The sequence below is a fragment of the Budorcas taxicolor genome, chromosome 12 (assembly GCF_023091745.1).
Source record: "Budorcas taxicolor isolate Tak-1 chromosome 12, Takin1.1, whole genome shotgun sequence".
NCBI classification, from domain to species: domain Eukaryota; kingdom Metazoa; phylum Chordata; class Mammalia; order Artiodactyla; family Bovidae; genus Budorcas; species Budorcas taxicolor.
The window spans coordinates 18,715,659-18,787,747 of NC_068921.1; the positions used below are offsets into that span (position 1 = coordinate 18,715,659).

The following is a 72,089-nucleotide window of genomic DNA, read 5'->3' on the forward strand; positions in this document are numbered from 1 at the left end:
CTTCCAGGCAAGAATACTGGAGTGGGTTGTCATTTCCTTCTCCAGAGGATCTTCCTGACGCAGGGCCTGAACTCTTGGCTCCTGGGTCTCCTGCACTGGCAAGCGGATTCTTTACCACTGTGCCACCACGGAAGCCCTGTCTCCCATCCCAAATCCTTTATCTGGCTTATCAAGATTGACTGCCTGAATGGGACTGGCTGTTCTGTAGGATTTCGCACAGGTCAGGAGCACTTTAACATCCAGTCCTTTCCCCAGCTCTTTCTGCTGAGCCAAATGACTGATTTGTCTCCCACGCTTTTCCTCAGCCCAGAGGCAGAGCCATCTAGGCAACCAGCAGCTTCTGCCTCTGTCGTTCCTTCCCCCAGCAGAGCAGAGGGATTCTTGTAACCCCAGACGAGACTGCAGTGAATCATTTTCTACTTTCACCTGCCCGTGTGGCGGTGGTTGGGGGAGAGGGGAGTACAGTTTAATTTGAAATTAATTCTTCAGCCCCTGTGCATTGAAATGGATGTCAAAAGTGAGTTAATCACCACTGAAGCTGCCACCCTAGAAAATTTACCCAGATTCCTTCCAAAGAGGATGACTCACGCCAAGCACCTGTTTTGTCTCCTTAGTAACTGCTCTTAGATGTCATCCAGGCGAGCACAGCAGATTGACTGGGGGAAGGGAAGAGGTTCGCCGCATACAGAGTGTGCTCCGGGCAGAATGTCACCTGTAACGCGGTCTGAGGATTGGCTCCTGCTTTAATGGGCTCGCTCTGCATCCCTGTTAAAACCCCAGCATTGATTCAGCTGCAGACTCAGTGTGGGACCGAAGTCTGGAAAATTATTAATGGCCTCAGGGAAGGCTTGGTGACACACAATAAAACTGGTTCTGGTGTAATCTCTGCATTGGGAAGTTGGATTTATCTCTGTATTAGAAATGGGCTTCTCTCGCCTTTGACCTTTTGCTGCAATTAGAGTTAGACACACAGATCTATCAAGAAGGAGGTGGGTGGGGTGGATGGGAGAGATTTCAATCAAATGACTTTTCCTGCTCAACCACAGGAAATGATAGTCTAAGAACTGGGGGCAGCCGGGCAGGGCGGGGCGGGGTGGGGCAGTTATTCTTCTCTGATTTTTTGGTCTCTCACTGATGTTGGGGTGAAATAGAAAGGGTGTTTGGATCAAGATATGAATACTCATGTCCCAGTGTGTTCCCAGCCACTCAGGAGCTGCTGCCTGCAAAGAAAGCACAGACATGGCTTCTCAGGGTTTTCTGTTTGGAAACAGGGATTTAACTCCATGACGTCATTAACCCTTCGAAGTCTAAAATTTGACGTCATTTCCTGGGATGTTAAGCATTTTGAAGTTAGAACTAAGCAGCTTAACACAAATTTATTGGGCCAGAGGTCATCCAGAATAGAAGATTACGTATCCCTTTATTTTACAAATCATGTCCTGAGAAGTTACTTGTCCAAGGTCACAGAAAATTCAAGTCTTTCCATAGTTTTCTTTTTTGTTTGTTTCTATTTTTATCACAATTTAACATGCTTCCAGTTAAATAGCTCTAAAAGACTATTAGGAAAAAATAGCCATTCTCACCCGCCCTCTTTTTCCTAATCCCCCCAAATAGTTACTTTATTGTAAAGTAAAATAAAGTAAAATTAAAAATTAAAAAAAAAGATAAAATGTTTTTAACTGATTCTATTACTTACTTTAATATCTCTAAATATTTTATTGTTTCAATTTCAGGTATAGCTTGAAACAGAAAACACACATTTTCCAATCCTCTCTTCTCTCTGTAGTTATAATGCTGTTTAGATCAGTAATCAATATTTAATTTGATGACATAAATATTACTTACAGTTGAGCTATGAAGTGTGTCTTAATTGCTTGTCCTTTCTGTTTTCTTTTCCCTGAAGTTAATAATTACTATATTTTATTTTGCTTAATTTTCTACGTGTGTGCACGAGTGCTGCTGCTCAGTCGTATCTGACTCTTTGTGACCCCATGGACTCCTCTGTCCATGGAAATTTCCCGGCAAGAATACTGGAGTGGGTTGACACTTCCTACTCCAGGGGATCTTCCTGACGCAGGTATACAACCTGGGTCTCAGCGTCTCCTGCATTGGCAGGCAGATTCTTTACCACTGCGCCCCCTGGGAAGACCAGTTTTCCATGCATAATCACAAATCCAACTCAAATTCCCTACAGTTGTGTCCATCTTATATTTTAAAACTCCTAAAGGTGTGGAACGAATTTCATCTTCTTGAAGACAGATCTCCCAGAAACTTCTGAGCTGCTTCAGTCTGGACCAGCTGTTTCCACAACCTGCTATACACTGGTCTCCACTGTGATCCCCATTGACCATTCTCCTGGGAATACCCGGCACCCCATCTTGTGTAGGCTCTTCAGTTTTCTGGATTCTACATCATCCTCTTTCTTGGCTTAATCTTTAACTCTAGCAGAACATTTCCTCTAGAATATTCCTAAGAAAAGGTACATGGGGGGTGCTTTCTTACCATGACTTTAATTTGCATTTACCTCATAACTAATGATGTTGAGCACATTTTCATACATCTGTTGACCATTTGGACATACTCCTTGGTGAAATGCCTGCAGAAAACTTTGGTCCATTTTTGGGGAAAGGAGAGTAGTAATATCCATCTTTTCTTATTGATTTATAGGAGTTATTCAGTTCAATTCAGTCTCTCAGTTGTGTCCGACTCTTTGCGACCCCATGAATCCCAGCACGCCAGGCCTCCCAGTCCATCACCAACTCCCGGAGTTCACTCAAACTCATGTCCATTGAGTCGGTGATGCCATCCAGCCATCTCATCCTCTGTCATCCCCTTCTCCTCCTGCCCCCAATCCCTCCCAGCACCAGAGTCTTCTCCAATGAGTCAACTCTTTGCATGAGGTGGCCAAAGTATTGGAGTTTCAGTTTAGCATCAGTCCTCCCAAAGAACACCCAGGACCGATCTCCTTTAGAATGGACTGGTTGGATTTCCTTGCAGTCCAAGGGACTCTCAAGAGTCTTCTCTAACACCACAGTTCAAAAGCATCAATTCTTTGGGGCTCAGCTTTCTTTATAGTCCAACTCTCGCATCCATACATGACCACTGGAAAAACCATAGCCTTGACTAGACAGACCTTTGTTGGCAAAGTAATGTCTCTGCTTTTTAATAGGCTGTCTAGGTTGGTCATAACTTTCCTTCAAAGGAGTAAGCGTCTTTTAATTTCCTGGCTGCAATCACCATCTACAGTGATTTTGGATCCCAAAAAAATAAAGTCTGACACTGTTTCCACTGTTTCTTCATCTATTTCCCATGAAATGATGGGACCAGATGCCATGATCTTCGTTTTCTGAATGTTGAATTTTAAGCCAACTTTTTCACTCTCCTCTTTCACTTTCATCAAGAGACTTTTTGGTTCCGCTTCACTTTATGCCATAAGGGTGGTGTCATCTGTATATCTGAGGTTATTGATATTTCTCCCAGCAATCTTGATTCCAGTTTGTGCTTCTTCCAGCCCAGTGTTTCTCATGATGTACTCTGCATATAAGTTAAATAAGCAGGGTGACAATATACAGCCTTGACGTACTCCTTTTCCTATTTGGAACCAGTCTGTTATTCCATGTTCAGTACTAACTGTTGCTTCCTGACCTGCATATGGGCTTCTCAAGAGGCAGGTCAGGTGGTCTGGTATTTCCATCTCGTTCAGAATTTTCCACAGTTTATTGTGATCCACACAGTCAAAGGCTTTGGCATAGTCAACAAAGCAGAAATTGGTGTTTTTCTGGAACTCTCTTGCTTTTTCCATGATCCAGCGGATGTTGGCAATTTGATCTCTGGTTCCTCTGCCTTTTCTAAAACCAGCTTGAACATCTGGAAGTTCACGGTTCATGTATTGCTGAAGTCTGGCTTGGAGAAATTTGAGCATTACTTTACTAGTGTGTGAGATGAGTGCAATTGTGCAGTAGTTTGAGCCTTCTTTGGCATTGCCTTTCTTTGGGATTGGAATGAAAACTGGCCTTTTCCAGTCCTGTGGCCACTGCTGAGTTTTCCAAATTTGCTGGCATATTGAGTGCAGCACTTTCGCAGCATCATCCTTTAGGATTTGAAACCACTCAACTGGAATTCCATCACCTCCTCTAGCTTTGTTCATAGTGATGCTTTCTAAGGCCACTTGACTTCACATTCCAGGATGTCTGGCTCTAGGTGAGTGATCACACCATCGTGATTATCTTGGTCGTGAAGATCTTTTTTGTACAGTTCTTCCATGTATTCTTGCCACCTCTTCTTAATATCTTCTGCTTCTGTTAGGTTCATACAATTTCTGTCCTTGATCAAGCCCATCTTTGCATGAAATTTTCCCTTGGTATCTCTAATTTTCTTGAAGAGATTACACACATATCAAGTCTGGTTATATAAGATATATGTATTATAAATAACCATATCTGAGGCTTGCTTTTTCGTTCTCATCTTTTTTTTTAGTAAAGTTCTTAACTTTAATAATTCCAAATTATCCATTTTTTCATTTATGCTTAATACTTTTGGTAATCCATGAAAGATATCTTTGCATATTCCAATGTTACATTCCTATGTTATTTTCACACTGAAGTCCACAATCAACTTAGAATTGGTGTAATGAATGGTGCAAAGTAGAAATCAATTTTTTTTTTTCCAGTTAGATGTCCAATTGGCTTGGCATTATCTACTGAAAAGACTATATACATTTCCATTGTTTTTCAGTAGTTATCTTTGTTATGAATCAAACAACATAATAGGTGTTCCTCTGTTTCTGAACCCTTTTTTTTCCCTTTAACCTGTTTGTCTCTCCTTGCATAATATCACACTGTCCTAATTACTGTGTGTGTTAGTCGCTCAGTCATGTCCAACTTTTTGCAACCCCAGGAACTATAGCCCACCAGGCTCCTCTGTTCATGGGATTCTCCAGGCAAGAATACTGGAGTGGGTTGCCATTTCCTCCCCCAGGGGATCTTCCCAACCCAGGGATGGAATCGCATCTGTTACATCTGACCTACATTGGCAGGTGGGTTCTTTATCACTATCTCCACCTGGGAAGCACCCCCCCCCCCCCACCTCCATAATATACTGTTACATTGTATAAGTCTTTATATTCATCAAGATAAGTTCCCAAGTTGATTCTTCAAGATTGTCTTGATTATTCTTGGCCCTAAGTTGTTCCCTGTAAAATTCAGAAGCAATCTGTCAGTTAACACACATATGTGCACACAAACTGCAGAGTTTTGATTGAAATTACATTAAGTTTATAAATCAGTTTGGGGAGAACTGATAGTTTTTCAGTTTTGAGTCTTTCAATCCATGAGTATGGTATATTGCTCTATTATTTAAGTCTTCTTTGATTTCTGTTCTTAATGTTTTGTGGGTTTGGGTATAGAGGTATAATACATATTTGAATAAGTATGTTTTATGCTAATATAAATGATATCATTAAAAAGTTTTATTTCTACTTGTTTCTTTCTAATGTTCAGATATACAGTTGAATTCTGTATGTTGACCTTTTATCCAGAGACTTTGTTAAACTCATTTTTAAATTTTGTTTATTTTTATGAGTTTTCAATGTGCTAAATTATATTATCTGCATATCATGGTGGTTTTACATATTCCTTTCAAGTCTTTATGATATTTATTTTTTGGTCCTGATTTCATTGCCCAGAAACTCTAATAAAATGTTGATTAGAACTGATGCAGTCATCTCTGACTTATTACTGATCTCAGGAGAAAAGCTTTTAATATTTCCCCATTAAGTACAAAGTTTGATGTAGGTTGTTGCAGAAACATTTTTAATTTTAAATTAAAGAACTTCCTTTCTGTTTCTAGCTTTCTGCAAGTCCTTTGGGAAGCTGAAATTTACCAAATAATTATGCTACATCTATTGAGATGGTGATATAATTTTCCCCCTTTATTCTGTTAAGAAAGAAAATTGCATTGGTTGATTTTTCTAATGTTAAACAATCATGCATTCCTAGAATAAGCTCAACTTGGTCATGATAATTAATTCATTTTATATATAATATTGAATTCTGTTTGTAAATGTTTTGTTTATGATTTCTGCAACTAGGCTCATGAGTGAGAAGCCTGTAACATTCTTTTCTTGTTCCGTTTTTATCAGATTCTTATGTCAAGGGCTATCTCTGGAATTTTGGCCCTTGAAGTCCTGGCTGCCATGGTTGTTTTCTGGTATCTTCAAATAGCTGAGTTCTTTTAAAAATTGCTCTTCAGCTCTTATAATTGTGCTCAGGGGAGGGTTTGTCATAAGCTACTCAATGATAGCCACAAACAAAACTTTTGCCTTTTACAAATGTGATGAACCAACAGAACTTCAAACAAATCCCTAACCATTAGTTAACCTTTTGACCTCTTTAAGTTCCTGAAAAATTCTTTGGTTACTCAAAGTGTAGTTTTGACTTTCAGGGGCACTTACTGCTCACATCTGTTAAAATAGAATTGTAGGGGAATAAATGAAAATTAATTATAGACACAATATTCTGTCCCCGTAAAGAGGAAAAATCCAATCTAGTTGAAAAATGTTAATGTGTCTGTCTTCGATATTCTTCAAGTATTAATCAATTATTATAGTAAAAAGGCACCATAACGCCCTCAATGATAGAACTCAAAAATTTCATTGAACAGAAGCGGGGGGCCTAACTATTCATATCCTATAACAACTATCAGGAAGAGAAAGACTTTATCTGGGCAGCAAGATGAACAAATTATATTTATTAACTTTAAGCAGATGTTAAATACAGTTCTTGGATTTGGCTAAGGAAAATGGGACGCATCCTATAGTAACGAAATATATGGAAAGGTCAATCTGAAATAGAAATATCTACAAAGAGGAGGGTGATGTGGGAATAGAGAAGTTGAGGTAATTCCTTTTTTTAACTCCTACTATTTTCCAGGTGCTTTGTGTGGGGGCTCTGCTGGCACTCTCACTTAATCCCTGCAAACATGAGATATTTTTGTTTTAAGATTTTCTTTGATGTGGGCCATTTCTAAAGTCTTTATTAAATTTGCTACAATATTTCTTCTGTTTTATGATTCGGTTTTTTGGCCACCAGGCATGTGGGATCCTACAGCGATCAAACCCTCACACCCTGCATTGGAAGACAAAGTCTTAACCACTGCACCGCCAGAGAAGTCCCCCATAATGAGGTATTTTTATTCCCACTTTATAAAAATGGAAATTAAGCCTCAGTTAGAATAAAAACTTTTTCTAAAATCACAAGGACAGCAAGTGGGATTCAAATCAAGCTGTTTGACTCCACAGTCCCTACACTTCCTACTAAACCAGGCTGAGATTACACAGAAGACAAACTAGGTTTTCTTATCAGTAAAGATTAGATTCTCTATTAGTAAGCCCTGTAAAAGGGAATTGTGGGAAGGAAGAGTTTGGTTATGTGTTCATGGTTTGTCGGGTAAGGATTTTATTTGGGGTGTGTATTTCCTTTGTCTCTGGAGTTCTTGCTATATTCTCAAATAAAAACATTTCCTGTTTACTACTGACTGGGCTAACATCCAATAACCAAGCAATATAAACAATTTCCAACATTTTTCTATCCAGAGTCACATTCTGTGTGTCTGTGACTGACCTGCTCAGTGGTCTAGGAAACATTGCCAATTAAGGCCAGGTCATGGATTAGATCTGTATTTCCTAAATGTGTTTTATAGAACACACTAGTTTTACATGATAGGGATGGATATTATTCAGGAAAAATTAATTTTTTAATTAGGGATGGTTTATGGCCAAATATGTTTAATAAAATCTGGATTAAACCAAGTTAAACAAATTTATTTCAGACTTTTCTACACCTGAAACACTAATATATACTCTTTAGAGGTAGGTATAGTGTAAGTATTTTCAAAATTTATTTGGCTCCAAAATGCTGTATTTGAGGAGCATCTTCTAGAATAGTTGTTACAAGACCATACTTAGGGGAGGGAGGGGTTACCTGTTTCATACGCCAGTTAGTTTTGCGGCAACACACTACACCATTGGCCACAGGAGGAAGATATAAAAGAATTGTGTACTGATAATCTGCACAATCTAAAAGCTGAGAATTACATTTCATTCAGTGGATTTACTGAGGACTTAAGCCCAGGAGATAGCCTCTCAGATTGCTCTGAGGAAGAGATCAGGGGGGAGCCAGGATATATAGGAATTTTGCAAAAAACCAAACAAACAAAAAAGCAGGGAGTGAGAACATTAAAAGAATACTGCCAATTAAAGAAGGCTAGATCTCAAGTTAATGGATGTAGTGCTTTCCTGTGTATGGGAAGAGTCTGGGCTTATTGACCTTGTTCCTTTGATAAGCAGCTTAACTATCTAAGGCCAGTATCCTCCTTTTCTCCATCCTGAATCCCCTCAGGGTATATCTTTGGGGTCAGCTGCAGAGGCTGGTGCTTGATGGCTACAACATCCTTTGTTTACTGACATGGTGGGCGACATTCTTCATCCACAGTATAGACAAAGCAGCCCCATGGTCTGGGCTACCTGGTAAAGAAGTATAGATCCCATCACAAAAGGGTTAGAGAGCCTGAGTGACCGCCTGAAGGTTTAGTGTAGAGGGGACTCCTGCATGGGAGTCTATTCTACATTCTAAGATTCTGTTTCTGTGAAAACCGTAATTCCTTTTAGAAAAAAAAAAAGTGGCAGCTTATAACTATGTATATTAATTAGATAATGACTCTGCAGTCATAACAAAGATATCCACAATACAAGGTTTAAATAAAACAGAAGTTTATTTCTTCTGTAAAAGTCCCAAGGGGAGTACTTCCAGTTGCTAGGTTGGCTGGATTCTGGGAGATGCCTCAGGGTCCCAGGTTCCTTCCATCTCATTGCTCTGCTCCTGTGGGGCATTAGCCTCTTCTCCATGACTGCAGCTGACTCTCTGGTAGGTGTGCTTTCCATTTAATGAAAGAGAGTCCTAGGCAAGCACTTTTCTTTCAATTAGCTTAAGCTGAAGTCACTAGCATCAGATCATCCCCAAGTTTACTGACTGAGGGACAATAGAATCACATAGTCATGCTAGCTGCAAAGTTGGCTGGGAAATTCAGTCTCTAACTAGGCAGTTAGGTGACCAGTTAATAAGAAGGAAGAAGAGATTTTTTAGAAGAACAACTAAGACTCTGCCACACTGTAGTTGAGATAAACACTAGCTGGTAATCACTACCTGGGCATGACTCCATTTACTAATGAACAGCCAGTTTAGGCTGACCAAATCCTTCCAAGAAAAATATTGAGTTCCTGTCAGTGTGATACTCAAGTACTCCAATTTACCAAGCAAGGAATTTCTCAGAACAGCTCTGATTATCTGTCCAGGCTGAGGATCAGTGCTGAAAGTCTGAGCTTTAAGGGTCAGTAAACAATTCATAGCCTATTTCCTTGCAGGCTTGTTTCTTATTGTCCTTTAGTTTCCTTAGCTAATTTTTTTTTTTTTTTGATGTCTCAAGATGGAAGAAAAATTGGCAAATCTTCTAGATTTTCAACAATTTCAGCAACCCACCCACCACACTATGGGGACCAGCTCATGGGGTATGGTAAAAAAATAAAAATAATAGTAATAAAGTCCCTCAGATAGGAAACCAATGTCTTGTAAATATTTTTATTTTTTGGTTTATTATAATGTTTTTCACATCTTTAGAAAACCTTTCTGGCTGGAGAGAGACTATGTCTACCTGGGCTAGCTAATTTGTAGAGACATGAAAAAGGACCCAGTCAGGAACATGCCCTTGTTATGCAAACTAACCAGTCCAGAGCTTTACTTCCTCTATTGGGCCCACAGGCCCCAGGAGGCAATATTCCTCTGCCTTAGTCACCCCGGAGCCAAGTTCCAGGCTTCTAGGGACCACCCCGAGAGCCCAAAGCCTGCAGAACTTACTCTAAGTAGCCAGTCCTAAACTGTTGACCCTGTTCTGCCTTGCTTTTGCCAAGGAAATGCCAATAAAGTCTTTGGGCTAAAGCTTCCCCTCCCTCTTGCCTTCTGCCTCCTGGCCACCCTGATGATTTTCCCATGTAGCCCTGCGTGGCGTGCTGTGCTCTCACGGACCTGTGAGTATAACAAACTTTATTTTTTCCTGAGCCTTTCCGCTGTCACCTTTTCTGGCCACACCTAACTGGCCATTTCATAAAAGAATACAAAACAGCAGGCGAGAGGGGTTTACACAACCCATGCAGAGTCCCAAAACAGTCTGCTGGTCTGCCTGCCTTGCATTTCACTTCATCCCTCCCTACGGACCGCTGTCACTTGTCCCAGGATTTTCGGTTCTGCTCCTTTCCTTAGAATTATTCGCATGCAAGGGCAACACTCCCCTTTGCAAAGCCAAGGTCATGACCAAGTCTGCAGAGTAGGTGGAGTCCATGTGGAACAATTCAGGGGATGAAATCCCCAAAATCACTTCTCTGACCACCTCCAGCAGGGATTTCACCATCTTGGAATTACTGGGGATTTGAAACTCTCTGAGGTCTTTAAGAGATCCTTCTTAAAGTGAAAAAACCTCAGGAGAGGAAAATATCACAAGTTAATTATCCTCAGACCTGGTCATTGGGACCACCTGGAGAGTACCCCCCCCCCTCCCCACCTACTAAGTAAGAAGCTCTGGAGTAAGACGTAGACTTTTTTTTTAATTTATTCATTTTAATTGGAGGCTAATTACTTTACAATATTATATTGGTTTTGCCATACATCAACATGAATCTGCCACAGATATACACATGTTCCCCATCCTGAACCTCCCTCCCACCTCCCTTCCCATAACATCCCTCTGGGTCATCCCAGTGCACCAGCCCCAAGCATCCTGTATCCTGCATTGAACCTAGACTGGCGATTCGTTTCTTATATGATATTATACATGTTTCAATGCTATTCTCCCAAATCATCCCACCCTCTCCCTCTCCCACAGAGTCCAAAAGACTGTTCTATACATGTGTTTCTTTTGCTGTCTCGCATACAGGGTTATCGTTACCATCCTTCTAAATTCCATACATATGCATTAGGATACTATATTGGCGTTTTTCTTTCTGGCTTACTTCACTCTGTATAATCGGCTCCAGTTTCATCCACCTCATTAGAACTGATTCAAATGTATTCTTTTTAATGGCTGAGTAATACTCCATTGTGTATATGTACCACAGCTTTCTTATCCATTCATCTGCTGATGGACATCTAGGTTGCTTCCATGTCCTGGCTATTATAAACAGTGCTGCAAGAAACATTGGGGTACACGTGTCTCTTTCAATTCTGGTTTCCTTGGTGTGTATGCCCAGCAGTGGGATTGATGGGTCACAAGGCAGTTCTATTTTCAGTTTTTTAAGGAATCTCCACACTGTTCTCCATAGTGGCTGAACTAGTTTGCATTCCCACCAACAGTGTAAGAGGGTTCCCTTTTCTCCACACCCTCTCTAGCATTTATTGCTTGTAGACCTAGACTTTTATATTTTATTTTCAACTTTCCAGATAATTCTATGCCCAGGTCTTGGAACCAGGGACTTATGCCATCCTCAGTTAATAATTCTGAGGATTCATCAACACCTGAGAGATGTTTTCAGAAATGATAATCTGGGAAAGGAAAGAGTGAGAATGGGAAGGCTCTGGAATTCCATGGAAAGGCTTGAGAAACTAGCATGGCTCCTTCTCAGTCTCATGTTTAGCTTTGACTCAAAATGGCTATTTGCAAAACAAGACCCTTCTTTGGCAATTTTAGATCAGACACCCCATTTTATTTATGTAGCTCCAGCTTCTCAGGTGGCTCAGTGGTAAGGAATCCGCCTGTAATGTAGGAGAAACAGAAGACATAGGTTTCTTCCCTGAGTTGGGAAGATCCCCTGGAGAAGGAAATAGCAACCCACTCCAGTATCCTTGCATGGAAAATTCCATGGAGAAAGGAGCCTGGCAGACTACAGTCCATGGGTTCACAAAAGAGTCAGACATGACTTAGCAATTAAACCACCACAATTCTGTTTATAATTGCCAGGAAATATTAAGCAGCATTTTATTTTTATCTTTTTGTTTTCCCCTCATTTCTAAGATCAAATAGAGTAAGGGTGTTGGAGTTGGAATAATCTCCCAAATACCGGGAGGAATCCTTAAAAGGTTTAAACGACTCCATCCTCTCTTGCAGCCAGGTCTACAGAACTTCTAGGAAAGGCGTTGGTTCCGTTTCCTGAGACTGAAAGAGAAAGACGAGCCACAGGATCCTGCAGTTTCCCCTGTCTGTATTAGACCTTCAGATCAGGGGCCTGTTCCTTACATCTGACTTCATCTTTTCTGCTTGATATTCAAGTCTATTTTCTCTGGTTTTCTACCTTCTGGAGAAATGGAGAACAGCTGTTGGGGGACCTCCTGATCCCTGAAGGCTGAAGAATTCCCCCATTAACATTCTTTTTTTCAGACTAACTAACTCTCATTTCCATAACCTTTCTTAGGGTCTTATTTCTTATTCCTTTATTTTTATAGCTCTCTTTTGGATGTAGTTTCTTATAACGAGAAATGAATCAATGCCAAATATGACCAGAGAGTTCTTTCCCGTATTTTCTGAGACATTCTCCAATTAATATGGTCATCCCCATTTTTAAAACAACAGCTTTGCTGGCTATTGCTAATTTAGATTCAATTTGTGGTCCACATGTTCTTGGCTTATTGGGGAAAGCTGCTTGGTGTAAAGAAAATAGCTCCAGGCTAGAATACAGGGGCTTATGTTTTAGACCAATTTTGTCACAATTAAACTGTATATCTCCTTTTTTACTTTTTAAAATGCATTTTTTTGGCAACAGGAGAGGGCCCATTCGCAGGCACCAAGGACCTACCACAGCCAAAAGTAAAAATAAAAACCAAAATAAAATACCTAAGTATTTGAAATCCATTCTTAACATACTTTTCTTTTTTAACTTGGTGCATTTGCTCTGTAATATAATTACTAATAAACTTGGGTGTGTGTCTAGCTTCTTAAAAAAATGCATTTTGACACTGTTTGTTACATCTACAAAGTGAATCAGATGAACTTGTTGACCTTTAAATTCACTCCCACTATAAATTCTTATTCCTACTTCTTAAAATTTTGATTCATTTCAGATTTTTCAGTGAAGTAATCTAGACACCCACGGCACTTTATTTGTACATTTCTTAGAGCTGTTTCACTTTCTGCCTATAATATAATCTCTTTTTTAAAGTTTTTTTTTAATGTGGATCATGTTTTAAAGTCTTTATTGAATTTGTCACAATATTGTTTTATGTTTGGCTTTTTGACCATGAGGCACATGGGATCTTAGCTCTGGGACCAGGAATCAAACCTGCACCCCCTTCACTGGAAGACAGTGACTGCTCCTGACTGCCACGGAAGTCCCTGTAATATAATCTTTGTGTTGTACAATGCATGCCACAGCTTTCCTGCTAGACCAAAAACTCCTTAAAGGCAGAGCCCAAGTAACTCCATGACTGGCTTTGGCACCGTACTTCACAATAAACATTTGTTGAATGAGTCTGTGTGTGAATATTTAATGTTCCTCTGGCAAGTCAAAAGTAACAATTTGGGGAGTAGGCAAATTTGTCCTCTGTGCCCCTGTAGCTTTGTTTCTGGATCCCTGTCCCTCCCCTGTGGTGAGAAGCATCCACCGTTTGTACCGGCCTCTTGTGGATAGTCTGCCGCATGTTCCTGCATCAATGACAGGACTGATAACTACGGATAAACAAGATCGTTTTCCCCAGGAGGGACTCTGAGACTTTCAGGACTTTCAGTCAAAGAGAACAAAGACTCCACAGTGCTGGTCAGAAAGAAAGAAAGCCTAGGTTAGGAAATCAGATAAAAGTTTGAGTTGAAAAAGAAGTATTTGAAGCAGAAGGAGAACAGATCCCCTGAGCAGCCCAAAACAAAGAGATTAAACTCTTCCCAAAGGTTGCAGGCAGAAGCACGATATTAGGGGACTTCCCTGGTGCTCCTTTGGCTAAGACTCTGCAAACCCAGTGCATCGGGCCCAGGTTCAATCCCCGGTCAGGAAACTAGATCACGCGTGCTGTAACTACAGTTCACACAGCACAACTAAAATCTGGCAGAGCCAAATGAAAGAAAAAAGATATTTGGACTCAGGGAAATTGGGGAGAATGGTCTCAAAAGCTAGACACTTACTGGTTCTGGGAACCCATGATTTCCTCGCTTGTAATACTTCGAACTTCTATTGACTCACTGGCTGGAGACAGCCTGTATTACAGCAGACCAGAGACCAGAAGGGCATGGAGTGAGTATTGTCACGATGACAACTTACAAATTGGAGTCGGGGGTTAGGGTGAGAGATTGAAGGGCTTCCGGGCTGAAAGTGCAACATGGCGGCCCCCAGTGCTCTGCGGAACACACTGATAATGGGCTGTCTGATGCTTCTGCCTCCATCCCAGGAGGTCAGCAGTAGGCACAGCTAACTGCTGCTGACCATTCTTTATGCTCTTTTCTTGGAAGAAATTGGGTAGGCCTAATAAAAATCCAGAATCACTGCATATGGTGATTGCAGCCATGAAATTAAAAGATGCTTACTCCTTGGAAGAAAAGTTAAGTGTAGTTGCTCAGTCATGTCCAACTCTTTGCGACCCCACAGACTATAGCCTACCAGGCTTCTCTGTCCATGGGATTTTCCAGGCAATAGTACTGGAGTGGATTGCCATTTCCTTCTCCAGGGGATCTTCCCAACCCAGGGCTCAAACCCAGGTCTCCCGCATTGTAGACAGACGCTTAACCGTCCGAGCCACCAGGGAAGTTGAAAGTTATGACCAACCTAGATAGCATATTGAAAAGCAGAGACATTACTTTGCCAACAAAGGTCCATCTAGTCAAAGCTATGGTTTTTCCTGTGGTCATGTATGGATGTGAGAGTTGGACTGTGAAGAAGGCTGAGTGCCGAAGAATTGATGCCTTTGAACTGTGGTGTTGGAGAAGACTCTTGAGAGTCCCTTGGACTGCAAGGAGATCCAGCCAGTCCATTCTGAAGGAGATCAGCCCTGGGATTTCTTTGGAGGGAATGATGCTCAGGCTGAAACTCCAGTACTCTGGCCACCTCATGTGAAGAGTTGACTCATTGGAAAAGACTCTGATGCTGGGAGGGATTGGGGGCAGGAGGAGAAGGGGATGACAGAGGATGAGATGGCTGGATGGCATCACTGACTGGATGGACGCGAGTCTGAGTGAACTGCGGGAGTTGGTGATGGACAGGGAGGCCTGGCATGCTGCAATTCATGGGGTTGAAAAGAGTCGGACATGACTGAGTGACTGAACTGAACTGAAGTGAATAAAAAACAGATTGCAATTTATTTTTAATCTTTCTTAGGTCTTTGACTCAGTGGAATAGAATTCAATGTGGGTGAGAGTACCAGAATTCAACAGAGACACCACAGATATTGACGTTCACACAGAGGTTGCCGCCCAGTACCTTCTATAAGCCAGAGATTCAGGGGTGACCTGGCCAAACCAATAAAATTTTGTGTGAAAACCACCGCTTTGTGACAACCTAGAGGGGTAGGATGGGGAGGGAGGTGGGAGGGAGGTTTAAGAGAAAGGGGACAAGTATATACCGATGATGATTTGTGTTGATATATGGCAGAAACCACCACAATATTGTAAAGTGATTATCCTTCAGTTAAAAATAAAATTAAAAAAAATTTGTGTGTAGAGTGAAGATATGTTCTGAGTACCAGAGTCACACTCCGCTCCCCATCCCCCTTGTTTTCAGCTCATATTGGAACAATTTGATGCTGCTTCTGATGAGCTTGAGGCCAAGGACTCTAAAAAACAGTACAAAAAGCACCTTCTTATCTGAAGATGATACAATTTTATTAACACAGGCTAGAAATGGCCTTCCAAGAAAATTGTCCTTGTCATTTGGTAACTTCCTGAAAGAATGGTCACAAATGAACTGTTCTAAGATCAAGGGCATCATTTCTAGTAATCAACTCCTAGCTTCCTCCAGATGTATTCCAGAGTCAGTGAAGCATCTTGTTCTAAGTACAGTCTCTGGGGTTACTCTACAGGAGTTTGAAACCTGGTTCTACCTCGTAGTCATTGGATGACATTTCTTTAACAGCTCTTGGCCTCAGTTTGTTCATCTGTACATTGGGAATATAATAATAATGATTCATATTTCATAAGGTTGTTGTCAAGATTGAAGGTATTTACGCATAAAATGTTTAAAACAGTGCTCAAGAAATATTGCTCAGTTGCTTCAGTTGTGTCTGACTCTGCAACCCCATGAAACATAGCCTACCAGGCTCCTCTGTCCATGAGCTTTTCCTGGCAAGAATACTGCAGTGGGTTGCCATTTCCTTTTCCAGGGGATCTACCCAACCCAGAGATCGAACCTGAGTCTCCTGCATCTCCTACACTGCAGATGGATTCTTAACTTCTGAGCCACCAGGGAAGCCCCAAGAAATATTAACTATCTATATATGGACCATGTCCTGCCTACCAGAGGATATCATCTGGTAACACACAGTTGCTCACCTCTCGAGAAACTAAAAAAGCCCAATGACTCAAAGCAAAGGATTCTGTAGGTTTTATTACTGTGTAGCTTTCGTTGGCAATTTTGGTTGCTGCTGTTGTGTGATTCAGATGTTTAACAGTCTATTTGGTTATGTCTACTTTAAAATATTTCTCAAATTAGAATTATTGCAGCAGTGCTCAATGGTGAAAAACTTGAAAATCTCTCTCACCTATAGGTCTGTGAGGTAGTGAACATTCAAAATAACATCCTGAGGACACTCTTGGCCCAGCCCTCCCTTGGTTCAACTCGAAGCGACAGTGGGGGTGGTTTCTATTTAGGCATGGTCCTTGTCTGGTTCCTAAATTTTTGTAACAGTATATCAGTGCTACCTCCAGATTGATTTTTGAAACGTATGGTTTTGTATTAGACTTGTAATGTTGGAGAGCTGCATTCCAGATATTCATCAGAGGGTATGATTTCTAGCATATTGCTGCAAGTTATAAAGATACCAAAAGCCTTGCTGAGAAAAATAATATTCATGGAGGATTGTGTGTCTTTCCATTCTCTTAGGTCAGTGGTTTCCCAGATATTTATATTTCACAGGCTAGTTAAAAAAAAAAATTTTTTTAATGCTGTTTACTGACATAGGTTGCTAACTTATTTTTACCAAGTAAGGATATAACAAAAGGACAGTCTTTTTTTTTTTTTTTTTTCTTTTAAAGACAGTATTTTAAACTGAAGTCTTATGGAAAGTTAGTGTTATGGAAAATTCACTAGTGACTGCACTGTTTTTTTAATTTTCATCATGAACCCATGGAACTTTCATCACTGCCTGCCAGACTGGCACTTGAGAACAGCTAGATAATTTATAACTTATCCCTGGATGAAACCAGATCACTAGTGACTTAACACCTGGGATGTATCATGGCAGGTACCTGAAAAGTACTTCTATTGAATTGCACTTTGATATAATCCTCTTGGCTAAGTGAAGAGTATGATCAAAAGGGGTCCTTTGAAGTGAGTCACTTCATTTAGTCCAAAGATGTTGCAAAGACATAATTGTTTACATTATCCAGAGTTTTCTCTTGGAAGACCTACTAAAGAATTCTCACTCTGGCCTTAATGACCAAAGGACCTGGACTTATCTAAGCAACAGATTAACTCTTTATTTTTTATGTTATATGACTCCCTTTAGCCCCCTTCACACATTCTCCTAGAAGTTTTTAACTCAATTATATAACACATCTCTGGAAGCACATAGCTTTCAGGAAATCTAATTTGCACATTTGCCTTGCTCCCGGTTCCATCCTCTTCTACCATCATTTTCCCTTTGCCTCACTTTTTTTCAATCCCTCTGGCCTTGCTGCACTACTTATTTCTTTGAAAGCCATCTTAAATCCTTTCCAGAGCTAGTTGAGATATACTTAAGTACATAAACTAGTGAACAGAGGCCCACCTGTGTCCTAGATAGGGCTTCATGAGGACTTCTAGCTGCCAGGGGACCATATTTAGAACTTGTCTGCACAGATTTCTCAGGGGTGATTGGACACAAAATCTGCACATATAGCCCATTAAGATGCTGACAGCCTGATTGCTGTCCTGCTTCATATTTTAACAGGAGCTATCAAGGCCTTAGGGGCTTCTCTGGTGGCACAGTGGTAAAGAATCAGCCTGCCAATGCAGGAGATGCCGGTTCAATCCCTGGGTTGGGAAGATCCCCTGGAGGAGGAAATCTCCAAAATCCCCTAGAGAGGCAACCCACTCCAGTATTCTTGCCTGGGAAATCTCATGGACAGAGGAGTCTGGTGGGCTACAGTCCACGGGGTCGCAAAGAGTCAGACACAAATTAGCACCTGAGTATGCCTGCAAGCATCAAGGCCTCACCTTATGTAAATGAAGTAGGAGTTTCAAGTGCTGTAGAAAAGCCAATAGAAAGATGCTTGGGGAAAACAGCCCTTAAATTAGTCTTTGTCCAATCACAGATAGCAGTCTATTACAGGGTTATAAAGTTAGAGTTATGACTAACTTTTTTATTGGGATGAACTTTTTGGTCAACCCAATATTTTTTTTTTTTTAATATTTAAGTTCTATGGAAAATTAGCTTTATGAAACATAAATAGAACCAACCCACAGAGTGTATGTCTATGTATATGCATATACATTTGGAAAGAGAGAGAAAGCAAGGAGCAGGGGAAGAGGGAGTCAGAGAGAGAGAGAGAGAAGGGGAGAGATTATTTTAAGGAATTGGCTCACAAGATTGTAGAGGCTTGGTAAGTCCAAAAGTTGCAGAACAGGCTAGCAGGCTGGAGACTCAGAGAAGAACTGATGTTGCCGTTTGAGTCCAAAGGCAGAATTTTCTCTTCCTCAGGGAAAGTCATTCTTCACTTAAGACTTTCAACTGATTAGATGAGGCTCACACACATTGCAGGGAGCAATCTGCTCTACTACAAGCCAATTTAAATGTTAAATGTCCACTGATTTAAATGTTAATGTCTTCCATAAAACATCTTCACAGAAATACCTAAAGTACTGTTTAACCAAATATCTGGACATGTGGCCCGGCCAAGTTAACAAGTAAAATCAACTATCACATGCACCTTAGTTTACATTCACACAGATGAAGGAAAATAGTGGGTTTTGCCTAAACTACACAAGTTACTGTGGTCATAAAGAGCAGATTCTAAAAGACTGAGCCAGTGGTGTGATGGAGCCAGCTCCTCTTGGCTCTTGATTGCTGACTGTGCCAGCAATCAAGTGATGTCAAGTCAATGACATCACTCTGGGAGCATGGAATCATCCATGGGCAAGAGACTTTATAAACTGGGAGGAGAGCAGGGAGGTGGGAATCAAACAGCTGACCTACCATCATGCCATTGGATGTATCAGCTTTTTAATATGTGTTAATCAGTCTGTTATTTGGCATAACAGGCATGCTAACAAGTCCAAAAATGGGGTATTTATAATTCTAACAATAAAAATAAAGCCCAAATAGTTTCAAAACATCCATTGGTTTCTCTTACTCACACTTTCAAACTGGCAGAACAAACAGTAACTAATACTGTCAGCTGATAGTGGCTCATTATGCTAACTGTTGTGATACCTTATGTGAATTGATCCATATGGAGACAGCACATTTACTATTATTCAGTTGGCTTAAAAAACAATTGTTGCATTACTATAGGAACACAACTGGCAAAATCCAACCTATGGGGAAGTGTGTAATGACCGTACAATCAGTTTTTTCAACAGATCTACTGAGAGAGAAACTTAAAGTTTAGAGCAGCACTTCCAAACTTTTTATCAGAATCACTTAGAAGGCAGCTTGCAGTGTCCCACCTTCAAAGTTTCTGACTCAGTAGGTCTTGGCTACTAATGCCAGAGAAACTGCATTTCTAAGAAGATCCTAGCTGGTACTAATGATGCTTATCTGGGACCCACACTTTGAGAATCACTGGATTAGTGACTTAGGAGACCAATTTACAGATTACAGTATATGGACCTTGCATGCATGCATGCTAGGTCACTTCAGTTATCCGACTCTTTGCAACCCTATGGACAGGCTCCTCTGTCCATGGAATTCTCCAGGCAAGAATACTGGAGTGGTTGCCACGCCCTCCTCCAGGGGATCCTCCAGACCCAGGGATCGAACCCGTGTCTCTTATGTCTCCTGTATTGGCAGGTGGGTTCTTTACCGCTAGCACCGGTATGGACCCTAAACAAGCTGTGGAAACTTTAGATAATTGGAAAAATATGACTAGTGACTATTTGCTAACATTAATCAATTGTTCTCTTCTTTAGGCATGATAATTATGTTCTGATTGTGCTTTTATTAAAAAGTACTTACATCTTAGAGATATACACTAAAGCATTAGAGTTGAATTGATATGATGTGTGGGATTTACTGCAGAACAATCTACAGAGTGGTAGTGAGTAGCAGAAACACTGCAGAAAAAAACCAGATTGGCCAGAGTGAATAACTGTTGATTATGGGTGATGGGTAACTGTTATTGCATGTTATTCTCTCTGCTTTTGTGTATTCCACTGTAAAAAGTTTTCAAAAGAAAGAAGTGCACACGAATCCTTTTCAAAGTTCCTTTCACTTCTCCAGATATGCCATCTTTATTTTTTAATTACTTTTCATTATAAAAAGGGCTTCCCAGGTGGCTCTAGTGGTAAAGATCCCGCTTACCAAAGCAGGAGACATAAAAGAGACAAGGGTTTGATCCCTGGATTGGGAAGATCCCCTGGAGGAGGGCATGGCAACCCACTCCAGAATTCTTGCCTGCAGAATCCCATGGGCGAAGGAGCCTGGTGGCTACAGTCCATAGGGTCGCAAAGAGTAGGACACAAAACAACTCAACACACACGCATTATAAAAACCAAGGCAGAGATGTCATTCATAAAAAGGGCAAAACTTAGAAAAGCAAACAACCCAATCAAAAAGTAGGAAAGGGACCTGGAGACATTTCTCCAAAGAAGACATACAGATGGCTAACAAGCACTTGAAAAGATGCTAAACATCACTCACTATTAAAGAAATGCAAATCAAAACTGCAATGAGATACCGCCTCACATCAGTCAGAATGGCCATCATCAAAAAATCTACAAGCAATAAATGCTGGAAAGGGTGTGGAGAAAAGGGAACACTCTTGCATTGCTGGCGGGAATGTAAACTGAGACAGCCACTATGGAAGATGGTATGGAGATTCCTTAAAAAGCTAGGAACAAAACCACCATGTGACCCAGCAATCCCAGTCCTAGGCACATACCCTGAGGAAACCAAAACTGAAAAAGACACATGTACCCCAATGTTCATTGCAGCACTATTTACAATAGCTAGAACATGGACGCAACCTAGATGTCCATCGACAGGTGAATGGATAAAGAAACTGCGGTACAGATACACAATGGACTATTACTCCACCATAAAAAGGAACATATTTGAGTCAGTTCTAATGAGGTGAATGAACATTATACAGAGTGAAGTAAGTCAAAAAGAGAAATATAAATACCACATACTGACACATATACATGGAATCTAAAAAGATGGCACTGATGGATTTATTTTCAGGGCAGCAATGGAGAAACAGACATAGAGAACAGACCTATGAACATGGGGGAGGAGAGGCAGGAGAAGGGGATATGTATGGAGAGAATAACATGGAAATTTACATTACCATATGTAAAACAGATAGCCCATGGGAATTTGCTGTATGACTCAGGGAATTCAAATTGGGGCTCTGTGACACTCTAAAGGGTGGGATGGGGAGGGAGATAGGAGGGAGGTTCAGGAGGGAGGGGACATGGGTGTACCTATGGCTGATACTTGCTGATGTATGACAGAAAACCACAAAACTCTGTAAAGCAATTATCCTTCAATTAAAAAATTAAAAAGAAAAAAAGGGCAAAACTTTCCTTAATTATTTTTTAATCAGAAAATGCAATCACATCCTGTTACAACTCAGAGTCAAGAATGCTAAATGCTTACAGCACTTCCATCTGTCAGGGTGCACATGCGGGCATCATCTGCCCAGCGTAGACTCTGCCCTCTCTACTCCTCACTTCTCCCCTTTTCACAGCAAACCTGCCCTACTTACTCCATGATGACACCCAGGAGCCGCACTGAGCCAGGAGGCTGCTTCCCAACAATCTGCAAAGACTGGGAATGAGAGGGACCCAAAGATTGACGCTCCTTCCTGCTGTGACATCACAGCTGGGGTCTGATCAGGTACAATACCCACAAATTTTATTGCAAATAGAAAAAAAAAAAAAAAAAGGAACAGAAAGACATGGTAAAAAGAAATTTGATTTAAATAGAGCAGGGCTTTTCTTTGTATGAGCATGTTTCCTCCTTCCCCAGAGGTAACCACTGACCACAGCATTTTAGAACCGGAAGAAACCCTGAGCATATCTATAGTCTCTACTCTTCATTTCATAAAGGAAGAAATTGATACCCAGAGAAAGCAAATGATTTGGCTAGCATGAAAAAACTAGCTATTGGCAGAACCTTTCCTGAATTTTCCAAGTTTTTTGGTTAAATGAAAGGAAAAATAGGAAGGAGAAAATGAAGGGTAAACTCCTGGAGTAGCTGTATTCCAGCACTTGTCCATGGATTGAATTTTTGAAATGAAATTCTAGGTACCCGTTAATGTTTTGTTCTATAATTGGAAATAGAGTTGAGAGTACAGTCTATCCATGAACTCAGCTGAAAGCATTTGCAGGACTCCCCGGGTGGTCCAGTGGCTACGATTCCACACTCCCAATGCAGGGGGCCTGGGTTCAATCCCTGGCTGGAGAACTAGATCCCAAATGCTGTAACTAAAGATCCCCTGGGCTGCAACTAAGACCCTGTGCAGCTAAATAAATAAGTATTTTTTTTAAAAAAAGAAAGAAAACACTTGGTAATTTAAGAGTTAAAGAGGGAAGTAGACACTCCTGGACTGCTGTTGCTCCTGGGATACAGTGCTGAAAATAACAGTCCCTGTAATACTTCTCAGCCAGTAAAGACAATTACTAACAGTTTGGAGCACTCTGCACATTTTGGAGCCTCTAAATGTGTATTGCTGCCTGCCACACTGTTCCCACAACTCAGCAAGGAAAATTCTACTGTCCTCACTGGGTAGATGTGAAACAGAGGTTCAGAAAAGTTAATGTGGTACCCAGGTTTAGTATTGAGAAGGGGTCTAAGCTGTCATTCCCCACTCTTGATAACAGTACTTTTCCTAAGACCACTGGGCTGTACCTACAGGTTGTATCCTACAAAGGAGCCCCAAGCTGTGAGTGTAGGTCGTGGCGGGGATTAGAGATAAAAGTGTAGCCCAGGCTGAGCTTTCCAAGCCATGGAGCTGACTCTGTCTGAAGGAGGCAAACTCTAAAAAAAATTATTTATTTGGCTGAGCCAGGTCTTAGTTGTGGCATTCAGGCACAGTTTTTAAATCCACTGAAAGGTACTTCATCAGTGGCACAAGAACCTCTCCAATCAATTTCCATGCCTTGGGTATCCTTATGTGAGCCAACGTTTCTGTAATGCCCTTGTGTCTGAATCACTAGTTGCCTCATAGACACAGAACTGCCACTGTAAATTTGTCCAAAGAGGCTGCTATATAAATATTTCATGATGGGAAGTGATGCCTGGGCTTGGGTGGGCACAGAAATGCACTGCTGTGGGCACAAGTAACTTTAGGGGGTGATGACGGTGTTCTCAAACTGGATTGATGTGATAGGTGCACAACTGGATACGTTTGCTAAAAATGACCAAGCTGTTCATTTGCAGTGAGTGAATTACACCTATGTAAAGTTATGAAGAAGGAAATGGCTACCCTCTCCAGTATTCTTGCCTGGAGAATCCCACGTACAGAGGAATCTGGCAGGCTGCAGTTCATGAGGTCAAAAAGAAACAGGACTGAGCGACTAACACACACAAAGTTACATAAAGTATACCTTAATAGGCTGACTCTCTTTAATGTGATGACCAGATCGGCAATTCCTTAAGTTGGAGTCACTCTAAACAGTCACTCTGCAAAGATAGAACATGTCCAGGAATAAACAAAGTCATGATGCAATCAGATGATTACATGAGATCTAGAGACTTCCAGATCAGGGCCGCCTCCTGGGGCTGGGGAGACCTGTGGAGCCACACAAAGCCCCGCTGCTCAGAAGGGCCCCACCCTCCGTTTTATGCTGTGATTGCCATCCGTCTTGAACTTCTTCATTATTTCATCTTTTAACTTGCGTTCTGTAAGCGAAGGCCACAAGATATCGGAGCAGAGGGGGGAAGTGCAGTATGTGTGCCCAGAATCCCCTGCCGCCCCCTTCCCACACAGCAAAAAGACTCCTGATGTCCAATAAGCGCAGAGTTCTGGTGACCCCCGACGCATGGGGCTTCTGCAAGGCTCAGAAGGACCAGAAGGTAAGCGGGTTCCTTCTACAACTAAGTAGGTGGGAGGAGGGGAATGACAGCCCCCGAGATACCACCCTTTCTCTTTGAAATGGAACTCGCTTCCAACACAGAAAGATGGCAAAGGAGTTGTAAGAAGTAGGAACAACCAAGAAAACCTATCCTATCCACTCTCCTATCCACTCAGACTTGCGTAACTTCCGCGTATCGGCTAACTACTTCCGCTAAAGATGACGACATAGAAGAAAGGGAAGGCCAGGACCCTCTCTGGGTCCCTTTCCTTTGCATCCTTTCTTACTCATCAGTAAAGTGAAGATAGAAGGTGTTCATCGGAGGTACTCATATCAAGAAGTGAAATGAAAACAGCTGAGTTTAGTGTGTGCCCTGTACCCACCTTTCTAAGAATGAAAGACATATGCATGTGACCCCTATGTTCTAATTGCATATCGTGATTCCACAGAAGTTAAACGCTGTCATGTTTGTATTTTAAAATTACATAATGTAAAGACGAATGATAAAATTCACATTAATAATTTAAAATTCTGATTTCACTTAGAATGATATTAAATAGCAAATTTAAAAGCAAATTTTAAACCTCTGGGACTTCCCTGGTGGTCCAGTGGTTGAGACTCCTCCACCCTTCCTTTACAAGGGGCACAGGTTCAACCCCTAGTCAGAGAACTAAGATCCCATGAGCCATGTGGCACAATAACAACAACAAGCATGATATAACAACAACAAAAAAAACCCACCACGACAGCTTGAGAACACTTGGAAGAAAGGAAATGTGCCATGTTACATACCTTTCATAGCTCCTGCCATTTGAACAAGGGGTCCTACGTTTTCATTTTACACTGGGCCTCACTGTGAAGCCAACCCTATTAAAGACAATTGTTCAACCTCCCATTTCACGTCTGACAGAACTGAGGCTGGAAGACACTGTGCCCAAGATCAGTTAGAAACAGATCAGGTTCTACAGCTCAGGTCCAACTCTGGGCCAGTGCTCTTCCTGTCATTCTTGAGGCTGGGAAAAAAAAAAAAATCCCGAAAGACCAAATTAGCTTAAAACTAGGGATTCCCACCTGCTGTACTCACTCACTTCAGTTGTGTCTGACTCTGTGACCTCTGCGACCCCATGGACTCCTCTGTGCCACCAGGGGCTCCCACCAGGCTCCTCTGTCCATGGGATTCTCCAGGCAAGAATACTGGAGTGGGTTGCCATTTCCTTCTCCAGGGGCTCTTTCTGACCCAGGGATTGAACTCAACCAAGTTAGACACATTTGCTTCAGATGGTTCTCAAAGGGTTTGCAGATGGCATTGTGGCATTGTGTTTAGAGCAAGTAAGCATATTTCTGAGCCTTGAATTTCCCCTCACTAGAGAACTTAAATAGTATATAAAGACAGCATTGAGAGTAATCATGGGAAACCATTAAGGCTAAATATCCGGTTGTATAGCCAGTTGGTTTCCAGCTAGGTTTGGAAGACAAAAATACCTACGCTGTATTTAAATGTGGACAGGGGAGGGCCTCAGCCCTGTTTCCTTGAGTATTATATGGTCACTGCCCATAGTGGACACTGGGGTCAGATGACCACACTGGACAACAAGGAACAGAAGATTTACTCCTCCTCTGATGTGAGCGATCGTCTTGGTAGTCAGAGACAGAAATGTAATTACAACCTGCCCTCTACTTTTCGAATTCACAAGCAGTAATTATCAGAAGCAAACTCTTTACCACCTTCAGGGAAACCTAGAGATTTCTTGTGTATTTAGAATCACAATATATGATTTACAAAAATAACCAGAACAAAACCCTAGATAAATCTAGTCTGAGTTTTAAAGATTCTTCTTGGTTAAATGTGTTGCAGATTAAATCTCCCAGTAGCCCTACATGCTTCAAGTCCCATCCCGTATGCTGTATTCATTCCCCACACACCAGTTTCCCTTCCTCTTCTCCCTGTATTCCATGTGGTGTCACAGACTGACTATCAGCTCCTACAAAGTGGCCAGAAAGGCCAAATTACAGTCAGGGACTGGGCGAGGGGAGTGACAATCCTGAAAACTTTTACTGAGCACTTACTATTTGCTGAGCACTGCACCAAGAGCTCTATGTTCATTATCTCAAGGAATCCTCACAACAGTTCTATAAGACGCGTGTGTGTTCGGTTGTGTCTGACTCTTTGCAACCGCAGGGACTGTAACCCACCAGGCTCCTCTGTCCATGGGATTTTTCAGACAAGAATACTGGAGGGGGTTGACATTTCCTACTCCAGGGGATCTTCCTGACCCAGAAATGGAATCTGAGTCTCCTGTGTCTCCTGCATTGGCAGGCAGATTCCTTACCACTGTGCCCCCTGGGAAGCCCCACAGCAGTTCCATAAGGTAGGAAAAATGAGGAATCAAAGTCACAGACAGAAGCAACACAAAGAGGCCCCCTAGGTCACACCAAATCTGGAATTCAACCAGATATCGGTTATCTAACAGTCAGGTTAACACACCATTGACTGGGGGATTTTTGCAGAAACCAATGCCTGTGGCGTTAATGTCTCCAGTCAATAATGTGTTATGATATTCAGATGTCTGTGCATTTATTTTTCCTTTTACCTCCACCTTATATTTTTTTACTCATTTCACCTGCTCATCATTATAGCATCCTAACAGTGAGACCTGGGGAATTCCTCTTTCAGTATCCTATCATTTTGCCTTTTCATACTGCTCATGGGGTTCTCAAGGCAAGAATATTGAAGTGGTTTGCCATTCCCTTCTCCAGTGGACCACATTCTGTCAGACCTCTCCACCAAGACCCAGCCGTCTTGGGTGCCCCACACAGCATGGCTTAGTTTCATTGAGTTAGACAAGGCTGTGGTCCATGTGATCAGATTGGCTAGTTTTCTGTGATTATGGTTTTAGTGTGTCTGCCCTCTGATGCCCTCTCTCAACACTCACTGTTTTACTTGGGTATTCTTGCCTTGAGAACCCCATGAACAGTATGAAAAAGCAAAATGATAGGATACTGAAAGAGGAACTCCCCAGGTCGGTAGGTGCCCAATATGCTACTGGAGATCAGTGGAGAAATAAATCCAGAAAGAATGAAGGGATGGAGCCAAAGCAAAAACAATACCCAGTTGTGGATGTGACTGGTGATAGAAGCAAGGTCCAATGCTGTAAAGAGCAATATTGCCTAGGAACCTGGAATGTTAAGACCATGAATCAAGGCAAATTGGAAGTGGTCAAACAGGAGATGGCAAGAGAGAACGTCGACATTCTAGGAATCAGGGAACTGAAATGGATTGGAATGGGTGAATGTAACTCAGATGACCATTATATCTACTACTGTGGGCAGGAATCCCTTAGAAGAAATGGAGTAGCCATCATGGTCAACAAAAGAGTCAGAAACACAGTACTTGGATGCAATCTCAAAAATGACAGAATGATCTCTGTTGATTTCCAAGGCAAACCATTCAATATTGTGGTGATCCAAGCCTATGCCCCAACCAGTAACACTGAAGAAGCTGAAGTTGAATGGTTCTATGAAGACCTACAAGATCTTTTAGAACTAGCACCCAAAAAAGATGTCCTTTTCATTATAGGAGACTGGAATGCAAAAGTAGGAAGTAAAAAAACATCGGGAGTAACAGGCAAATTTGGCTTTGGAGTATGGAATGAAGCAGGGCAACGGCTAATAGAGTTTTTCCAAGAAAATGCACTGGTCATAGCAAACACCCTCTTCCAACAACACAAGAGAAGACTCTACACGTGGACATCACCAGATGGTCAACATCGAAATCAGATTGATTGTATTCTTTGCAGCCAAAGGTGGAGAAGCTCTATACAGTCAGCAAAAACAAGACCAGGAGCTGACTGTGGCTCAGATCATGAATTCCTTATTGCCAGACTCAGACTTAAATTGAAGAAAGTAGGGAAAACCACTAGCCCATTCAGGTATGACCTAAATCAAATCCCTTATGATTATACAGTGGAAGTGAGAAATAGATTTAAGGGACTAGATCTGATAGAGTGCCTGATGAACTATGGACGGAGGTTTGTGACATTGTACAGGAGACAGGGATCAAGACCATCACCATGGAAAAGACATGCAAAAAAGCAAAATGGCTATCTGAGAAGGGCTTACAAATAGCTGTGAAAAGAAGAGAAGCGAAAAGGAAAGGAGAAAAGGAAAGATATTCCCATTTAGGGAAGATATTTTGGAACTCTGGAATGCAGAGTTCCAAAGAATAGCAAGGAGAGATAAGAAAGCCTTCCTCAGGGATCAATGCAAAGAAATAGAGGAAAACAACAGAATGGGAAAAACTAGAGATCTCTTCAAGAAAATTAGAGATACGAAGGGAACATTTCATGCAAAGATGGGCTCGATAAGGACAGAAATGGTATGGACCTAACAGAAGCAGAAGATATTAAGAAGAGGTGGCAAGAATACAGAGAAGAACTGTACAAAAAAGATCTTCATGACCCAGATAATCACGATGGTGTGATCAGTTACCTAGAGCCAGACATCCTGGAATGTGAAGTCAAGTGGGCTTTAGAGAGCATCACTATGAACAAAGCTAGTGGAGGTGATGGAATTCCAGTTGAGATATTTCAAATCCTGAAAGATGATGCTGTGAAAGTGCTGCACTCGATATTTCAGCAAATTTGGAAAACTCAGCAGTGGCCACAGGACTGGAAAAGGTCAGTTTTCATTCCAATCCCAAAGAAAGGCAATGCCAAAGAAGGCTCAAACTACTGCACAACTGCACTCATCTCACACGCTAACAAAGTAATGCTCAAAATTCTCCAAGCCAGGTTTTAGCAATATGTGAACCATGAACTTCCAGATGTTCAAGCTGGTTTTAGAAAAGGCAGAGGAACCAGAGGTTAAATTGCCAACATCCACTGGATCATGGAAAAAGCAAGAGAGTTCCAGAAAAACATCTATTTCTGCTTTATTGACTATACCAAAGCCTTTGACTGTGTGGATCACAATAAACTGTGGAAAATTCTGAAAGAGATGGAAATACCAGACCACCTGACCTGCCTCCTGAGAAACCCATATGCAGGTCAGGAAACAACAGTTAGAACTGGACATGGAACAACAGACTGGTTCCAAATAGGAAAAGGAGTATGTCAAGGCTATGTATTGTCACCCTGCTTATTTAACTTATATGCCGAGTACATCATGAGAAACACTGGGCTGGAAGAAGCACAAGCTGGAATCAAGACTGCCGGGAGAAATATGCAGATGATACCACCCTTATGGCAGAAAGTGAAGAGGAACTAAAAAGCCTCTTGATGAAAATGAAAGAGGAGAGTGGAAAAGTTGGCTTAAGGCTCAACATTCAGAAAATGAAGATCATGGCATCTGGTCCCATCATTTCATGGGAAATAGATGGGGAAACAGTGGAAACAGTGTCAGACTTTATTTTTTTGGGCTCCAAAATCACTGTAGATGGTGATTGCAGCCATGAAATTAAAAGACACGTATTCCCTTGAAGGAAAGTTATGACCAAACTAGATAGCATATTAAAAAGCAGATATTACTTTGCCAACAAAGGTCCTTCTAGTCAAGGCTATGGTTTATCCAGTGGTCATGTGTGGATGTGAGAGTTGGACTGTGAAGAAAGCTGAGTGCTGAAGAATTGATGCTTTTGAACTGTGGTATTGGAGAAGACTCTTTAGAGTCCCTTGGACTGCAAGCAGATCCAACCAGTCCCTTCTAAAGGAGATCAGTCCTGGGTGTTCATTGGAAGGACTGATGCTGAGGCTGAAACTCCAATACTTTGACCACCTGATGCGAAGAGCTGACTCACTGGAAAAGACCCTGATGCTGGGAGGGATTGGGGGCAGGAGGAGAAGGGGACGACAGAGGATGAGATGGCTGGATGGCATCACTGATTCAATGCACATGAGTTTGGGTGAACTCCAGGAGTTGGTGATGGACAGGGAGGCCTGGCGTGCTGTGATTCGTGGGGTCGCAAAGAGTCGGACACGACTGAGCAACTGAACTGAACTGAACCGTGAGACATTGTTCACCCAGGTGGTTGAAGGTGAACAGTGAGGTACCGAAACCACTTCATCCAAAGGCATCACAGGCAGAGTCTTTGGGGAAGTTAGAAAAAGGCACCTTCCCCCTGAGCTGACACAGGCTAGAGTCACTCTAATTCTCTGCCCCACCCTTAGTCAAGGCACAGCCTCTGCAGTATGCACCGAGACCCTGAGCTTAGCCCAGTCATCTCCAATAAAGGTCGTTGGAATGTCCAGTCATTCTGAATGACAGTGATATGATTACACTTCATGTAGCTACACACCGACTGTCTTATGTTCCAGGGAGAATAAGCCTGAACTTAAAAGCAAACATAAGGTTATTCAAATTGGTTTCTTTCTGCAGTCCTTTCTGTGAGCTCCAACTCCTAGGAGACTGTCTGAGTAAAGGCTAGAGAGTTGGGTGCTGTTGAATAGACTCATTAAACTCAATAACACTTAATCGGCAGACATGCAGGGGAAAGCTCTATGTGTCTTGTACATTAAAGATCCCAAGAGAGAGCAGAACGCAACCATTAGGGAAATAAACCCAATCAATAACAGTTTGCCTGCACACAATCCAAGTCAGTGTGTAACGGTAAGAACCAGGGCTGCTTTCAAAACAATGACCTGCTTCTGACCCTAATGATACTTTCCTCCCATCCAACCAAGAGCTATACAGCATCCAAATTTCTGAATCTCCATAAAGCCATTAATGTAGGAAACAAAACCAAAAAAACTGAGTCATTTCCTTTTATTGTAGGAGAAGACTTCATTACTGTGGAAGTCTGGAAGTCTCTAGAATTTACAGCATGGAATCAAATCTTTCTTCTCACTGATAGGAGAGAGAGAGAGAGAGAAGGGACAGAGGGAGAGAGGAAAAAAGAAGGAAGGAATCAGTCTTTGGGGATGGCTCAAAATTTTTCCAGTAGTCATGTATGAATGTGAGAGTTGGACCATAAAGAAGGCTGAGCACCAAAGAATTGATGCTTTTGAACGATGGTGTTGGAGAAGACTCTTGAGAGTCCCTTGGACTGCAAGGAGATCCAACCAGTCCATCCTAAAGGAGATCAGTCCTGAATATTCATTGGAAGGACTGATGCTGAAGCGGAAACTCCAATACTTTGGCCACCTGATTCGAAGAGCTGACTCATTGGAAAAGACCCTGATGCTGGGAAAGATTGAGGGCAGGAGGAGAAGAGGACAACAGAGGATGAGATGGTTAATGGCATCACCAACTCAATGGACATGAGTTTGAGCAAACTCCAAGAGACAGTGAAGTACTGGGAAGTCTGGCATGCTGCAGTCCATAGCATTTCGAGGAGTCAGACACAGCTGAGCGACTGAACAACAACAACAACAAAATTCTAACATTTCCAAGTGTGCACAATACACACTGTCATTGCAAGGGCAGATGGTCAAGACTCATATATTAAATTATATTCCCATCTTGATGTTTCAAGGAAGATTAGGTTAAACTGTCTTTTCACACTGTCAAAATCTGAGTGTAAAACCAATGCTTCAAATCTACCGTGGACTTTAGGAAGATTCCTACAAAAATTATCCCTATGAAACCAGCCCTGTGATGCTGAGTTCTAGGGACTGGCCTAATAACAACAGCTGCCATTTTGGATGACATAGACTTGAACTGTGTGAGTCTTAAATCAGAAAAGATCCCTGTGAACCACCACAGTCTTGCTATTCTTCAATAACTGGACAATAGAGCTACAATTTAGTTTGAAGTGTGTGTGGGGAGAATTTCCAGTGGGAATCCAAGCCCCAAAGAATGCAAAGTCAACCCTGCTACCAACAGGAAGTACATCAGTGGGAGCAAATCCTCTGAAGTAGCAAGTTTCTTTCAGGAGATACTGTGCTAAGATTAAAGGGAAAAAAAAAAGTTTGTAAGAAAAGGAAGCAAATGTCAAACAGGTAGCAGATTTATTTTCAGAATTATGTAAAGCACAAAAATGAAAGGACTTCCACTGTGCAGCGTTGCCATGGTTACCCGATCTCTTATCAAACAGGAGAATCAGACAGAGAAGGGAAACCTAGAAGAGGCAGTAACCAGAGAGGCCTGCCTCCACCCACCACCAAGAAGTGCTTTTCATCCAGTTGAGGTTGTTTGTGAGGGTATAAAATAGAGGATGACATTTTGCTGCTCCAGATAATTTTTAAAGGATCTTGTTTTGCAGCGCAGAATAAGAATCCTGCTATGCTTTCTAAAACATGAAAACACGATGGTTAAAATATCACTGTTTGCCGGGATCTCTAAATGAACAGGGGGAAGAGAACATCTTCTTTAAAATCTCCTCTCTGTTCACTAAACAACAACAAAAACAATCTTTTCCTAAACTGCAAACAGACTATAGCCTGAATTGTTTTCTTAAGAGAGCTGCATGTTTTACCTCCAAAATATTGTAGAGGATTTTATTTGGAGGCTACTAGTTTTAAAAAGGAACTGGCACGTTGTTTCTAGAGATTAAAAAGAAAGCCTCCTTGGTTCCTGCTTTATAGTTAACATAGGGTGCTAACAGCATAAATAGCCGAGAATGGAGGAACTATTTACCACCTCTCTTCTTCTCCACCAGCTCTACCTGCCCATACAAATGGCTCACCCTCATAAACCTTTATCCTAGAGAAGCAGAGACTTCAGATTGCTTTCCAAATCACAATCCAGGCCTCAACCACCTAACAACAGCTTGCAAAGTGCCCTTACCTCCCATGACAGGTAGTTGGAATCTGCATAAGGTCCCTAGCATGAAAAGACTGGGCTGGGGAGGAGCAAGGGCAATTTGACCCATGTTAATTTCACGGACTTGGAGAAGGGGCGGGAGCAGTGGGGAGCAATAAAAGTCACTGTTTCTTTAACAGTTTGGTCTTTGAATTACTCCACCTCTCATTTCCCGTGGTAGAAAAGCACTAAGCCCAACCAGGTAAACCTTGCAAAGAGGACAGCTAACACTTGGACTCGCAGTAACTTTGACTCCTCCGAGAAGGTAATGAGAAGCAACATTCACTGAGATCCTACTATGGGCTGTGTGTTTCTAAGTGCTTCGAATGTAATGTTAAGTGATACAGGCAGCATTCTTGTGAAATAAGTAGTGTTCACATTTCAATATGAGGACACTCCAGCTCAAAGAAAAAAGTAACCTGCTTTAAGTCACGAAGAACTTACTTGTCAATCATTTGTTGCACCATCCAGCACCAGGGAGAACAGAGCACTAAGTGGTCTCACCCAGCGTAGTTTTCCTCCCCATGGAGTGTTTTGGAAATTTGTAGAATTTATCTTCCAGTTTAGCCATGTACGTGCTGACATACATATCAAGTTATATTCTTTCTATTTCTCTTTCATATGACAGGTCGTATTTCACATTGATTATTTTTTTTATCTGTATAGTTAGATTGCCTTACCTGTGAATTTCATTTCAGAATAGGAAAAGGATATCTCCAAATGCGTGGTCTTTAAAGGAAGGCTCTGAGTCTAAGGAACCCAAGAACCACTGGACTAACTAGTTACTCCCAAGTTCATGGAGAGTTGACTCTAAATTTCCTTTAAAAGTTGGGACATGGAAGCATTTTTCAAGTCTCAACTGAGAGTCTTTGTTACTGACATACAAGTGCAAAGCTTCTTAAAATAAACTCAACATATTTCTAAACAGTTAGAGACAGGGGAGAGGAAAGTAAAATCCAAATTCATTTGAAAGGATAAGTTTCCTTTTCACTGGAAAGTCCATTTCTGTGATATATTGTCCTTCACATCTCAAATGCTCATTTAGGGTCAGAAATCAAGCCTAGAGCCCTGCCCTGTAGGGGTGAGAGGGTAGACTGCTTAGAGAAGCAATAGCTGCATTGTGGGTGCTACACACAAAGCTGGAAATAGGAGATAATGAAGGCTTCATTTAGCCCTGGGGAAACGAGACAAGAGGTAGCTGCTCATTTTGTTGTTGTTTCTAAGTCTCCCGTGGCCAGAGCCATGGAAAGGGGATTCCCCATTTTACTTGTCTGTAGAATCCTAACATATTCACTGGGGCATTTCTCCAGGGAGACCTGGACTTTGCGCTACTTTAAAATATGAATAGTAAGCATGTCCAACTAATTCACCTGTTTGGTTTTCTGTCTGATGCAGACAGAAACTGCTCTCCCTCCAACTCTTAGAAAGAAGAGTAAGGAGAACACTGGGAATAATAAATTCTCCTCCATTCTTCTTTTGTTATTTTGGGATCAATGCCTTTCAACAATCCCTCATTCAACGTGTATACAATATAAGAAGAAACCACGGGATTTCTCTAGAACCAAACTGACTTTTCCAAGTTTATTTCTTTTGATAAGAAACCATGTTTTAATGGAGGGAGGGCACTTAGTGCTAGGAAGCTGAAGTTTCAAATTTTATTCAGGCTGTATTTGTACAAGAAACAATATTGGTTTTGCTTTATAGAATCCCGAAAGATTAAATTTCACATTTCAAATCCTGCAGAGGACCCAAGGTCCAAATCCAACATAGAATGTGTGTGTTTGACCCCATATCGTCTTGAGATTAATAATACGGCTTACATATGAGTATGAAGTGACAAAAACCAGTAACAAAGAGCCACCCACTGCCAGTGGGAACAACTGTGGGGCTTACAGCTACATGGTATAGAATGAACTGTAGTATCTTAACCACATCTAACTAGGAAAGAATATTAGAAATAAAACACGGGCCAAAGTAAGCAAAGCAAACGAGGTTAATCTTTAATATGCCTCCATTTTATACAATTAGAGGCTTAAGACTATTGTTCTGTGTCCTATTCTTACAGAATAGAATCTCAGTATTTAAAACTGAAATATACAACCTTTATAACCCTTTATACTTAGGAGTTTTACAAATAAACTTCTCATTCTCCACAAAAGAGGCAGCACAGAGTAATAAATTGTGGGTTGTGTGAAAACTCTGATCTGGAATGTTTTTAAAGGACTTGACTATGACAGTCACATTGTACTGTCAATAGAACAATCTTCTTAGGCCTACCATGCAGGCTTTGCATAGCAAATAGCAATCACAGGATGTTCCTAGTGATATTACCGGAATTCAAAGAAAGGATGCATAGCCTGAGTTGTCTAACTGATCCTTTTGAGGGTACCTCTTCCAAGAATTTTCTTCTCTGAAACTAAAAGACCTAAAGGTCAAAATCTATTTGGCATCAAACCTACTAGAGTGGACCCCAAACCAAGTTCATTTAAAAGTCCTTTAATATAGGCCCTTATGGGGCTTCCCTGGTGGCTCACACAGTAAAGCGTCTGCCTACAATGCGGGAGACCTGGGTTCGATCCCTGGGTCGGGAAGATCCCCTGGAGAAGGAAATGGCAATCCACTCCCGCACTCTTGCCTGGAAAATCCCATGGACGGAGGAGCCTGATAGGCTACAGTCCATGGGGTCACAACGAGTTGGACAGGACTGAGCTTCTTCGCTTTCACTTTCATGGCACATCAACGAAACACAATGAAAATTTTAGAACTTTGATGTTGCATCATTTCAGTTCTTCCCAACCTCAACGAGGTACCTACGTATCTCTTGCTTTATTTTACCACCATGACTTCTCACAGTCATCTCATCCCTATTTGCTTCTCCTTTCTTGTTGTTGAGTCGCTAAGTTGTGTCTGACTCTTGTGATCTCATGGACTGTACCCACCAGGTTCTTCTGTCCATGGGATTTCCCAGGCAACAATACTGGATTGGACTGCCACTTCCTTCTCCAGGGGATCTTCCAGACCCAAGGGTCAAATCTGTGTCTCCTGAATTGGCAGGTAGATTCTTTACCACTGAGCCACCAGTGAAGTGAGTGAAGCCACTCAGTCGTGTCTCTTTGTGACCTCATTGACTGTAGCCCATCAGGCTCCTCTGTCCGTGGAATTTTTCAGGCAAGAATACTGGAGTGGGTTGCCATTTCCCTCTCCAGGGGATCTAACTGAGCCACCAGGGAAGCCCATCTGTTACTATGTTCAAATAGACAGAAGCATGAAAAGGTCAAAATGATCTATCTTCAGTAGCAATACAAGTCATTCACAGCAGAAACCTGCTAAGTACTCGGTAATCTACGGATGAAGTAAGGGTTAAAATCCCTTAGGTAAGTGAAGTCGCTCAGTCCGACTCTTTGCGACCCCGTGGACTGTAGGCCACCAGACTCCTGCCTCCATAGGATTTTCTAGGCAAGAATACTGGAGTGGGTTGCCATTTCCTTCTCCAGGGGATCTTCCCGACCCAGGGATCATACCCGGGTCTCCCACATTGGAGGCAGACGCTTTAATCTCTGAGCCACCAGGGAAGCCCTTGAACTTTATGAATTCACCTCACTCACAGAAGACCATGCTTGTCTTTGGCTTCCTGAAAATACTCCCTCTTTATTTTTTAGTTGCAAAAAGTATGCAGTCTCAAGAATATGAAGGATGAGTGCAAAGTAATAAAATCAATATCATAAGTGGCTTATATATGCTTAGCTCTTATAGAGGGTTCATGTTATACCTAGATAAAACTTAGAATAAAATTAATCTGATAAAGAAAATCAAGCACAGACAAGCTTCCTCAGTTCCTGCTTATTCCTATAGGCATGCAGTCTTCTTCATGGTCGTCTCTCCTTCCATCTTTGCTATCCCCTACCCCTACAGTTGTCCTTGAGCAATTATGTAATTGCTCACTTCCCTTAGGGTTAAGTGTTAAAGACCTGAGGTCAAAGAAAATCTGTGATTTGGGGCTTGTGATTGTTTGTGGGGATTATCAGCAGGATTTTCATGTTGAAGGGGAAGAAAGGGACACTCAGGGAAGAAAAAGAGTTTAGCAACATTAAGTCTGATTCCTCAGGATATGATGAGTCTTGGGTCCAAAGCTGGAAAGGATACAATGGGACCGGTGCTTAGAATGTCTAGAGTTCAGCCTCACAACCAGGCAAGCCAACACTGCTACTACTAATAATAATGGTAATAAAAAGAAGACTTGTTTTATGCTTCAGGATGACAGGTCTTAAGAATAAAGCTGGTTTATCTCAGGTGTAAGACAACGTCAAGGTCAAGAAGGCTTCTGTGCTTTGTGAGTAAATCTCTACCAATCTTCTTAATAGCACATGCAATTCCTCTAACAGAGGGACAAAGTTTTTGTCCCACCACAATTAGAGATAAAAGCTTTAAAAAAATAGAAATGCATAGGAAAGGTGACATACTGGTATTGATCTGCTTCAGTCGACGTGCAAATGATGGTATCAGGAGTTTTCTTGGTTCCCTACTGTGCCCTGTCTCTTTAGATAAAAATGTAGGTTTTTTTTTTTTTATATCTGTCTTTCCACGTGCTCCCTTCTGAGCCTTCACCTATTAATAATCCCTCTGTCCTCCAGTGGGATTGCTCTCATTCGTTCAATATCCTAAGTGCCAAGCAAGGGCCTAGGTGCTGGATCAATCACAGGGGATAAAATAGAAGTCCTTTCCCCGAGGAAAAGACAAAGCAGAGGATAGAAAGTCATGTATCCGGAAAGAATGCTGCAACTTTGAATAGAGGGGTTGGTGTCACCCTAAGAAGGAGATGCTTAAAACCCTGCAGGAGGCAAGGGAGTGAACATTTCAGGCAGAAGAAGTACAAAGGTCTTGGATTAAGACAGATGTGCGCTCAAGATATGTGAAGGAGCCAATGAAAGGAAATCATGGCAAAACTGGCTTTTCTTCCGAGTGATCTGGGAAGCCATGGGAGGTTTTGGCCAGAGAAGTAATGTGACCTGAATTGCACTTTTATTTTTTTAATGTATTTCTGTATTTATTGGCTGTCTTGGGTCTTAGTTGCAGCACACAGGCTGTTCATTACAGAGCTCAGGATTCTCTCTAGTTGTGGTTCGGGCTCCAGAACTCAGGCTCAGTAGTTGCAACATGTGGCCTTAATTGCATGTGGGATCTTAGTTCCCTGTCCAGGGACTGAACTCACGTCCCCTGCATTGGAAGGTGGATTCTTAACCACTGGACCATGACTGAAGTGAAGTGAAGTTGCTCAGTCGTGTCCAACTCTTTGCGACCCCATGGACTGTAGGCCACCAGACTCCTGCCTCCATGGGATTTTCTAGGCAAGAATACTGGAGTGGGCTGCCATTTCATTCTCCAGGGGATCTTCCCCACCTAGGGATCGAACCCGGGTCTCCCGCATTGCAGGCAGACGCTTTAACCTCTGAGCCACCAGGGAAGCCCACTGGACCATGAGGGAAGTCCTTGAATTACACTTTAATAGGAACATCCTGGCTGCTGTGCTGAGACTAGATTGACAAACACAAGGGCAAAGGGAGGGAGCCCAACTAGGAGGCTGATGTAGCAGATCCAGGTGAAAGATGATGGTGGTCTGGAAAGCCCCTAGTCACTAGGGTGTTAGCAGTGGAGGTGGCAGGAAGTGATCAGATGCTGGATATATTTTGAATGGACACCAACAGTACTTACTAATTGATAGACATAGGGCATGAGAATAAGTCGTGTCCAACTCTTTGTGACCCCATAGACTAGCCTACCAGGATCTCCTGTCCATGGGGTTTTCCAGGCAAGAGTACTGGAGTGGGGTGCCATTTCCTTCTCCAATAAGAATAAGAGAAGAGTCAAAGATAACTCTGAAGCTTTAGGCTTTGACAGTTGCAAGAATGGAGTTGTTATCTGCTGGGATGAGGAAGGTCTTGGAAGGATCAGGTATGGAGCGGACTCTCAGGAGCTCAGTTTTGAATGCTCATTAGACATCCAAGTGGAGAAGTTGAACATGAAGTTGGAGCCCTGGGGAGAAGTCCAGACTAGTATTTAAGTCAGGAGATTAGGGTGAAATCACCGTAGAAGTGAGTATAGACCAAAAAAGGCAACAGGACTGAGGACTGGAGGTCAAGTGAACAGAGTGTGTCAGGATAAGAGTGATCACACCTCTCAAATGCTGCAGGAAATGAGGACCGTTCATTGACTGTTGAATTTAGCCACCTGATGTCTTCGATAACCTTGACAGGGAACTTTCAATAGAAAGGTGGACACACACCCCCAGACCCCACCAGCACTCACTAGAGTTAATGGAGGAGAGAATGAGAGATGAGGAGTTAGAGACAATAAACACAGTAGACCTCTTTCAAGGTGTTGTGTTGAGAAAGAAAAGAGAAACCAGGCAATGGCTTGAAAGGGGAACATGAATTCCAAAGATTTTGTTTTTAAGATGAAAGAAATCTTAGTGGGTTTGTATGTGGCTGGGAAAGATCCAGGAAAAATGAAAAACACTTGTGAAAAAATGAAAAGTGGAAGTGTTAGTTGCTCAGTCATGTATGATCCTTTGCAACCCCATGGACTGTAGCCCGCTGGACTTCTCTGTCCATGGAGTTCTCCAGGTAAGATTACTGGAGTGGGTTGCCGTTCCCTTCTCCAGGAAATCTTCCTGACCCAGGGATCAAACCCAGGTCTCCTGCATTGCAGGCAGATTCGTTATCGTCTGAAACACCAGGGAAGCATCAGTCCGTGGGGCTGCAGAGGCCGACACAGCTGAGCAACTAACACTTTCACTTTTCTTTTTTTCACAAGTTTTTTCCTTTCTCCTGGATCTTTCCCAGCCACATACAAACCCATGCAGATTTCTCTCATCTTAAAAACAAAATCTTTGGAATTCATGTTCCCCTTTCAAGCCATTGCCTGGCTTTCTCTTTTCCTTCTCAACACAACACCTTGAAAGAGGTTTACTGTGAGGCAGCAGGAAAAGAACATTACTGGAGCAATGTCCTTGAGTACAGGAGCAATGGGACTGAGTAGAAATAAATGGGTTGGCCTGTGCTGAGTATGGATAACTCATGCTTTCCATGACCCATGCCCATGCTTTCCACTGGCTCCTTCCCCTCAGCCTCCTTGAGCATCTTTTGGCTTCCCCATCGCAAATCAAAGCAAACTCCAATTGCATCTAGCTATGCCCTATATCTCTCCTTTCTTCCCTTAGTAGTCTAGTGTCTTTAAAATATTGTCTACACTTGGTCTGCTCAATTAGCTCCCTCTCTTGTGTCATCTTGAGATGACCTAGCTCTGCCCACCATGACTCCTAAATTGCCTATCAATGAACTATTTTCCATGTTTTTCATACTGAACCCCTCTTTCCATTGACCTTTTCCTTTTTAGAAACCCTCCACTCTTTACTATCTGGTATACCTCTAGCCTCTTGGCCCTCTCTCCAGACCCCTATTTCTCTGCCAGATACTTCAAATGTTAGGGTTCTGTTGGATTTTCTCAGCCATCTTCTCATTTGACAAAGGAACACCACTGATCCAAATCCAGCAGAGACACCAGAATTTCTCTACAGGGAGAAGTAGGAGATTTGCCTTGAAGCTGAGTTTACAGAGGAATCTAGACACTTTTATTGGCATAACTCTCTTTATTTGGGACAGCTTATTGGGTGCTTGTATAAGAAGTACCATATCTTTTCAAATGTCAAGGAAATATTTGAGAGAGAAGGGGAAGGAGTAAGGAAAAGAAAGAGGAAGGGAGGAAAACTGAAAACTGAAATGAATAAATGTTTAATCAGGGACTTCCCTGGCAGTCCAGAGGTTAAGACAACTCTCTTCCAGTGCAGGGGGCACAGGTTCAATCCCAGGTGGGGGAACTAAAATCTTGCATGCCCCTGCAGTGCAGCCAAATACGAGAAAAAAAAATTTAATGTTTAATCACCAGTCTTTAAATCATGTGAGTGGTCTGCAATGTGACTCGTACGATTACCTATTTAAAATATTGTACATGAATTATTTTGATATATTTTATATGATGCGGAAAAGAGCCTCCAAAGCTGAGAGTGCTTCGGGTCTACCAGACAGAGTTATTTACTGGAAACCAACCCCAAACTGCTTCCCAAGTGCACACTCCCCTTGCCAACGGTCTGCTGCACACAGTCACCTCAGTGACCCCAGGCATCTCAGATACAACACACCCCCAGTAAAATCGTCTTTCTCCCCACATGTGCTTCTACAGTTTATGCTGTAGAAGCGCATGGGCTTGAGTGTCAGCCAGTTTTCTAGGTTCATGTTGTGGAAAGCAAGAATTTTAATGGGTCCTTGAGGGACTTCCCTGGTGGTCCGGAGGCTAAGACTCCACGCTCCCAATGCAGGGGACCGGGTTTGATCCTTGGTCAGAGAACTAGATCCCATATGCCACAACTAAGAGTTTGCATGCTGTAACTAAAATTCCTGCATGCCGCAACAAAGATCAAAGGTCTGCAACTAACATGCTGCAACTAACACTCAGCAGAGCCAAATAAATATATAAAAATAAGTGGTTTTTTTTAATCCTTTAAAAAAAGTAAAACCAAATGGGATTTTGCCAGTTACTAAGAATTATATTTTGCCAGTTACTAAGAATTGTAAGAAAGACAGGGAAAAGAGTGATCACAAGGCAGAGCTGTGAGCACATGAGTGCAATAAACTCTGGTAAGGACTGTAATGGGGCTTCCCAGGTGGCGCTGGTGGTAAAGAACCCACATGCCAGTGCAGGAGATATAAGAGACTCAAGTTCGATCCCTGAGTCGGGAAGATCCCCTGGAGGAGGGCATGGCAACCCATCCAAGCATTCTTGCCTCAAGAATCCCCACGGACAGAGAAGCCTGGCAGCCTACAGTCCATAGGGTCGCAAAGAGTCGAACACGACGGAAGTGACTGAACACACGCACACACGAAGGCTGTAATAGAACATTGTCAGGATGCCGTGAAGAACAAGGGAAGGAGAGGTCAACAGTATGTTTGGAGAGGGAACAGGAGAGGGTAATATTGCATCTAGACAAGAAAGACCTGTGGGGTCCAGGGAACGGCTAGGAAAGGGAGGAGGAGAAGATGAGCATGAACTAGTGTGGTCGCCCAGGGCCACCAGCAGATTTCTGGGTGCAATAGAGGAGACAGCGAAGGGGGCTTGCACTGCATCAGGGGTCCTCGTTTACCAGGAGTCAGAGTTGCCACTTTTCACTGAGGATAATGGGAAGTCACAGAGGAAATCTAAGCAGGGAACAAATAAGATCCTATTTGCTTTTGGGAAAAATAACTTTGGTAGCCACGAAAGGGATAAATGAGGACCAGGCTGGAGTGGAGAGAATCCTAATAGATGGTTGCAAGCATCCAGACAAGAGACAATGAGACTGAACGAAGACAGAGCAGTGAGGAGGAAAGGAAGGGAGGGTGAGGAAGGAGTTACGGGGTAAACTGACGGCCACAGTCACGATCGATGCTGCGCAACGTGGGGTGGGAGAACAGAGCTGGCGTGGACTGGCCTCTGGCTCAGAGGCTCATCTGATGCACGAGAGGACTAAATGAAATCATGTGTGCTTGGGACATGGAAGACTTGCAAAAAATATTATTTCTCCTCATTTTCCTCCCTTATTCCTGGCACCATCACCTACCCAGTCTCTGTGGCCAGAAATGTGGGAATGATTCTACCCTCCTCTGTCCTTGACCCACCACAGGCAGAGTCACTCGCAGCAGATGCCACCAAATGGGTAAAGGGGATGATAGAGACCAAGAGAGGGGATCCATCCTCATAAAGCTGACAGTCTGCCTCTGACCTGGCTTTATTTTTTTGAATGAGAGGGCCAACAGAAGCCCGGGTGAAGGGCGCTCTGTGACTTGCCCACCTGCAGGGCTGGCGGCCAGATGAGTACAGTAAGTTCCCTACATAGGAACAAGTTCCATTCCCAGAGTGCGTTCATAAGTCCAATTTGTTCATTCAGTCCAACAAAGTTAGCCTTGGTACCCAACTAACACAACTGGCTATATACTACTGTAATGTAATGGGTTTATAATACTTTTCCCACAAATAATACATTAAAAAACAAACAAAAAATAAGGAAAACATTTTTAATCTTACAGTATACAGTACCTTGAAAAGTATAGTAGCACAATACAACAGCTGGCGTATAGGGGCTGGCCTCAAGTGAACAGGCAAGAAGAGTTGGAGTAGAGAGAGGAGATGGGAGATGGTAGAGCTGAAGGGCGGAGAAGGCAATGGCACCGCACTCCAGTTCTCTTGCCTGGAAAATCCCATGGACGGAGGAGCCTGGTGGGCTGCAGTCCATGGGGTCGCTAAGAATCGGAAACAACTGAGCGACTTCACTTTCACTTTTCACTTTTATGCATTGGAGAGGGAAATGGCAACCCACTCCAGTGTTCTTGCCTGGAGAATCCCAGCGACGGCAGAGCCTGGTAGGCTGCCATCTATGGGGTCGCACAGAGTCGGACACGACTGAAGCGACTTAGCCGCAGCAGCAGCAGCAGAGCTGAAGGGTCATCAGCAGTAGGAGGGTAAGCTGAAATTTCACTCATGCCTGACATTGATGGAACGCATGTTTGCATCTTTGAAAGTCTGCAGCTTGAAGGTTAGTGTGTAGGGACTTACTGTGTACTTACTAAATCAATGGCTCTGCCCCCAGCATGCCCATCCTGCCTGGGTCTCTTCTCTCCTTTCCCAGCTCCCATTCACTGGCTCCCCGGTTAACAAGTGTTTGGCTGGCTATAGAGACTGGAAATGGGTCTGAAAGGTTATCCATACTCTCCCCAAGGGAAATGGTTAATAAGCTAGACTGCAAACAGAGTCGAATACAGTTTGGGGTCATTTTTTATGGAGAGGGTGTTTTATTTTTATAAACAATAAGGACTGGCACAGATGTATTAACAGAAAACAAACTTATGGTTATCCAGGGGGAGAGCAGAGGTAGAGGGCCAAGGGAGGGATAAAGTGAGAGTTTGGGATCGACATATACACAGTACTACGTATAAAATAGATAACTAAAAAGGATCTACTGAATAGCACAGGGATCTGTACTCAGTACTCTGTAATGTCCTGTATGGGCAAGGAATCTAAAAAAGAGTGGATTTGTGTATGTATAACTGATTCACTTTGCTGTACAGCAGAAACTAACATTGCAAATTAACTATACTCCAATGAAACATTTAAAAAATAATAATAAGGACTGGAAAAGGCAAAACTAATGGGGACAGAAAACAGGTGCATTCTTGCCAGGCACTGGGACCATCCCCAAAGTGAAATGTTTAATACCTCGGTTGTAGGGTTAGTTACATGACTGCTGTATTTTTTCCAAAAAGCATGCAACTAACTGTACATTAAAAAGCATAAATTTGACTGTATGTAAATTGTACCTCAGTAAACCCGACTTTTTAAATAAACAAATGAACAAATAAATGTATAAATAAGTAGGTAGGAAGGATTCAGTAAATGTTTGCTAGTGACTGACTGATAGTGATAAAGTATTACCTGTCAGCACTGCAGACTTGACTCCTTCCTGGAAAGCTTGCATTTTAATGTGCGAACATGCTCAGTCATATCCAATATTGCGACCCCCGAGACTATAGCCCTCCAGGTTCCTCTGTCTATGGAATTTTCCAGGCAAGAATACTGGAGTGGGTTGCCCTTTCCTCCTCCAGGGGAACTTCCCAACCCAGGGATCGAACCCAAGTCTCCAGCATTGGCAGGAGGATTCTTTGTCAATGAGCCACCTGGGAATCCCATGCATTTTAACAGAGAGTTCTTAAAGAAAAAACCTTGAAATCCCAAAGAAGTTAGTATTCAGTAGGATGAGCTATTTCAAATGCAAAGTATTTTATTACAATTTGAAGGGAGAGTTCTAGATGAAAGGAAAGGCCTGGAGGCAGGGAGCAGGTAAGACCTTGCCTGTCTCACAATTTACAAACCACGGAAAGAAGATATTTTTGTAAGTAAATATCCTCCTCTACCAGTTCTCCACAATTTCCAACAGAGGCCTGAGTTTTCCTGGATTATTATCTGGGCCTTTGATGTTAGATTCTTACTGGAAAAACAATTCTTATTTACCAGAGGTAAAAAGATGCAGGAGACATCAGAGTTGCAGGTTCGATCCCTGGGTCGAGATGATCCCCCAGAGAAGGTAATGGTTATCCACTCCAGTATTCTTGCCTGGAGAATCCCATGGACAGAAGAGCTGGGTGGGTTACAGTCCATGGGGTCGTAGATTCGGACACAACTGAGCAACTGATCACACAAGAGGATACTACAACTAAATTCAGACGGGAATGAGAATCAGTGCCTGGCAGCTGGAACAGACACGATTTAAAGTCAGCCAGGAAGTATAAACTGTTAGGTATAAAATAAGCTACAAGCATATGCTGTACAACACAGGGAATACAGCCATTATTTTATAACACTATAAATGGAGAATATAAATTATAATATATATAAATTATATATAAATATATAAATTGTAACTATTGTACACCTGTAGCTTATATAATATTGTATAGCTATACTTCAATAAGAAATGTAAAAACAAAGATAAAAAAGTAATTATATAAATAAAGTCGACCCAGGCTGAAATTTGTCCCTGACCCACTGCATATGGGCCAAGCCAAATGGTGGCTTTGAGCTGACCACCTTTCTCCCATCCCGCTGAGCTGCCAGTCAGGTGGCAAATGACTAGACTGATTTTAGCCTCATTCTGCTGCTTTGGGTCTGCCAAGAACCAGCAGAACACCCCAGACGTCCTTACAAAGGAAATTTGATTTCTCTAAAATTCACTTTCCGATGCTGTATTGCCAAAGCATGTCACTTTTCTTTTTAATCCAAATTTTCTCATCACAGAGGACAAGGATCCTCTTTTACAAACCATTCAGGGAACTAATTTTTTTTTCTAAGCAATTCAAAACCGCAGATGTCAAATTCCTGACTTTTCTGCCGCCCTGGACACTTCTCACCGCTTGTTTCCCCCGAGTGCACGTGAACACACTTTTGAACCAATGAAACAGCACCTATCACCTTTGGCAGCAAAAAGTGGAGGAGTGACACTTGCCACAGCGTGTTGTCCCTGACACTCCACCCTGGTGAGGGGTGGGAGGAGTGTACTGCCTGTTCCCCCCAGGATAAGTAGTTCATCAGTGTGACCAGAATTATCTATTCCTCAGCCTCCCTGAGAGGCAGGTTCAGAAGAAGGAAGCGTTGTGCTGGAGAGGAGGGGTCAGTGACCAGAGCAGGGGTGGCCTTCTCTCCTTGTGCTTTGGGCCAAGATGTCTGGGAAACTCGGAAACACAAGCAGCTCTCACACTTCCAGTCAGCTGTCCCTAAAACATTTGTCACCTAGCTCTGCCCAATTCTGTCCCTAAACTGCCCCTCCAAAATTGAATCCTCTTTTACAACGCTTGATCTGGCGCCTCCAACTCTGTGCTTCCCCGGGGCACAGCCCTTATGGGGCTTTCTGAGCCCCGCCTCCCTCCCCACCCCCAATAACAACAAAACACAAAGAGTCAACCCCGTTAATTGCTTCCTTCCTACCAAGAGGGCAACTTGAGATTGTTCTAACTCTTGCCTGCAGAGTTGATGAAAGGGTTCTACTTCTTTTGAAGTTCAGTAAAAGCTAACTTTTATGGGCTTCCCTGGTGGCTCAGTGGTAAAGAATCTGCCTGCAATGCAGGAGACAAGGGGACAGGGGGTTCGATCCCCGGGTTGGGAAGATATCCCTTGGAGGAGGGAATGGCTACCCAGTCTAATATTCTTGTCTGGGAAATCCCATGGACCGAGGCCCCTGGAGGGCTTTGGTGCATGGGAGTCAGACACGACTAAGCAATCAAGTGAGCATGCACACGCAACACGCACACAAAAGCTGACTTTTACTGAGTGCTTACTATAGTGCCAGACATCACGCTGACCTCCATTATGTAAGTTAATCCACGCATGGAAACAGAGCTGCAGAGAGGCAGTGGCTAGCAACAGATGCAGTTGGGATTGAAATCCATGACCTGCCATAACCACAGCTACTAAACTCTCTTCACTAAACTAGGTCACCAGTCCCTCCTGCTCTCCCTACACACAGCCCCAGTCTGTTCTAATTGGGATTGAGGACCCCAAGGGCGACATGGAAAGTGCTTTATTGGTCTGAAGGCTTTATGGAACTCTTCCAGAAAATTCTGTGGTCTATCCAGTCAAATGGACATACAAAAGCAGGAAATAAACATGTATAGGAAGACATCTCAGGAGAAATATAAAGCTTTCAATGTTTTATCATAATGTAAGAATCTGACAGTGCTGAGTTCAGTTCAGTTCAGTCGGTCAGTCATGTCCGACTCTTTGCAACCCCATGAACTACAGCACGCTAGGCCTCCCTATCCATCACCAACTCCCAGAGTTTACTCAAACTCATGTCCATTGAGTTGGTGATGCCATCCAATCATCTCATCCTCTGTCATCGCCTTCTCCTCCTGCCTTCAATCTTTCCCAGCATCAGGGTCTTTTCAAATGAGTCAGTTCTTCCCATCAGGTGGCCCAAGTATTGGAGTTTCAGCTTCAGCATCTGTCCTTCCAATGAATATTCAGGACTGATTTCCTTTTGGACCTCCTTGTAGTCCAAGGGACTCTCAAGAGTCTTCCCAACACCACAGTTCAAAAGCATCAATTCTTCAGTGCCCAACTTTCTTTATAGTCCAACTCTCACATCCATACATGACTACTGGAAAAACCATAGCCTTGACTAGACAGACCTTTGTTGGCAAAGTAATGTCTCTGCTTTTTATTATGCTGTCTAGGTTGGTCATAACTTTTTTTCCAAGGAGCAAGCATCTAATTTCATGGCTGCAGTCACCATCTGCTGTGTAATAACTGTAAATATTGTGTTAGGCATGTTTAAAGTAATTCTTTTTTATGATTGTAAATTTTTTTAATTTATTAATTTATTTTAATTGGAGGCTAACTACTTTACAATATTGTGGCGGTTTTTGCCACACATTGACATGAATCAGCCATGGGTGTACATGTGTCCCCCCGTACATGTGTCTGATTGTAAATTTTAAACATTCTCATTGTAGAAAATCTGGGAAATACAAAAAAAATTAAACCAAAAATGAATCTTACACACATATCCATCCCCCACAGTTAACCTCAATATAATGTTATATCACTATATTATATATAACCTCAATCACTAATGTATTGGTGGGTTTCCTTTCAGTTGAGCTTCCTTGGTGGTTCAACTGGTAAAGAATCCTCCTGCAATGTAGGAGACCAGGTCCAATCCCTGGGTCGGGAATATCCCCTGGGGAAGGGAATGGCTACCCACTCCAATATTCTTGCCTGGGAAATCCTGTGGACAGAGATCTTTTTTCTACATGAATATGTATATATTTTCTAAGTAGGATGCCTATGATATAAAAATACATATACTTGGCTTTTCACTAGATATTATGTTTGCCAGCATTTTTTCCTGTAATTAATTTTTAGAAAATAGTGTTCTAATGGCTACAGTTTATTCAATAAACATTAATTTATTTAACCATCTCCCTAAAGTTGGGCCTTTCAGTTTTTCCCAATTTTTCACTGTTATGAGAAATGCCATCTTCCTCAATATTTCCTCAAGATTGTTTACTAAAAACATAATTACTCAGTCAAGAGAACTTTTATAATTTTGTAAACATTTTTTCTACATACAATTTAATGATTCTAAGTATTCATATTGTTCTTTATATGATTGTCCAAAAGAAAGTGTCATGCTTATATTGAATATAGCATTGTTAGCTTTGTATAGCTAAAATCCTTTTGGTAAAACCATCATCTTGACTTGAATGAATAAATCTTCAAAACGAAAAAAAGACAATTGCAAATAATACCTATCTTTGCAGAGTGGTAGGTGTTTAAAGGCTTCAGAATATCTTGAGAGAATTTGTTATGATTGAAGATATAGTCTACAGGAATTTTTTTTAAAAAGAAAAATTTTTCTCCGAAATGAAAAGTTGATTATAAGAAAAAATAAAAGCACAAGAAGGCTGAATTAGTGGTGATTGTTAAATTTGAAGGAATTCTTGAACCTTTGATTCATTCCTTTCTAAAAGCTTTTTCAGATGTCAGCTTCCTAAGGTTTTTATGTTCTCTGCTGCATTTGGCAAACCCGGTTAAATGTCGATGATAAACACTGTTAGGAAGAACATTGTGCTTTGGTGAGTCACTATACTTAACCTTCAATAGCTAAGAAGCCAAATGTCTGCAACCTGAGCTGGGTAGACCCTTCCTTTCTTTCCTCTTCCTAATAGTTACCCAGATTTATGCTCATTTAACACCTCCTTAGGACCTAGAGCAAACGTGGGCAGAATACATGAAAGAATATAAACCTCAAATCCATCAATTTTGTTACAGGCAACTCTAAATGAAGCAGATTTTCTGTATGACATGGGCAATACTGATTAGTAGCTCCTACCACCCTGAAGGAACATTGCCGGGTGCTGGGGAGACAAAGGAGCTTAGGAGACTGTCAACCATCCCAGGATGCTGGGCCAGAAAGGCATTGTGTCAGCAGCTAACATTGAAACAGGAGCAATACTCAGATAGACTTCACATTTTGTTGTAATTGTTTAGTCGCTCAGTCGTGTTCAACTCTTTGCAACCCCATGGACTATAAGCCACCAGGCTCTTCTGTCCATGGGATTCTCCTGGCACGAATACTGGAGTGGGTTGCCATTTCCTTCTCCAGGGGATCTTCCCAACCCAGGATGAAATTCTCGTCTCCTGCACTGGCAGGTGAATTCTTTACCACTGAGTCGGCTGGAAAGCCCACTTCACATTTAGGTAGAGTTTTGCAAATTTCAAAAGGTCTTCACATAAATGTGGTCATTTAGATCCCCTAATGCACTAAAGAAATAATCATCCATATTCTAGAAATGGAGCAGCACAGACCCTCAGAGAGGTTAAATGCTTTGCCCAGTATCAAAAAGCCTGTAGGCAGCAGGATTAAATATCAAAACCGATGTTCTGACTGCAACCCTTGTAAACTCCCCAGCTGCCCTCTTATAACAAAATTTTATTGAGTCCTACTGGATGCCAAATCCTCCTCTAGATAAAAGAGGATAACTGAGCTCCTTCAAGGAGCTCAAGATTTATCAAAAGGAACAGACAGAAACTGAAGCTGTAATACTAAGTGATGGAAGCCATATCTGAGATTCATAGTAGCGAAGTACTTTAGATTTCAAGTGTGGCCAAACTGTCTTATAAGGAAACAGCCACTAATGTAATGATAAGGAAGGACTTTAGACTTAACACATCTCTTCTCTCTTCTCTCTTGCCCTAAATTTCATGGTGGTGGTTTAGTTGCTAAGTTGTATCCAACTCTTGCAACCCCATGAATGGTAGCCTGCCAGGCTCCTCTGTCCACAGGATTCTCCAGACAAGAATACTGCAGTGGGTTGCCATTTCCTTCTCCAGGGGATCTTCCCAACCCAGGAATTGAACCTGGGTCTCCTGCATTGCAGACAGATTCCATAAATCCAAACTAATTCTTTTGGCAATACTACGTGGTGGGTTAAGAACTTAGACTTTGGATTTAAAACCTGGTTCTGCCACTTACTGGCTCTTGAGCAAGTTAACCCTGAGCAAGTGGCCAACCATTCTAAGCCTCACTTCCCAACTCAGTCCAGTGGGAATGACTGCAATAGTATCTGCCATCCAAGTGGCTATGAGGGCTAAAAGAGACAACGCAGTAGACGTTCTTAATACCTTGCCAGGTGTCCACCAGGGCTTTAATAAATACTAGGAGGAGGAGGCGGAGAAGGCAATGGCACCCCACTCCAGTACTCTTGCCTGGAAAATCCCATGGATGGAGGAGCCTGGTAGGCTGCAGTCCATGGGGTCGTGAAGATCGGAGACGACTGAGCGACTTCCCTTTCACTTTTCACTTTCATGCATTGGAGAAGGAAATGGCAACCCACTCCAGTGTTCTTGGCTGGAGAATCCCAGGGACGGGGGAGCCTGGTGGGCTGCCGTCTATGGGGTCGCACAGAGTCAGACACGACTGAAGCAACGCAGCAGCAGCAGCAGCAGCAGGAGGAGGAGGAGGATGACAATGATGACTGGGTACCTTGATTATGAGAGGGGGAAAGGAAAATGTCATCACAATAGGCAAAGAGATCTCAAGGAGGACACAAGGAGCACTAGCCAGAAAGGAAATATAATTTGGATTAGTTGCAAGAACAATGGGCCACTGAGATCTAGAGTGTTGGATCTGAGTGAGAAATGTTTGCGTTTCAATCAGAGGCAGATCTACCAGGAAGCTAAGCTTTAAGACCCTTCTTTTGCAAAGGCCCCTTCCAAGGCCCTGACAAGCTGTTTGTGTGGTCATGTCTGTTTGTAAGCTGTGCAAATCTTAAGCTTTTTCAGTCTTGGTATGTCCCAGGGGGTGCTGGCTGCAGCATCTTTTCCTATCCTATGGCATCTCTTCATCTGAGCTGGAAGCTACTGCCAATCAAGCAGGGCAAGCATCTCTGAAATCTGTTTGCCATTCTTGTGATTGCTTTTGTCCAGATTTAGATTTGATGTAGAGACTGGGGACCGTCAGCAGAAATGGGTGAGTGGTTCAGAGAAAAGAGAACTGTGGCAGGACACATGGGGCATGAAAAAGACTATCTCCTCGGGCTTCACTGGTGGTCCACTGGTTAGGAGTCTGCCTTGCAATGTAGGGAACACCAGTTCGATCCCTGGTCCAGGAAGACCCCACATGCCGTGGAGCAAGTTAGCCCATGCGCCACAGCGACTGGAGCCCACGTACTCCAGAGCTCACGCTCCACAACCAGAGAAGCCACTTCAGTGAGAAGCCCGTGTGCCACAGCTAGAGAGACGCTCCCACTCGACACAGCTGGAGAGAAGCTCCCACTCGACACAACTGGAGAGAAGCTCCCACTCGACACAGCTAGAGAGAAGCTCCCACTCGTCACAACTAGAGAAAGCCCATACAGCCATGAACACTCAGCACAGCCGCAAATATATATTAAGTAATTATTTATTTTTTCAAAAAAGAGACTATTTGCTTGACCAAACTTTGGTCAGATTCCTCAGAACTTTCTTCTCAACTAGGAGCCAACCACTAAAATTCTGTGTCCATCTTTTCATCACCCAGTTTTAGCAAAAATGCTGCCATGTCAGTTGACCAAGAACCTCACCCTCCATATCTGAACAAATTCTTCATCCCCAGGGCCCTGCCTTCAGCAAAAATATTATCAAGTTGGTTTAGCCAGAATGCCTCTGTACCCCTGATGTTTCCTCTTGGTGATTTTCCATCTACACCTTGATCCTTGGCTATTGAGCCCCACTTGCCCATGGTATACTCAGAATTGAGCTCAGTTCTATAGACTGAGCACCGTTTATACTTAATTGCCATTCAGAACAATAATTCCTTATGTTATTATTAAATGTGTATCCATTAAAAAAAAGAAAAAGAAATAAATATTTATTAAAAAATAATAAATGTGTATCCAATTAACTTTGATGACAACCCTTCTCCTAGCCTCGCTCTCTTTCCTTTTGGTAATTCAGTTGTGACGTTAAAAACTCGAGAGGATGTTGCTTCCAGGCTACAGTAAGGAAGCTGTGCTGCTACTGTGTCATAGTTCCCACGCAGGGCTGGAAGTGACTCATTTTCTTGTTAACCTGTGCTATATATACTCCAGAAAAATGAGTTGGCATTTCTAAGAATACCTGAGAGAAAAGAACAGACATTTTTCTTTCTCTTCCTGTCATCTGAAACTCTTAAATCATAGACTGTGTAGTATGGGGGTTGGGGGAGCTGAAATACACACTTCTCCCCAGAAGGAGGGGCCACAACAGGCTTCCCACCCCCCCCCCCCCACCGCCACCATCGACAGCCCAGTATCAAATAGTCTCTCTAACTCTGAAGAAATTTTCTTTACAAAAATACAACAGTGGTTGTTGACATCCTTCATCGTGCAAACCAACAAAGAACTATTAAATACCTGAAACAAACAGAGCCTGTTTCTTCTTTTTCTCAAAGCTTGTTTCTGATCCTTTGATGGAGAACTTGGGCTAGATAAAAAAGAAGCACAGAACGGCAAGTCATCATCCCACAGATATTTCATCCTCTCACCTCACAGCTTTAGATACACCTGGGAAAGACAGAGATGAATAGTTGAAAGAGTGACTATGTACTTGAAGTCATTCATACCAGTAATCCAAGATGAATAAAAAGAGTAAAACCACGAATAAAACCCATGTTAAAATGCAATTTACGTCTGAAAGTAGTTCTCTGTGTGGAAACTGGAATTATGGAAGAATCAGTGGTAAGCCCTTTCGGGGGTGAGGTTGGTTGATTTACGCCTCACAGCAACCCACTCCAGTATTCTTGCCTGGACACTTCCGTGGACAGAGGAGCCTGGCGGGCAATGGTCCAGAGGGTCGCCAAGAGTTGAGCATGACTGAGGAGACTTAGCATGCACACACAGTTGTGTTACTAGAGTGAGACTGGACTTACGATAGCGTTTCAACTTCTCAGGACACTGCTTCCTAGAAAAGAGGCAATGAACAGGAAGGAGGAGGAAATGCTGGAACAACAATGGCTAAATTAAAATGAGTTTGGCCTTTTACATGGTAAATTCCAGTGAGATCCATGCCTCGGGGAGGGCGATGGACCCAGTTTTCCTCGGTCCCATGGTGTTGCTGCACCACACTCTTCTATTTTGGAACATTTTAAAATTCAATGTAAAAATTTCTGTCTTGAATAAAGATGATCCAAGGGGCCTACGAAAGATGCTGGCAGAGGGTCTCCGTTCCAGTGTGATTGATTATCTCAGGAACCTACACTGACTGGGTTGCCCAAGGCCCTTCACCTTGGGGAAGGTCCTGACCTTATTTGGAAAACCCATCTCATTCTCTGAAAGTGTCAGGTAAGTGAACTTTTCAGTAGAGATGCCTGTTAATTTTGTATTTGTGCAAATTCCTTGATCTCTGGGAATGCTATTTGAGCAATGCATGATATACTTACTAGTCACCAGCTGCTGATGGGGCTAAAAGAGGTTTTGCTCCAGAGGCGCAATAATTAAACTCTAAATAAAACAAAACAAGAGACTTGAAAGCCATGTTTCCAGGCTAAACTAGGAAACAGGCCACATTCATTATTAGTGCTAGTCCTTATGGATAGACCTTTATCCTGCACCACGGCTATCTCTTTAATCACTAAACTGAAGCCTTTCAAAATAGCACCTAGGGACTTTCTTGGTGGTCCAGTAGTTAAGATTCCACACTTCCAGTGCAGGGGGCACAGGTTCAATCCCTAGTTGGGGAACTAAGAGCCCACATGGTGAGTCAATTATTTCCTCTAAGTCACAAGCACCTTAAATAAGTCACCGTCTTTGGCTCTACCCTGTTGACCATAGTCTATTTCACCAAGATGGCACCTCACTTCAGTCTCTGAACTTACATTTGTATGTGATAAACACCATCAATAAACCCTGTGTCTAGATGTCCTTACCTTTCATTCTCAGATCTGTGCTCCTTGAAGTTTTGGGTTTTTTTTAAAACAATGTGAACAATTCCTTGAGTACCAATTGTGTGTGTGCTAAGTTGCTTCAGTCATGTTTGACTTTTTGCCACCCTATGGACTGTAGCCTGCCAGGGTCTTCTGCCCACAGGATTCTCCAGGTAAGAATACTTGGGTGAATTGCCATGGCCTTCCTCCAGGGGATCTTCCTGACCTAGGGGTCGAACCTGCGTTGCAGGCAGATAATTTACCCATTGAGCCACCTGGGAAGCCCAGAGTACCAGTTAAGCATATTTAATTCACATTCACTACAGTAATACCTGCAACGTCACCGCACCTTAACAACCAAACAGGTTGTTATGACTGAATTCTAAATGCAATCAATAAGCAAATGGTTATCACACTGACTTCATTTCTGAGGATCTGATGTACAGCATAGTGACTACAGTTAATAACACCCTATTGCATACTTAAAATTTTCTAAGAGAATAGATCTTCAGTGTTCCCGCCACACTAACAAAAAATGGTGACTATATGAAATGATGAATATCTTCATCAACCTGACTGTGGTAATCATTTCAAAAGATATACATACATCAAAACATCACATTGCACACCTAAAATATATACAGTTTTTATTTGCCAATTTTACTCAACAAAGCCAGGGGGGAAAACAAAGTTATTTTCTGTTTTCTAGATTCTAATTATAATTATCTTTAGAGCTGCATAAAAATCATAACTTTCCAACATAATATATTTTTCAGTGATGGTATACTCCATATCTATTTCCAAACACTAATCTATGGAAAAATATTGCTTATTATTCTCATATAATTTTGCAGCCACCACTCTCATGACAGATACCTATCTTATTTATCTTTCTTTTTTTCCCCAATAATAAGCCATTATGGAAATTTTGAATACATGTCTGAAACCTGTTATAAAGCTTTCCTGATTTTTTCCCCTAGTCCTTGGTTTTTTATATGAATTTAAGCGCTATCAATTTGATGTTAGCACTGGTATGTCTATAGTGTGAAAAAGAAATATAAAAGACTGACTTCATAGAATAGATTCTAAACAACTCTTCAAGTTCACTGTTCTACTCCCCTTAACATCTTATTTTGCCTTTCTTTCAATTTGGAGATAAGTACAACACAGCAGGTAGAAAACAAAAGGAAAACTCAGGAATTCAGGGTTGAAAATGAGATAAAACTTATGTTTTTCTGTGGCCTAAAACAAAGTCTTCACCTTTCTCCCACTCTTAAATTGGAGCCCCTTATGAAGATTTACTTAACATTTGTAAAATCTAGAAGAGGAAAAAGAGTCATAGTATCGAATGAAAGTCAAGAGAAGTGTTTCATGTTGAAGAACAATCACAGTGTGTAGTTATGTCTACTAGAAAAAAAGCATGAAGGATTCCCAGGAGGCTAATCCTATAAGTTAGTCACCATTAATTCCAGTAGAAGCCATCCTCACAGCTGCCCTATTCCTCAGCCGAAAATCCCTAAGGGTTCCAGCCACACCGTTGCTGTGGTGACTGCTGTGACCACGTGCTAGTTTCAACTGAAAAACAAATTCAGGTTGCCAGCCTGTGCCACCAGATGATTTTGGCTCAGAACATTAAGGTTCTGACATTGCCTTCTCAAAGCATATTATCAATCCAACATGTGGCAGTAAAAGAAAGCTGAGACGGAGCTCTTGTCTAGGCTGGGAGCCAGTCAGGGTCTCGGGGGATGACGATGTCTTTGATCATCTCATTTAGAGTTTAGTCCTCAACTTTATGACTAAAGGGTCTGCTCTATTGGTATGCTTAGAGACTGCTAGGCTTTAGGGCTCCAGTTAACATTAATAACATTCACAAAAGAATAATATATAAACTGGCACATCTATTATTTTTCATTGAGAAATGTAACCATCAGGAACACTGGAATTCCCATTCCCACCGGTCTCTGTGTGGTACCTAGAGAGTCAGATTCAAGTGGGAAGATTACTGTTATCCAGGAACCAAAGACAAAGGAATAAGAGAGATGATTTTGGTGGCTGTTATTATCAAACTCAACAGCTTCCCTTCAAATATTTTCTGAGTTCTTTGCAATGTATTTCCTCGTGTAAACCATCTTCCTTTACACAGTGCAAACAGGCTAATATGGGTTTATAGTTTAAACTAATCTGATGAGTTTATAGTTTGATTGCCTTAATTTAGCATAGTACATCCCCAAATTTTCAGGTTCACAGTTACAAGTCATTACTCAGGATGCGTCAGTTCTAAAGATGGCGGATGTGAGGGTGACTTTTCCTAATCTAGTCTTACATACAGTTTTGGGGATGCTTACACCAAACACCAGAAACAGGCTAGTGTTTCCAATTGTAGAAGAAGCAGGAAGACAGTGTAGAATAAAGACTTGATAACAGCTGAATATTTGATTTCTGGCAAGAGATTTGATTTTTTTACATTCCCGTATCAGATAGTCACCATTTGTTGTAGGGTCTCAGAAATGTAAACCCTTAAGAATCATGAGATACACACAGAATAAAACTCAACCACCACCACCACAACAAAAACAAACAACCCAGCTGAAAAATGAGCAGAAGCCCTAAATAGACATTTCTCTAAAGAAGACATACAGATGAGCAAAAGCACTTGAAAAGATGCTCAACATCATTAATCATTAGATAAATGCAAATCAAAACCACCTCACACCAGTCCAAATGGCAATCATTAAGTCTACAAATAAATGCTGGAGAGGGTGTGGAGAAAAGGGAACGCTTCTACACTGTTGCTGAGAATACAAGTTGGTGCAGCTACTATGGAAAACAGAATGGAGGTTCCTCCAAACACTAAAAATAGAATTACTATATGATCCAGCAATCTCACTTCTGGGCATATATCCAGATGAAACTTTAATTCAAAATGATGCATGCACCCCTATGTTCATAAGCGCTGTGCACAATAGCCAAGACATGGAAACAGCCTAAATGTCCATCAACAGATGAATGGATAAAAAGGGTGTGGTACACATACACAACAGAATACTTCTCAACCATAAAAAAAAGAATGAAATAATGCCATTTTCAGCAACACAGAGAGACTTACAGATTATCATACTAAATGAAGTAAGCCAAAAAGTGAAAGACAAATACCATAGATATCACTTATGCATGGAATCTAAAACACGGTACAAACAAACATATTTATGAAACAGACTCACATAGAAAACAGCCTATGGTTGCCAAGGGGAAAGGGGGCTGGGGAAGGATGGATTGGGGTTTGGGATAAGCAGATGCAAACTATTATATATAGAATGATAAGCAACAAGGTCCAACTGTACAGCATAGGAAACTATATTCAGTGTCCTGAAATAAACCATAATGGAAGAGAGTATAAAAGAGAATGTAATATACATGCATAACTGAATTATTTTGCTGTACAGCAGAAATTAACACACTGTAAATCAACTATACACTTCAGTTAAAAAAAAAAAAAAGAATCATGAGCGATATTCCATGGCTGCTGGGACATCCCTCAAAGTAGGATAGGCTTTGGAATCATTTTCATTTAAAAATTATAAATAAAAATCATTTAATTTAAAAATTATAATGGGGCATCCACTGCCGTGTCCCTGGCCAGGCCAAGAGGCAAAGGGGAGGGTGTCATACAGCAAACCATCCAGAAGGTGCTGGAGAAGAACCACCACCTGACCCAGTGCACCCTGGACGACCTCAGCAAGGGCAAGGCAGCCGAGCGTGCCCAGTGCCAGGAGAGCCTGCACAGGAACCCAGTCTACCTGGCCACAATATGGGACTTCAATCAGAACATGCAGTCCCCGCTCCTGCCCAGCCAACCCAGAGCACGATGCTGGGCCCCCGAGGTCTGTCCCCGAGTGGCTCTGCCCAGGAACTGCACTCCCCAGGGCAGCCTCACTGATCCCGTGGGCATGGCCCAGATCCGCAGCCATCCGAGCCACGTGTCCACGCAGTAGGCTGAACAGAGCACGCTGCCTGCCACCTCCCCCGTGAGCTTATCCAGCAGCAGCCATGGCTCAGGGCCTGGCCACAGCCTCTTGGGACCCGCCTCGCAGAGCGTGTCCTTGCTAAGGGCCAAGGCGCCGTCAGCAACTAGGTGTCTCAGGCCAACATCAAGGTGCAGTCAAACTCCAGCGGGCCTCATCCTGCTGGACTAGGCCAGGGAGGGAGCCAGCACCCCCAGGAGCCAGTCCATGGCCTTGGATGGTGGGAGCCAGGCAGGGAGCAGCGGTCCACAGGGCCCCACAGGGCGCCCCAGCGGGGCTCCTCCCAGGATACCTGCGCAAGGAGAACTGCAGCAGCCAGCAGTTTTCAACTGTAAAAATGCATTTTAAAAAAATGTACCATTTTAATCATTTTTAAGTGCGCAGCTCAGTATCATCAAGTACTTTCACATTGCTCTGCAGCCAGCCGCCACAAACCAACAACTCCAGAACCTTCTCATCTTCCCGAACTGAAACAGGAAACACTAACTCCCCATCCCTGACCCCTGGCCACAAAGATCCCCTGGAGAAGGAAATGACAACCCACTCCACTATTCTTGCCTGGAGAATTCCATGAACAGAGGAGGCTGGCAGGCTATAGTCCATTGGTCGCAGAGTCAGACACGACTGAGGGACTCACACTTCGGGCTGAGTGATATTCCACCATATGTTTAGATTACATTTCGCTGGTCCATGTATCTGTCCACTGACACTTGGACTGCTTCCACTTTTGGGCTATCATGAATAGCTGTGTGTGAATGTGAGTTTACAAGTATCTCTTTGAGACTCTGCTTCCCATTCTTTGGGGTACAGGCAGACCTCTGAGATACTGTGGGTTCGGTTCTGACCACTTCAGTAAAGCAAATATTGCAATTTAAAAATTAAAGCTATAATGGAACAAATGAGCCAATAACACTGAAAGACTTGGGATACCCCAGCCAGCTGATATCTGATCAAAGGACCTGTTGTGAGATGCTGCAGCTCTCTCTCCACCACCCTAATCTCAGCACCTGTGGCAGCTTTCCCCCTGCATGAGCAACAGGCACAACGGCAAGAGAAGGAGCTTTCAAATTTCTTAAGGTAGGAAGATCGACTGCTTTGTAAGATGTGAGCTCTAAACAAAACCTTGGTGCAAGACCAGTGATACCACTACACCGTCTGTACACCACCACTGGAAATGCTCCTGACCACAGAAAATGAATGGCTCGTGTGCTCAGAATCCATGCTTCAATTACTGCAGCCGCATAATCATCATCTAAGTTGGACATCGGCACATTGGTGAAAAGCCCCTCTGGGGGCAGTGGAGGCCCCATTAACTTTGACCCCAAAGTCCCTGTGATATATGTTAAACTCTCACCACACTCTCATCTCAGGTAATTGGCAATGCCAGTGTGACTCCATTACTCCCATCTGAGTTGCGGCAGTTAAGCCCTGTGTTAACAAGGCCTGTTTTAGCAATACCCCATACAACATCAGACTCCTCTCCTGTAAGACTCTCACAATTGTGTTTCTTGAGCAGTGACCCTGAATGATCCCATATTTTAAAAGGAAAAAAAAAAGCCTCAGATCCAGAGACTAAAATAATAAAAATAATAGAACCTCTCTCTGAATCATCTCAAACATGCACAAAGCAGCTTTAACAGTAAACATCATAAGGGCAGAAACTTTGGGTACATCTGGTTCACCATTATCTCTCAGAATCTAGCTCAGTGCCTGGCAAACCACATGACCTTAATGACTACATCTCTTTACTGTTCCTAAAGGTCAGGCTTCATTTGCGTGTTCTGGTCTCCAATCTTCAAGCACTATGCTTTAATCCATCCAGGCAGCTGGCTGCCTCTGTCTCCCCGAAGAATTCCAGGACAAGAGGCTACATTGCCTCCTCAGGCTGCTGAGTCATCTTCCTATCAGGAAATTGTTTCTGCCTTGGCTAAATAGGTAAGCAATTTTCTGACCATTTCAGACAGAAAACCTAAGTTTAAAAAAGATTACGTGACTAGCTCAAGGTTATACACAGACTCTGACCCAATTAGGAGTAGAATCCAAGTGGTTCCTAACATTCAATTCTAATAGTTTCCATACTGCTTATTTTCCAGGGGAACCTATCTTTATCATTTATAGATATTGTTCCCAAATCGCTCGCTAGGAAATTCTGCCTAAATATTGAAGGTAAAACAGCTTCACGTATCCAATAGAGAGAGAATATATATACAAAGAAATGTTTCCCACATGAAGAATGAATCGCTGTAAAAAACATTCATTCAGTTGTTTCATTTTAAAATAAGAGCCTTCCTCCCAGCTGCCACAATATCCAAATGCTCCATTTTTGTTACTAAACAATCTTTTTAACACCAAGCCAAAAGTAAGTCACAATGTTAATACAAGCATCTTGCAAGCCGAATGAAAGGACCCATGCCAGATTGATCCAAGAGGGAAATTGCGTCACAGATCTCTCTGAGGAACTTTCTATCAGATCACCAGTCAATAGGGTACCAACATCTGCTGATGCTCACTGAAAGACATGAGTCATAACAGACAGCTTTAGAAAATACATTTTCTTCCATAGTTAGCAATGCATGACTCACTAGAACTCTCCAGACACTATACTGCATGAATGACTCAAGACTCTACCAAGGACAGAGCACAATCAGTTCTCTTCCTGCACCAGGATTTCTCGTTTCAATTATCACTGATCTGTTAGCTTACCTTAAAGGCAGAAAATCTTGGTCTGTTCTCCTTCCTTTTTTAAAAGCAGTGGAACCACAAAACAGAAAGAGACTTACAGGCTTAGAGAATGACCTTATGGTTGCCAGGGGTCTTGGGGGCAGGATGGGGAGAAGGGATAGTTAGGGAGCTTGGGATGGACATGTACATATTGCTGTATTTAAAGTGGAGAACCAACAAGGACCTACTGTAGAGTACAGGGAACTCTGCTCAAAACTCTGCAATAGCCTAATGGGAAAAGAATCTAAAACAGAGTGCATACACTGCTATATTTAAAATGGATAACCAACAAGGACCTACTGTACCGCACAGGGAACTTTACTCAATGTTACGTGGCAACCTGGACAGGAGAGGAGTTTGGGGGAGAATGAATACATATATATGTATGGCTAAGTCTCGTCACTGTTCACCTGAAACTATCACAACATTGTTAATTGGCTATACCCAATACAAAATAAAAACTTAAAAAAAATTTTTAAAGACAGCAGTACAAATATTTTGATATAAAAATTAATATTGGAGGTAGGTGGGAGGGAAGCTCCAGAAGGAGGGGATATGTGTATACTTATGACTGATTCACATTGCTGTACCACAGAAACCAACACAACATTGTAAAGCAATTATCCTCCAATTAAAAAAATAAGTTAAATATAGCTAATAATAAATAAATATTGAATGCTGCAGGAAAATAGAAATTACACATTATAGAGAATGCTGACAAGTCTTCAGCTGGCCCAGCTCCCACCATTTGGGAGGTCAGGCTGGACAATGCTGCTACTGCTGCTAAGTCGCTCAGTCGTGTCCGACTCTTCGTGACCCCATGGACTGCAGCCTACCAGGCTCCTCCACCATGGGATTTTCCAGGCAAGAGTACTGGAGTGGGTTGCCATTGACTTCTCCAGTTGGACAATGATCATGATTAATCTCTTTCTAGAATACTGAGTAATAAGTAGAGATTATTGCAATTTGAGAGATATTTTATTGTTAAAGATCAATGACCTGCCCATCCAAATCTTCAATAGGCGATAACAGTAATCGAAGAGGACTTCCCTGGAAGTCCAGTGGTTAAGAATCCACCTGCCAATGCGGGGGACACAGGTTCCATTGTAGCTCCAGGAAAACCCCGCTTACCATAGGACAGCTAAGCTGATGCACTCCAACTACTGAGCCTGAACCCATGCTCCACAACAAGTGAAGCCACTGCAATGAGAAGCCCTCACACCGCAGCAAAGGGTAGCCCTCAATCGCTGCAACTAGAGAAAGCCCGCATGCAGCAACAAAGAGCCAGCATAGCCAAAAGTATATAAGCAAATAAACAATTCTTTAAGAAACAAAACAAAAATAATATCAATGAAAGATTAAAATTTTATTTTAAAAATAGTATTCAAAGATACTTTGAGAAATAGTTTCAGGGTTGTTCTCCATGACAGTGGTCTTGATTTCTCTCAAATAATATTCTCTTTGATAATCACAGTAGCCTCCCAGTCAAGGACCACACTTTCATGCTCTTTCCTTTCCATTCCATCTAGCAGTCCAACTCCAGAATAATTTTCCTGAAAGATTGTTCTGATTATAATGTTAGCTCGGTATGGTAACAAAGAGCACAGGTCTTAAAATTAGACCACCTGATGTCAAAACTTGAATTCACCAATTAATTTCTAAATCTCTCTGCGTCTCTCTTTTGTCATCTGTGACAGAGAGTTGGTGAGATGCTTGCATAACTATCATTTTTAACTCTTTGTGTTAAAAATGAGTGTGTAAGAAAATGGAGAGCTCATGGTTAAGAGCATTTTGGAGTCAGACCTGGGAGAAAATCCTGGTTCTCCCATTGAACTGGGGCTTCCCAGGTGGTGCTAGTGGTAAAGAACCCTCCTGCAACACAGAAGATATAAGAGATGCAGGTTTGACCCCTGGGTTGGGAAGATCCCCTGGAGGAGAGCTGGGCAATCCACTCCAGTATTCTTTCCTGGAGAATCCCATGGACAGAGGAGCCTGGTGGGCTACAGTCTGTGGGGTCACACAGAGTTGGACACGACTGAAGTGACTTAGCACACATGCACGCCACTGAACTGTCTACGAGTTATCTACTTCTGTGAAACAAATTACCCCCAAACTGTCAGGCATATAACAATGATAATCATTTTTCATCTTCATCAGCTTCTGTAGTTCAGAAATTTGGGAGCAGTTTGGCTAAGTAATTCTGGCCCAAGGCCTTTCATGGGGTTGCAGTCAGCTGGAGACTAGACTGGGCCTGGGAATTCTGTTTCCCAGGCAGCTCACTCATATGGCAAGGCGCTGTAGGCTATCGGCAGGGAGACCGGTTTCCTTCTAGATGGACTCCCCAGGCAGCTTAAGTGATCTGATGACTTTGCAACTGGCTTACCCCAAAGCAAGTGAGCCAAGGGAGCAAGGTAGAGGCCACAATGATCTTGCCTTGGAAGTTACATGACCATCACCTCTGCCATTTTCTACCGGTCACACTGGTCAGTCCCGATTCAATGTGACAGGGGACTTCACCACGGTACTATCACTAGAAGGAAGGATCATTGGCTTTGGAAAATCACTGCTGAGAAAACCTTGGACAATGTTTTTGTTTTTAGTTCTTTAAACCTTGTTCTCCTTATTTGCCTAATACAGACAGTAATAATATGTCTGTTTCATAGGATTGTTATGAAAATTAGGTGAGATAATGCATGTAAAGTACTTAGTACGTATTAAGTACTCAAAAAATGCTACTTAGTATTATTACAATCCACTGTTGTTGGTCAGTCACTCAGTCATGTCCTACTCTTTGCGACCCTATTGACAGTAGCCTGCCAGGCTCCTCTGTCCGTGGGATTCTCCAGGCAAGAATACTGGAGCGGGTAGCCATTCCCTTCTCCACAGGATCTTCCCAACCCAGGGATCGAACACGGGTCTCCTGCACTGCAAGTGGATTCTTTACCATCTGAGCCACCAGGGAAGCCCCATTAGTAAACAAGATGGATACAATTCCAGAACTAAGGGTTTAGGAAGAAAATAAGTAACTAGTCAAGTCTCCAAAATAGACTTTGACAAGTGCTATAGTAGGGGCAGTATCACAAGTATTATGGAATTGGTGATTGGGGTCACTTAACCTGGTCCAGAGGGCGGTGGGGATGAGTGAAGGCTCCCAAAGGAAATAGCATTTAAGCAGAAGATAGAAAAGGATGCAATATGGCCAGAGCATTCCAGGCAAAGAGAACCACTGTTTCAAAGGTCAAGTGGAAAGTAAGCCCATGGTACATCTCAAGGACTAAAAGCAGCTCAGTGTGGCTGCAGTATAAGATATAAGAGGGCAAGTGGCAGAAGATGAGAGGTCCAGACAGGAAAACATCAGTATTATAGTGAAAGTCAGGATGGACAGACAGCTGGAGAATGATGTTGATAAGACATGGTGATGAACTGAAAATGGAGAGGGGCAGAAGATTGCCAAAGATGCCACTCAAGTTTCCAGTTTATGAAATTAGTTAGAAACCTGCAGAAAGAGCAATACTTTGTTTTACTCAGGGTAGGGGTAAAGATGAATTTGATTTTGGACAAACAAACTTGAGTTGCCCATGAAACACCTACAAAATGTCCAAGAGCCAGTTGAATATCAGGGTAGTGAGCCTGGGAGAAGTGTAGATTCAGGAGTCATCAACATTCACTTTTCACTTTTATGCATTGGAGAAGGAAATGGCAACCCCCTCCAGTGTTCTTGCCTGGAGAATCCCAGGGACGGGGGAGCCTGGTGGGCTACTGTCTATGGGGTCACACAGAATCGGACATGACTGAAGTGACTTAGCAACATGTTACTTCTTGTTTTTATTTTTAAATTAAATATATATATATATTGGCCATGCCACGCAGCACTGCAGATGGTGTCTGCAGCCATGAAATTAAAAGATGCTTGCTCCTTAGAAGAAAAATTATGACCAACCTAGACAGCATATTAAAAAGCAGAGACAGTACTTTGCCAACAAAGGTCCACCTAGTCAAAGCTATGTTTTTTCTTGTAGTCACCTATGGATGTGAGAATTAGACTATAAAGAAAGCTGAGTGCTGAAGAATTGATACCTTTGAACTGTGGTGTCGGAGAAGACTCTTGAGAGTCCCTTGGACTGCAAGGAGATCCAACCAACCCATCCTAAAGGAAATCAGTCCTGAATATTCATTGGAAGGATTGATGCTGAAGTTGAAGCTCCAATACTTGGGCCACCTGATGGGAAGAACTGACTCATTGGAAAAGACTCTCATGCTGGGCAAGATTGAAGGTGGGAAGAGAAGGGGACGACAGAGGATGAGATGGTTGGATGGCATCACTGACTCAATGGACATGAGTTTGAGCAAGCTCCTGGAGTTGGTGATGGACAGGGAGGCCTGGCATGCTGCAGTCCACGGATCACAAAGAATCAGACAAGACTGAGCAACTTGCAGTTCAGTCAAGTTGCTGAACTGCATGCAGCATTTGGGATCTTAATTCCCTGACCAGAGACTGAACCCATGTTCCCTGAAGTGCAAGTGCAGGCTCTTTAACTACTGGGCCCCCAGGGAAGTCCCATACTTCCTGCTTTTAAATGATAAATCTGAAACAGAAATGTGAAGTAACATGCCCAGGGTCATACTAATAGGTGCAAGGCAGAGATTTAAACACTGGTTTCCCCATATCCCCTGTCTTTGCCCTTTCCATGGATATTTGCAGCTGTAATGATGTGCTTTGATTAGGAGTGTCAGGAAGATGTTACAGCAGAACCATGCTCTTTCATTTCCATTGCAGATTTCCATTTCTGGAACATATAGAGAAATGTAAGTATGTCTTATTGTATAGCTATGCAGATTCTGCAGCTTGTGCAGCCACCAAATCACCTACTGACAACAGCCAGCTACTCATCCTAGTCCTTTGGATGCATTTCCAACAAGAACTCTCTAGTAAACTGAAAGTAATCTAGTAACATCTGAAAGTTCCCTTCCCCACTTCTGTAATCCACCCCAAAGAGTACAAACAGTCAGAGAAGCCCTCCTTTTACAGGTACCTTAGATCCCCTGTCTGTTTCCTGTGCTACCTAAGGAGCCTGTGTGGGAGGAAGCGCCAGGCATCAGTATGTCAATTGCATCAAGACCTGGAGCCCAATCAGTCATTCGTGCAGCCATTAAATGGAAGCCAAACTTCCCAAGTCACTAAGTGGATTAAATACAACTTTTACAATAACTTTACATTGAATATCAAACAATGACCAGAAAAGACCTAGGGGTGAACAATCATTCCGGCTGCATTATTTTATGGTCTTCAGAACACAGTTAAAAACCACGGAAGATGCGCAGCTGCAAATGAAAACTCTAGGGCTTCTCTGGTGGCTCAGTAGTGAAGAGTCCGCCTGTCAATGCAGGGGACACGGGTTCAATCCCTGATCTAAGAAGATCCCACATGCATGGAGCCACCAAGACTGTGCACCATAATTATTGAGCCTGTGCTCTAGAGCCCGGGAGCCAAAACTACAGAGAGAGACCAGCTGCTGCAACTACTGAAGCCCCTGTGCCTTAGAGCCCGTGCTCCACAACAGGAGAGGCCCCCACAGTGAGAAGCCTGTGCACCACAACTAGAGAAAAGCCTGTGCAGCAACTAAGACCCAGGACAGCCAAATACAAATAAATACAATTATTAAGAAACATATTAAAACATAAGCTCTCGAGGTACCACTGAGAGCTTTCCCTGGCAGGGAGGCCGGCCCGCTTTCCAGCCTTCTTGCATTCAACAAGCATTTCCTGAGCCAGTCCCCATCTCCTTTCAGTTCTGATTGGTCCTGTCTTTTCTGCTTCTCTGCCTCAAGCCTAACGAGCTTTTCCCCAGATTTCTCAATCTTAACTTACGACTTGAAGAGTCATTTAACACTATTAACCCTGTTCCTCCTACAATTCTGATCCTCATCCTACAAAGCTGATCCCCTGCTTTGACTGACGTCACTCTCCTCCCACTCATTTCCTGCCTCTCCGTCAGCTTCATCCATACTCCTATTATTGACAACGCTTCTTCTCTATGCCCTTTGAGTGATGCATTTCCTGAGATTCTCATCTGGGTCTGTCTTCTGAAATCCTTACTCTTAATTCCTTAATGATCTCATCAACATTCCCCTCTCCCCATCCCAGCTTTAACTATTTGGAGATGACTTCCAAATCCACTTCTCCAGCCCTAAGCTTCAAGTCATGTATTTTCAAATGCCTTCCTTGGCTGTCCTGACAGCCCCTCTAGGGCTCAGATGCTCAGTCATGTCTGATTCTTTGTGACTCCATGGACTGTAGCTCACCAGGCTCCTCTGTCCAGGGGATTTTCCCAGCAAGAATACTGGACTGGGGTGCCATTTCCTCCTCCAAGGCATCTTCCAGACCCAGGGATCAAACCCACTTCTCTTACATCTCCTGAATTGGCAGGCGGATTCTTTAGCACTATCAGCCCCTCTAGAACATGTGGTTTTGCTGTCTAATCCATTCTGAGGATAGCCCCCTAGGCTTCCACCCACTCAGGTTTGAAATCTTGGAGCCGTGGCTCCATTCACTTTAATCTTCTCAATCTCTGGAGCCCGCTGTCTAGAAAATAAAGCCAAGACTCCTCAGATGGCCCTCACAGCTCTAGGAAAATCTAGCTTCCACCTATCTTTCCAGCCTTTCTAACCTCTGACTCACATTTCTCTTCTGCCGCCTACCCTAATCCTCTCCTCGTGGTCTTCCACTTTTGTTGTGCCCTGGGTTATATTACCCCTGTATCTTTTGTTTCCATCTTTTCCCTTACCTTAAAAGGCCATTTCTCATCCCAATGCTCATCCTTTAAAAAAATTTAAAAACTTTTAATTTTGTATTGGGGTATAGCTGATAAACAATGATATGATAGGGACTCAGTCATACATATACATGTATCCATTCTCTCCCAAACTTCCCTCCCATCACAGGCTGCCACATAACATTGAGCAGAGTTCCCTGTGGTTTACAGTAGGTCCTTGTTAGTTATTCATTTTAAATACAGCAGTCCAACCCTCATTCTGAACTGTTGGTATAGAACCCATTCTCAAGCTCATCTTAATCGCCGTATTCCTGAAATATCGTGTGTCCTCCACCTGTGAGAAACCAGTCATCCTTGAGGTCCGGATGCATGCTGTCTCTGTATTCAATCTATCACCAGCCCCAGAAATTCTATTTTCTCAATATTGCTTGAATCCACCCATTTTTATCTCCGCTACAAGACCTTTGTCTAAGTCAGCACCATTGTTCACTTGGGTTACTAGTGTGGTCTTCCAGCTGACCTGCTAGGTCCTCTGCAGCCCATCCCCAGCTTGCACCTCATGATATAGAAGGGTTTTTCTGAGCACAAATCCAGTCAGACCCCCACACCATCTTCAGTGTCTTTCCCTGCTGCCCAAGCTCACAGGCCCTTTTGCTGTGGATTCAGCCCCCTTCCACAGCTGCTCTGGCTCTTCTCAGGCTAGACCATGCCCCCTCCTATTGTGGGGTCCTTTCATCTTCTGTTCCCTTGCCCAAAATTCTCTTCCCTTTTTACCCTGCTCCCTCCCATTTAGAACTCATTTTAAACGTCCTTGCTTCAGAAAAGCCTTCTCTGATTGCCTTCCCCCAGTTATCCATGGTTCTGTGTGTGGACTTTCCCTTCATGGTGTCTTCCCAGTTCATTATGTTGCCATATATATCTATTATTTGCTTCACATAGGCCTTCTCTACTAGAGGCTCACCATTTTATCTGTTTTTATCCCAAATTTCCAACGATGCCTGAATATAGTAGGAGGTACACAATAGATACTCATTCATTGAATGATTGAATTGTTACTCTCTGCTCTCCGATTCCCTGATGAAAAGGAATCCCTACTTTATCTACTATTTCTTTCATATTAACCATAGTTTTCTCAAAAAGAAGGTGAAAATTTTTAATCCACTTTGTTTAATAGGCCCTGTGTGTCTAATAACAGCCATAATTCCATGTTCCAGCTTTCATTTTTTAATTATTAATGGGTACAAAAACTGGTTGCAAGAGGAAAAATGTTAAGTGGACCTGAATGAGGTTAAGGGAGTTGTATGCTTTGACTACACAGTGGACGAAAGTAATTTATATATCTTTCCTTCATCCCACACAAAGCTAGTTTCCAGAAATTAGAAACAAACTAAGCCCTAATAAATGTGATGTTCACAGGTCATAATGAAGATTTTTTTTTAAGAGATTTTTTCCCCCTAGTCAACTAATTGATTTTAAAGCTCTTATTGCAAGTGACTCACACTGATTTTAAAACTAAAAACTTTCCAAATCTCTTTATCTCTGACATTTGTGCGTAAGCCCAAGAGGAGAGTGAGAGCAACACTGACTTGGGAAAAACATTCAGAGCAAATACAAATACATTATCTGTTCTCACATCTGGCTCTAATGAGATACATGCGCAAAAATCTGCTTGTAAACATTCCTGCTCAGCTGTCTCGAATTCCACTGATAAGGACTGAGAGGACAAGAGGTGGTAAAAAGGTACAGAGAAATGGAAAGAACATTAGGTGACAGAAAACTGGGATTCTAGTTGTCACCACTACAGCTTACTAGTTATTAGACAAAGCATTTAATCACTCAGTGCCCATGTTTTGAGAACTAGAAAATGGCAGTGATCAAGATCTCATTCAGGAGGGTAGAAGACACACATGCGCTGACCTCACTGTCCTCCCAGATATCCCTTAGATCAATAATAAAGATGTATGAGGAGGACACAGCCATAACAGTATCAAAAACTAAAGCCTTAGAAATGACTCATGTTGAGAGAGGAAGTCACAGCCCCGGACCCACGCAGGAGACTGCAGCAGAGACAGGAGTTGAAATTGTTCCTCCCTGTAAGATCAGAAGGAACCCTAAGCCCAGAGTTAGCAGATATGAGAACAAAAGTGAGCTGCAGATGACAGTAAGCATGATTCACCTGGGTGGGGAAGGTCCCCTGGAGAAGGAAATGGCAATCCACTCCAGTATTCTTGCCTGGAAAATTCCATGGACAGAAGAGCCTGGCAGGCTTCAGTCCATGGTGTTACAAAGAGCCGGACACGACTGAGTGACTGAGCATGCCCACACTAAACATCCATTACAGAAGCAGACTACTTTTCTCCCTCACCATGAACCTCACATACCCCAGGGGCAAGTCGTACCAGATCTGCACAATAATAATCTAGTACTTTATTCATAAATATAAATGGAAAGCTAAGGAGTCCTCATAATTGAGAAAAAAATCAAAACAGCCCCAAAGAGGGACACCAAGAAGAAGGTAAAATTGTGAAAACTTCCCAGTGAGTAGAGCATAATTTTAAAATATAGAGTGGAGGTGGGGACTAAGAGAAATACAAAAGATAAATCCAGGAGAGTCATTATGCACCTAAGAGGAAATCTAGAAAGAGGCAGAAAAAAACAAAGGAGCTTTAGCAATTAAAAAAAATAATTCAAGGAAATTTCCTAGAGCTGAAGAAAGGCTGGAGCTGTCAGAGTGAAAAAGCCCACTGAGTGACCAAATAGATGAAAGTTCAGAAAACTGAAAAGGATAAAAAATTTTTTTAAACTTCAGGGACAAATAATAGATTTCCTACCCACCCCCCAGAGAATCAGATTGACAATTGGATTTTTCATCAGCAACCTTAGCAACTAAAACACAATGCAGAATTGCCTTTTAAAGGGTGAAGGAAAATTATTTTGAGACAAGAATTATATGTTTGGCCAAACTGTCAATCATAAAGTCGGTGAAAACAGATTTTCATCCTTGTTATGACTCACAAAATTAAGCCCCTGTCCAAATTTTGTGACAATTGCTTTAAATTTTATTACATGTTCTTTTAACACAAAAAGGAATCCAAGAAATAGAACACTGTACTGTATGATACAAATATTAGGGGATATAACCCAGAACTGAGGCACAGAAATTTCAGTATTCTAGATGCATAGTATACCTAGAGAGGAGTGGAACCAAACTTAGAAGTCAGAGGATTCTAGCAAGAAATGTATTCAAGAAGAAAGTGGATTCCTTTAAAATACATAGTAAAGTTTAAAAAAAAAACAACTATGTAATTGTAAGTGATTTGGTGAGGACTTCCCTGGTGGCTCAGACAGTAAAGTGTCTTGCTTACAATGTGGGAGACCTGGGTTCGATCCCTGGGTCGGGAAGATCCTCTGGAGAAGGAAATGGCAACCCACTCCAGTACTCCTGCCTGGAAAATCCCATGGACGGAGAAGCGTGGTGGACTACAGTCCATGGGGTCGCAAAGAGTCGGACACGACTGAGCAACTTCACTTCACTTTGTGATCTTCTATCAAAACCATCTTAGATTGGATATCCTAGCTGTCTTCATCAGCTTGGGCTGCTATCACAAAAAATCATAGACCGGGTGAATTAAACAACAAACGTTTATTACTCACAGTTCTGGAGGCTGGGAAGTTAAGATTGAGGTGTTGGCAGATTTGGTGTCTGGTGAGAGTCCTCTTCTTGGCTTGCAGATAAAATTTCTTGCTGTTTGCTCACTGGCTTTTTTGTGGTGTGTTTGGATGGAGAGAGAGGAAGGGCTCTGGACACTTTTTTCTCTTCTTAAAAGGACACTAATCCCTTCATGAGGGCTCCAACCTCATGACCTCATCTGAACTTAATTACCTCCCAAGGCCCCACTTCCTAATACCGTCACAGTAGGGATCAGG

General features: G+C 42.4%; 1 pseudogene; it reads left to right on the plus strand.

Moving 5' to 3' along the window:
* Window positions 1-14,342: 14,342 nt before the first annotated feature.
* Window positions 14,343-59,017, plus strand: LOC128057879 (calcium-responsive transactivator-like; annotated as a pseudogene).
* Window positions 59,018-72,089: the final 13,072 nt, after the last annotated feature.